At 46.2% G+C, this 72,089-nt stretch overlaps 2 pseudogenes; both read right to left on the reverse strand.

The window, feature by feature from the left end:
* Positions 1-33,572: 33,572 nt before the first annotated feature.
* LOC142496342 (5S ribosomal RNA) lies at positions 33,573-33,690 on the reverse strand (annotated as a pseudogene).
* Positions 33,691-33,862: 172 nt separating this feature from the next.
* Positions 33,863-33,981, reverse strand: LOC142496345 (5S ribosomal RNA; annotated as a pseudogene).
* Between the last annotated feature and the right edge of the window lie 38,108 nt (positions 33,982-72,089).

Below are 72,089 nucleotides of genomic sequence, written 5' to 3' on the forward strand. Positions count from 1 at the left end.
CACACACACACACACTGACTGGCGCGCACACACGCTAACACGCACACACACACCCTGACTGACGCACACTCACACACACTGACTGACGCACACACACACACTGACTGACGCACACACACACACACACACTGACTGACGCACACACACACACTGACTGACTGACACATACACTTACTGGCTGACACACACTGCCTGATGCACACACACACACTGCCACACACACACTGACTGACGCGCACACAGACACACTGACTGCCGCACACACACACACACACAGCCGGAAGTGTGTGCACACACAAACATCGACTGACGCACACACACACTGCCTGCCGCGTACACACACACCGACTGACGCGCACACACACACACCGACTGACGTGCAGGCACACACACAGGCTGACGCACACACACACACAGACTGACGCACACACACACACTGACTGATGCACACACACACACACTGACTAAAGCACACACACCCACACCCACTGACTGACGTACACACAGACTGACTGACGCACACACACACTGACTGACGCGCACACACACACACACCCACTGACTGAGGCACACACACACCCACTGACTGATGCACACACACACAAAGACTGACTGACTGACACACACACACACACTGACTGATGCACACACACTGACTGACCCACACACACACTGACTGACGCACACACAAACTGACTGACGCACACACACACTGCATGAAGCTGTAAAAGGGGGAAAACAGAGCTGTAAATGGGGGGGAGGGACCGGACCTGTAAAGGGGGGGGGAGGGGCTGGATTGATGTGAATGGGGGACAAACAGAGAGGGGGGAGACAGAAGAAGAGAGAGAGGGAGGGTGTAGACAGGGGAAGAGAGAGAGTGGGGAGGGGGGAAGAGAGAGATAGGGAGGGGGAGACAGGGGAAGAGAGAGAGGGGGAGACAGGGGAGGAGAGAGAGGGGGAGGAGAGAGGAGAGAGAGAGGAGCGGGAACATTACATCCCGTGCAACGCCGGGTCTCATATATATATATATATATATATATATATATATATATATATATATATATATATATATATATATATTTATAAGACACACACACACAAAACGGCAGTTGCTCACACTATATAAATAAGTGGTTAAGCCAGACTCAAAAATTAATACAGAGAATCCTGAGAAAAAACAATTTCTAAATAGGATAGCCTGTGACTAAATAACTAGGGAAACACTGGTGGTGCTGGGGGAAAGAGAAATAAATATAACACACAAAAAGACTGAGACAATCCCCAAAATAGCACTCTAAGGGGCCTATGCAGAGAGCAGCGCTATTTCGAAATTCGCCATTTTTTGGAGAAAATCGCGCAGAAAGCAGCAGAAAATGGCGAGTTCCGAAAAACGCGCCAATTTTTCTTTTCTAGTTATAAAACTCGCCTCGCGGCTGGCGAGAACCTCAATCTCGCCAGTTTTAAAAATATCCGTATGCAGAGAGGCGCGAACGGCATCTTGCGGCTGTTCGCGCCAATAAAATGGCGCGATTGTCTCAGTTTTAACTCGCCAGAAAAAACTGCCACTCGCGGCCATTGCAAAGGGAAAAAAAAAGCCGCGAATTTGTTTTAACACATTTCTGAAGCGCGCATCTCGCCAATTTAAACTCGCCACACGCATCCATGTTAAACATAGCAGAATTCGCACTTTTCTGCATATGGAGATTAAAACTCTCCAAAAAAGCTACTTTTTAATAAATTCGCCAATTTTAAAATTCGCTGCTCTCTGCATAGGCCCCTAAATATACCACAGAATAACTAATCTAATATAAAGAAAAAAGACTTGGATTCTAAGGGGCCTATGCAGAGAGCAGCGAATTTTAAAATTGGCGAATTTATTAAAAAGTAGCTTTTTTGGAGAGTTTTAATCTCCATATGCAGAAAAGTGCGAATTCTGCTATGTTTAACATGGATGCGTGTGGCGAGTTTAAATTGGCGAGATGCGCGCTTCAGAAATGTGTTAAAACAAATTCGCGGCTTTTTTTTTCCCTTTGCAATGGCCGCGAGCGGCAGTTTTTTCTGGCGAGTTAAAACTGAGACAATCGCGCCATTTTATTGGTGCGAACAGCCGCTAGATGCCGTTCGCGCCTCTCTGCATACGGATATTTTTAAAACTGGCGAGATTGAGGTTCTCGCCAGCCGCGAGGCGAGTTTTATAACTAGAAAAGAAAAATTGGCGCGTTTTTCGGAACTCGCCATTTTCTGCTGCTTTCTGCGCGATTTTCTCCAAAAAATGGCGAATTTCGAAATAGCGCTGCTCTCTGCATAGGCCCCTAAGTCAAAATAGAAAAAGGAAATGATTTTAATAACGAGCAATAAGACACACTAACATTAAAAACATAAACACACTGTAGGCAGCATAACAAAAATAAAAAAGCTGCGACTAGAAAAATGATGCATTTAATATCGCTGAAAGTAAAACCAAGAGCTTAAATATATCAAATAATATACCCTCTAAAAATATGAGGTGATACAAATGAGCTAAAGAATTACAACACCCCCTAAGGATCCTAGCTACAAATAATATAACTAAACCCAAAAGAAAAAATAATTAAGTATATACAATGAAGAAACTTATATACACAATAGTGAACATAAGAAAAAATAATATATCTTAAACCAAGGGGGAGACACAGGGGAAAATAAGATGAAAAGTACTCAAACCCTGTGCAGCAATAATCAAAAATAATAAAAATATCAAAAAACATGAGTGCAAAACAGAGTAATTCCAACATAGATTGCAGTCTCTCATATCATCCACAGGAGTTGCATCATGAAGCAAAGGTCATGCTGTAGATATCATGTATACTGCCATCAGTGAACACTCTACGCGTTTCAGCCAAGGAGGCCTTCTTCCCGGAATTACTCTCCCTTGGACTGACTCATACACTATTATGGAGAGCTGAGTATCACTTTCTCTGCTGCTCTGAGTACTTTCCCCTTTGTGGGATGTTGGCAAATGCTGGTTTGATTGAGCATCCAGTACTGGCTTTATTTTTCATCCTATATAGCCATGTGTTTTGCCTTTTTGTCAGAATCCATAGGAATGTTTTGCACTCATGTTTTTTGATATTTTTATTATTTTTGATTATTGCTGCACAGGAGTACTTTTCATCTTATTTTCCCCTGTGTCTCCCCTTGGTTTAAGATATATTATTTTTTCTTATGTTCACTATTGTGAATATAAGTTTATTCATTGTATATACTTAATTATTTTTTCTTTTGGGTGTAGTTATATTATTTGTAGCTAGGATCCTTAGGGGGTGTTGTAATCCTTTAGCTCATTTGTATAACCTCATATTTTTAGAGGGTATATTATTTGATACATTTAAGCTCTTGGTTTTACTTTCAGCGATATTAAATGCATTATTTTTCTAGTCACAGCTTTTTTATTTTTGTTATGCTGCCTACAGTGTGTATATGTTTTTAATGTTAGTGTGTCTTATTGCTCGTTATTAAAATCATTTCCTTTTTCTATTTTGACTTAGAATCCAAGTCTTTTTTCTTTATATTAGATTAGTTATTCTGTGGTATATTTAGAGTGCTATTTTGGGGATTGTCTCGGTCCTTTTGTGTGTTATATATATATATGTATATATATATCAACCCCGTTATAAGTTAATCCGCATTGTAGCGGATCGCACTATAACGCGGTCTGAGTGTGGCTCCTGATTTACAAACATCTCCAAGGGGTTTTTTTTTTTTTAAATAACCTTCAATGCTTTATTGACTTATCCGGCACCTGTAGCTCTCTCCTCTCCCTGCTTCATCAGGCTGAGTCCATGACTTCCGAGCGCAGAGGAGGGACACATGTCCCTTCTCTGACCAATAACAGCCCAACAGTGAATACATTTGATGTGATGTAGCAGTTAGAGAACTGCACTAGCATATGAAAAATCATGGGTTCAACTCTTGCACTTGATTATTTGAAATAATAATTTATAAATTCACTGTTGGGCTGTCATTAGTCAGAGAAGGGTCATGTGACCCTCCTCTGCACTCAAAAGTCAAATTGAACTGTCTCTACAAGCAGTAGAGAAATATGGAGAGTGCACTCCAAAAACCGATGCTCCAGATAGTGTAGACCAAATCTACAATGTTCATGCAAATATAAGCAAGATAAGTAGCGCCAAAGAATCACAGTCCTCACAGAACTCACATGCGGCTACAACCAGCTGATCTCCGCCACTGCCTTCACTAATCCTGGCGTCTCAATACCCAGCTGCAAACCCCAAGTAGGAAGCAGGTACTCACGAACTTGACACGACGAGACAATTCCTCCAATATCGTCTGACAGGGATGCTGATCCAATGCGCCAGAGAGCGTGCTCCAGCCTAGTATAAAAGTAAGTGAAAAAGGGGAGAGACATCCGTCAGTTCACTGCTCACCGTGGGGGTACAATAAAGGCGATCCAAACACAATCAGAAGAGTAGGCTGTTTATTCGGTGCATGACAAAAACCTTCTGCCACAAGGCAACTCTGACGCGTTTCGTCCACAAATAGGACTTTGTCAAAGAGTAACTGGTCTAGTCAATGAGTGGGAACTGAAACATTTTTTAACATAATTTGTATTTGGTATTTATCAATGTATATTCATTTTGGATTGATATTTTTTATCCGTGCTATCAACTTATATGTTATGGTTCATCTATATTGATTAAATTATTTATATAGTGTATTTATATTTATATATTTTTTTGGTTAATATACATATATTTTTTGTGTATATTAATATTATTTGATTATTAGTTTCTATTATTTAATTTTTATTTTTCATTTTTTCATTTTTTATTTTCTATTTTCCATTTCTATTAATGCAATGTTTCTTGGGATTTTATTATCTATTTATTTATTAATTATATTTTGTGATTTTTTATATATGCATTATTTTCCCTTTTTTATATATAATAATATTTTGTCATATATTCTCTTTTTCATTATGTTGCCCTTTTGCCACATTGATACTGGTTCTTTATATAGGTTGTTGACCATTTACAAGATAGGTTAACATACTTATATTTGTTTTTAATGTTTCTATGTTTTGTTGTTAAGTTTTTTAATTTTTGCTATTTTATTATATACTATCAGGACTGTGATTCATTGGCGCTACTTACCTTGCTTATATTTGCATGAACATTGTAGATTTGGTCTACACTATCTGGAGCATCGGTTTTTGGAGTGCACTCTCCATATTTCTCTACTGTTTATGATATTTGACTGGTAGCTCATCGGTGTGTAGCTCTACAATCAAGAACTTGGAATCATTTTATTGGACTTATATATACTTACCAAGTTCATCCGTTTGGGGCACAATACACAATCTGGCTGTTATATTTTTTCTTATTGTGATATAAGGTGCATTTCTAAGCAACACTATATATTGTTTTTTTTTTTTTTTTTTTTTTGAGGATTTTCTTTATTATTACTTTTTGGTACATTTTTTGATATATATTATCAATATGGAGGATGAAGATAATGTTTCCCAGGAGACAGTCCATAGGACATACACATATGGGTCAGTGAATAATAGCAAACGTGCTAAAAAAGCTTCACATGTCTTTGGTGAACCACTTGAAATCACCTGTGATGAACCATCTGATTTAACTAACCACTTTGTTAGGTTGGAGAAATTATTAGTTCAAGATATAAGACTCTGGTGGGACATTACCACTCTTGAAAATTATATTAATACCAATAGAATTCCCAGAGGTCTTCGGGTTAAGAAAGTACCAACATTTGGTTTTGCTAATAAACAATTTGAGCAGGATTGGATTGTAATATTAGATCAATGTTCCATCAAACTCATGGAGCTAATAATTCAACAAAAAAATCATGATAAAGTTGTCCTTAATACTGAAATTACGGCTTTTCAGAGTAAATGAAAACCTTTTGAACAAAGGGAACAATTTATTAAAAATTATGCTACCTTGTTGGAAAATATTGAAGCTATTGAGGAAGGTATTAGCAACAAAAAACAACAAAAATTTGAGAGGGATAAGGCGGATTACATCATAGGTCACATTTATTGTTGGCAGAGACCGTCTCAGAAGGATACATCACAAAATAGGACACCTAGAAATTATAATAGTATGGGGTGGGATCACCGTACACCTAATAAATCTATATTAAATACAAGGAGGACATAAACTTCAAGTTTTGACTCTGATCAATCAGATAATGAGGCCAGGGCCCATTCAGTCTCCTTTGAACGATCAGATGAATATGGGAGGGAAATGCGTCAGAGTTCCTTTTAACTGTTTCTGTCAGTTCATGGCATAATGGCCCAATAAAGTAGTTTATTTTTATTTCATTTTTTGTCTCCGGCCCTTGCTTTTGCAGTGCTCTACCCCCAACCTCTTATATTCCTTTGAACGATCAGATGAATATGGGAGCGATTATAGCAATACCTCTAGAACGGATCCCAGACCCTCTACATCAACAGCTCTCCTTTTTTCCAAACCGCTTAAATCTCCCTCAAATGCAGTCTCCAATACAAATTCAAAAAACATAAAAGAACACGTAGATCAAAGAGGAAACGGGGAAGCACGGGGAAGAACAAAAAGGAAGAAATACACGTGAATTAATCATTTGACAATGTAATTAACCTTTCAGGGTTTGAGTTATCTATTGACCAATTGTCCCTGTTAAATCAGGGTTTGGGGTTTGCACCAACACAGAACTTTCAATTGTTTCAAACTATCATTGATTTGCAGAAGTTTACACGCAAGTTATCACTCAAAAAATTATTTTCATCTAAATCGATATCATCTTCACACAATGTGCAAACTTAACTTTTATTGATGGACAATGTATCATCTGAAAATATTGTAAGATTTAACTTTCCGGAGCAGTGCTTATTGTCAGACATGGAGGACATTCTTGTACAACAGGGGGAACCTCTCAATGTGCTATCTCAACAGTTTTTTGGTAATCAAGATTCTGGTTTAAGAAAAAAATCTATTTTTTGCCCTAGTTCAAGTAGGGGCCCGTATATCACTACTTTTGAAAAATTGGTCGAGCGGGACATTCGTCTATTGGGGAATGGTTTTTCATTTTCAAGTGTTATGTCTAATAACCTTAAGGTTTCAGAAGTTCAACAACTTGAAATCCTTAAAAAGGATAACAAATTTATCTTTAAGAATGCTGATAAAGGAGGGGCCCTAGTGGTCTTGTCAGCTGATCAGTACAAAAGAGAGGCTAATAGACAATTGAATGATGTTATCATTGTCTTAAAAATGATCCTACTAAGGCTTTTATAGGCCATCTTATGGAACTTCTACATATGGGCAGAATACTTGAGGTAATTAATCACAAGGAGTTTGAGTTCTTGAGCTGTCCACATCCCGTGGTACCTATTTTTCACCATCTCCGTAAGATCCATAAATCATCGGTCGACCCTCCTGGTCGACCCATAGTGGCGAGTATTGGATCTTTGGGAGATGGTTTATCTCGGTATGTGGACAGCTTTTTACAGACATTGGTATGTCAATTGCCTTCTTTTATTAAAGACACATCAGATTTAATCAATTCTATTCAAAATTTGAAATGGAAACATGAATACAGGTGGGTCACGGTGGATGTGACCTCCCTGTATTCTATTATTTCACATAAACAGGGTATCAATGCAATACAACATTTTCTTAATTTATCAGATTTCTCTGTCACTTTATGCACTTTTTTATTAGAATCTATCACTTTTTTATTAACTCACAATTATTTTTTATTTGATTCACGTTATTACTTACAAAAATCAGGCACTGCTATGGGTTCTTCATTTGCTCCGTCGTATGCTAATTTATTTATGGGTCTTTGTGAGTCACAACACATTTATCACGATTCTAATTTATTTCGTAATCACATCATTTTTTATAGACGCTTTATACTGTAGATGATCTAATTTTGGTGTGGGATGGGGATGCACATTCACTTATCACTTTTATTGACACTCTTAATATCAATGATTTAAATTTACATTTTACATATACATAATATGCACCACATTGATTATTTAGATATCACATTGTTTGTTGATAATGATAAAAAGATTCAGACTGACATTTATAGAAAGGCTCATTCCAAGAACTCTCTCCTTTGTGCAAATAGTTGTTATCCTCGTTCCCTGATTAAAAGTATCCCCAAGGCACAATTTATTAGGTTAAAGCGATTATGTTCTGATAATGAAAAATTTATTGTACAATCTAATGCCATGGCTGAAAAGTTTCGTATGCGGGGATACAAAGAACAAGATATTTCTGTGGCCTTTGAATGTGCAAATTATTTAGATAGAGAGGATGTTATTAAATATAAACACCCCAATAAGAAGAAATCCCAATTTAAATTTGAGGATAATTTTGCATGTCCATCATTTATTTCTACTTTTAATAGACAATCACATTTAATCAGAAACATTCTCCTTAAACATTGGGGAATATTAAGTTTGGATAAAGACATTGCCACTGTTGTACAGGGTGGTCCTACGTTTGTTTATAAAAGAGCTAAAACTTTGGGATCTCATCTCTCACCCAGATTATTTACCTCAGTCCCTCGTGGATCCTCTATACGTAATATTCCTAAAGGTTTTTTCCCATGTGGGAGATGTTCTACTTGTAAATATGCTAAACCCATTAAGAATATTTCAAATGGTAGTACTACGTATCGTATTGGGAGCTTCATTAATTGCCACACTAGTCATGTGATTTATTATCTTCAATGTGTTTGTAATATGTCTTATATTGGTCGTACAACTAGACCATTAAGGATTAGAATACAGGAACATATAATACTAATTATTAAGAAAGACGTGTCACATCCAGTGTCACGTCATTTTTCGTCATGTCCTCGTGGTAATATTGCTAGTTTCACCTTCTCAAGATTGGAACATGTAGGATTACATCCTAGAGGAAGAGATAGATTGCAGAGACTTAACATGAGAGAAATGTTTTGGGTTTATACTATGAATACTTTGTGTCCCACCGGCATTAATGTTGAGTGGCAACTGAAACATTTTTTAACATCATGTATTTGGTATTTATCAATGTATATTAATTTTGGATTGATATTTTTAATCCGTGCTATCAACTTATATGTTATGGTTCATATATATTGATAAATTATTTATATAGTGTATTTATATTTATATTTTTTTTGGTTAATATACATATATTTTTTGTGTATATTAATATTATTTGATTATTAGTTTCTATTATTTAATTTTTATTTTTCATTTTTTCATTTTTTATTTTCTATTTTCCATTTCTATTACTGCAATGTTTCTTGGGATTTTATTATCTATTTATTTATTATATTTTGTGATTTTTTATATATGCATTATTTTTCCTTTTTTATATATTATAATATTTTGTCATATATTCTCTTTTTCATTATGTTGCTCTTTTGCCACATTGATACTGGTTCTTTATATAGGTTATTGACCATTTACAAGATAGGTTAACATACTTATATTTGTTTTTAATGTTTCTATGTTTTGTTGGTAAATTTTTTAATTTTTGCCTTGCCCATTGTTTTGTACAGTATATAGTCTCCAGTGGTTCCTATTGTGTGATTCCCTATATAGGGTTAATATGGTGATATACCTTTATGGAGGAGATGAGAAATTTATTTAGCAGGTGTGTTTGCATTTGCATATCCATCTAGTACCTCCAATCAGATCTCTGATATCACTATATAGGTTACACTGATTGACTAGACCAGTTACTCTTTGACAAAGTCCTATTGGTGGACGAAACGCGTCAGAGTTGCCTTGTGGGAGAAGGTTTTTGTCATGCACCGAATAAGCAGCCTACTCTTCTGATTGTGTTTGGATCGCCTTTATTGTACCCCCACGGTGAGCAGTGAACCGCCGGATGTCTCTCCCCTTTTTCACTTGTCTCTACAAGCACCAAGCTTTGGAGAGCATAAGTAAGCGCCTTGCAAGTGGACTTAGCCTGATGCAGCAGGGAGAGGAGAGAGTTGCAGATTCACGGTAAGTCCTCACGGAACCCCTGATCGCAGCGGACGTTTTGCGATCCTGGTTATAACATGGTCTCATTTTGTGGACCCCGAGCACCGCATTATTATAACAGAGTCTATATGATGGTGTAGTAGTTTGCACTCTGGTAATCCTGGATAAATGTTGGTGCTGGTCCCATATCAATAATGTAGAAATGCATAATCTGTAGGCAATGAAGATAAAGCACTCAAATATAATCCAAAGTTATGTATTATAAAAAGACACTTAGAAACCCAACGTTTTGGTCCTCAAAGAGGGAGCCCCTGAAGCGTGTGCCTTTTTTTAATACATACCTTTGGATTATTTGTAAGTGTTCTCTCTTCATTCCCTACGGGTTATGCCATTATACAGTATATCCATAGGACTCAGCCCCTCACTTCAGTGACAGATCCCATAGTCTGAAGGAAAGAGGGGTTACATTGGAGGTGCTGCTGAGATTCTGTGACAATTAGTGCAATATACCTGCCACGTCCCCCATCCAAATAAGGAACACTAGATGCCATTTTTGCAATTCCCATCATAGCGGTGGCTATTTTAAGTAAGTGGAATGTGTGGGAAGGCATTAAACCTAATAAGGCAATACTCTTAACTGTCGCCAACACGCGTGATGGTGCTAGTATCAAGGAAGTAATAGCACTGAAATACAAGGGAATATTATGTGTTACAAGAAAAAGATTACCTATGTGATGTGCACGTGTGATAATATTATTGATCCAGTAAAAGTGCCTCATAGTATTGTGGGGAGGGACAATGATGTGTGGAATAAGGCTATAATAAGTTAGTCTGCCTCTGGCCCGAGCAATGTTGTAAGGCCCACTATTGCGGACAAGATCAGAGATTTTTTAGCCAAGGAGGGGGCTGTTATAGAGGAAGTCCAGTGTGAAATTTTCTCTGAGGCCCCTACCTCCACCACAAGATCTACCCCTACTTCCCCTGAGGCACTTATCGTTGTCATGGCACAGCTAGTGGAAAATGTATGTAGTATAACTGAGGTGATCACTACTATCGAAGGTTATGGATATTCACTGGGGTAAGTCCAACCCCCACTAGTGTAGATAACTTTGAGAGTTAGACGGAGCAAGCAAGCAGATGGTACAGGAATGGGGGAATCAGATCAGGATAAGAAGGTCCGGATTGTGTAAAGCCTAAAGGAGCCCACATTAGTTTACACGTTTCACACCAAAGAGAGTGAGGAGGATTTGTTTCTTCATTTCAGAGGAATGTACCAGAGGAATGTAATGGGTAGAGGGGTAGAAACTGTCCAAATTTTTTCAAAGGCGTGAAGTGGTTCTGCTGAAAGTAGTGCGGAATAGGGGTGTCACCCCTGATCGTGTCGACTGCGCCCAAGTGGATCAACTGATTCGAGGAATACCATTTCATGACTCTCTACCTATGACTTGGAGAGCAGAAAATATCTGCAAAAAAATTCCTGGAACTAATGAGACAGAAAAGAGATGAGGAAATACGGATGGTGCCCATCCGGTCCCAGGATGATTAGTCAATAATATGGCTGCCAGTAATCGGTGGGGATCTGGCAAGACTATTGTGGCGACCTTGCCTGTAGAAGAGGGCCACCACGTGGTGGTAGGGGTAAGTAAAACATTTATTAATATAATTTGTATTTCATTGCACGGTACTGTATATTTGAATGGGCAATAGTGCCATTAGCCATATTTGGTTACTAGGGTTTTTGCCCATTCTTGTGTGGTTGTGGTAGGGGAGAGGTGGTTTGTTGGGGGTAGAGGTGGTGGGTGAAGGGGGTAGTTACCCTGGGGTGGGTTATTAGGCCTCCCAGATGGGGACACACAGGTACACATAAAGTGAACCAACTAGGTGCTCAAGAAGTATAGATAAGTTGCTGAAAATGGCCAAATTCAATGAATAAATTGTAGGTCTTAGGCAAAGCTCACCAGGTGATAGCAGTCTCTCTCAGCAATTGGCTCCCCCGGAGCACTATAATGATTGTATAGAGGGACTCACCCAGATGTAACCTTCGGTGCCGTGCCTGTAGAAAATCTTCCTGTTGCGTAGCACCGCCAACCCTCGAACGACTCATCTGTCGTGATGGGTGATCTAAGACCGGCGGTGAGGTGGTGTGCGGCCAGCACAGCAACCCGGCGTGCGACCGGAAATGATGAGAATAAACAGGAACACCTCGTAAAGGGAAAAGACATGATGCACCGCCGTGCAAACAGACCGAAGGCTGGTCACGTGACTCAAAATAACTTTATTGCAACTAGTGTAGAGCTAACAGATCCTTTGACACGTTTCAGCCGATTGGCCTTTGTCAAAAAGTGATGTGCTGCTCATAGAATAGACTGGATATAGTGAGTCTAATCTCTAACACCTGTAGCATGCTCATCACCAAGGTGAGAGACAGGTGTAGGGATTGACGCAAGAATATCCATGACATTTTAAAAATGTGTTGTGTTTATACACATTTTTAATCATGTCATGGATATTCTTGCGTCAATCCCTACACCTGTCTCTCACCTTGGTTATGAGCATGCTACAGGTGTTAGAGATTAGACTCACAATTTCCAGTCTATTCTATGAGCAGCACATCACTTTTTGACAAAGGCCAATCGGCTGAAACGCGTCAAAGGATCTGTTAGCTCTACACTCGTTGCAATAAAGTTTTTTTGAGTCACGTGACCAGCCTTCGTTCTGTTTGCACGGCGGTGCATCGCGTCTTTTCCCTTTACGAGGTGTTCCTTCTTATACTCCCAGATGGAGAGCAGGAGGGGGTAACCCCTTAATGACCTTAGCCTAACCACCAACCATGGGGAAACTATAGACTTCACCCACCCCCTTTACCCCTAAAAAAATGGGTACAACTGTTTAACCCCTTTATTACCTTAGTAGATAGCCAGTAAGGTAATGAATCTACACAAGCTACCTGATGCTACACAAGCAATGATACTAGTAACTTTGGATGTATCAAGTCTTTTTTACTAATATCCCTCCCGAACAGGGCAACCATTCAAGCACATCAGTCCTCAGATATAGCGCATATTGGTGCCCCCTCTGAATTTCTGCTATTACTAATTGAATTCATTTTAAGCACAAGCTATTTCAAATTGAAAAAATGTATCTATTTACAATTGATGGGGACCGCGACGTGGTCACATTTGGCCCCATCATGTGTCAATCTTTTTATTGATCAGTATGAACAGATGCCTATTCTGGCAGACTAAAAATATTCTCAATAAATTGAACCTATATGTGCTACATCAATAATGTTTTCCTCAATTGGAAATGGGCTGAAACTTTGCTATTATAGTTTCTGGATCATTTAAATCAAGTACCCTTGACTATACGATTTACAATGAGTTTCAGTTATACTGAGGATAGATTCCTAAACACTGGGGTGTATAAAAGAAATAGAGCCTTGGGTACCAGGATCTACCAAAGAAAACAGATTTAAAAAGGTGGTAGTTGCCCCAGGGAGAGTGTTAAGGCCTCCCGGGGGGTTGGCGGGAGGGGTTAACTGCTTCATTTCTTTAGCGGCTAGAAAAGCATTGCATGGCAATGCTTTACTGGACCCTGAGGTGGGCAATGGTATTAGGAAGAGCATTTTTTAATGTATTAACCCATTTGGTGCCTGTGATATACCTTGGTAACCACAGGCATCAAACAGGTTCTTGTTATTTTTTTCATAGGCTTCTGTAATAATAGTTATTATAGAAGACTATGATAGAAATTTTATCGCAAGGCAGTATTATTTATGCATTATTAATGGTTGTGTTAATTCCTGCATTTCGATTTTGCCTGAATACTACACCCAGTAAATTATTACCAAAATCTTGAGGAATTCCAACTTAAAATTGCAGTAGCGACGCCCATAAAAACTGGCAATATTAATTCCACTTTAACAGAGTTTGATGTATCTGAGTCACAGTTTTGAGAAATTACAGTAGATTAGCATTAAAACTAAAGGAAACAATTTTTTGGGGGTGCTAAAAGACAATTACATGTCCCAAATTATTGAAGAACAAAGCTGAAGAGTGGCATTACTGGATTTGGCACTATCAAATAATGTAGAAATAATATCAAATAAATTGAGGAATAATCTACAAAGATTAAATTGGGATGACATGTTTGCAGGAAAAAGGGTGTACGATAAATGGGCAGTCTTTAAAACATTGTAAGAAAAGCACACCTATTAGTGTATACCCCTGGCTAATAAATATAACAGAAATAAGTCAAAACCACTGTGGCTAAATAAACAGGTAGGAGAGGGATTGGATAGGAAGAGGCAGGCAGTTCTATTCTTAAAGACAGAAGAGAAAGATGCATCATATCAGAATTATAAGGAATGTAACAAAAGTTGCAAAATGGTAATAAAAGGATTGCAATAGAATGAAAGAGCAACTGTCGTTGTTTGTAAACTCACAAACACAGGTTCTTAGTTAATGAGTACTTTATTGCCTGTACAGCACAGAGTATGATCATACACACAAACGTCAATGAGACCCTATTGCAATGGAGGGCCCAAGCAGGCTTTATATACTGTACATTTTAGATTCCTTTGTTTAAAATAGGTTGCTAGGCAGAATACAATGACATCACAGAAGCATTCCCTGTGTATGCGGTGATGATCCTCTTTTAAGCCAATCAAATTACAGGTCATTTTATCTATCCCAGACTGGCTCCAAAGATCAATTCATCTAACCTAAACTGGTTCGTTTAGCTGACCACAACACTTGAGTGTTTGTGCAACAAGGCACAGTCTATATCCCCCCCTCTGGAGCAAAGTTAATTCTTAAAACAACACGCATACTGACATATAACACATACAAAGACAACATGGATTCCGAACACTGCTAACAATTTCCTCTCCATAGACCCACCCAGTCCATTTAAATAATATGTCCATTCCAACATTATTAACACAACACAACCCTAAAAAAGTTATTTAATTATCTTAATAACAAAAAGATTAGAAAATAAAATATAGGACCCTTTCAGTGTGATATAGCCTGGAAAATAATTGTACATAAGGAACAAGCAGAGGTACAATATTACATATATTACTTGCCTACAATATATTTACCAGGGAGGAATACATTGCAAAAATAGTGCCACAGGAGGAAGCCACAATATCTATCTTAACAAACAGTTTATTACCTGAGGAAGAATTGCATAGGTAGCTTGATAACATTAAAGTAAATAAAGCAACTCATGCACCAAACTTTTCTTAAGGAGCTAAGTTCAATAATAGCAAAACCTTTACATTTTATATTCAAGCACTGCATTTTCACAGGATCATTGCTGCGAGATTGGCATAAATTAATATTTAAAAAGGGAGCTCTATCACTACCAGGGAATTACAGACCGACATCATCAAAGGGGTTCAAGCAGAGAGAGTGAGTTCTGTCAACTGCTGCAGGAAGCAGGAGGACAAGATGGCAGCGTGCAAAGCAGAGGAGATCTGGTAAGTGCTGCAGAAATGAGAAGAACCCCCATACCTCTTCTCCATTCACTCATACAGGAGTGAACGGAGATCACACAGGGTGGTTAATGTATAATCGGAGAATTATTGCTGCAGAAAGTCCCATTCATAAGCATGGACCCACGCAGCGTTAATCCTTCCAGGACACAAATTATCCTGTCCCCAGCACCGCAGCGTCTTGCTACATCTGTATATACAAATATAGGTTGGACATCTTTTTAGAAAGGAATGGTATACAGGAATACAGCCAGTCATCGCTTATCTGACGGAATGCATCCCGCAAACCGCCATCGGATAACGGACCATCGGATTGTGGTCCATGTTAATCGGTGGTGAGCATTGGAGAAGCGGTTCCGACGTCGGCTCATGCAACCAGTGGACTGCTTTATGCAGCGTCAGATAAGGCATTTGATGGAAAGCAGACCGTTGGATATGGAGGACCCCCTGTATACTATACCAAATAAGTAAACATGGCAAAGAAGTTTATCTAGTGAGAAATCTGATTGCCATTATTTGAAGTCAGGAACTAATTTATTATTCCCTTATGAGACCTCATTGGATGATGTTTCACTGGATGTGGGGGTTGGTTGTTTGCCTTCCTCTGGATCAAAATATTGTAAATACAAATATAGGATAAGTATCTGTCATCTAAATCTAGCATAGGTTGAACTAGATGGATTCTATCTAATGACCCATTTTAGGTTCATATTTAAACTCGACTCTTAAGTTTATATATAGAAAAGCTAAACATATTAAAAGTATTTAGCCCCAAGCGACATACTGTAGTAATGAATGTAAGACATCATTGAACAAAACATGGCTGACAAAAACTGCAGTGGGCAACTTCAACTGTGGGAAATGTTTGGCTTGCAAATAACTCCACCCTGATAGGAAAACTTTTAAGTCCAAATCAACGAACGAAGTGTTCAATATTAAAGACTGTATACTGTATCCTGCAAGACACCCTTGTGGTATACCTATTAGTATGCCTGTGTGATTATCAGTATATCGGCCAGACGAAAAGGTACAGTATCTCAAAGTCTGTATTCTTGAACACGTTACAAATATAAGGATAGGCTTTGAAAAACATAGTTTATAACATCACTACAGTGGGTTTCATCAAAAAGAGCCTTCTTCTTTGAGATTTAATTTAAAGGTATTCAGGTAGTACCTCCTAATAGAAGGGGAGGAGATAGATTGAAAACCTCTAAGTGCAAGAGACTTTCTGGGTACATAAACTGTCTACCCTTGCACCAACTGGGCTAAATGAAGACATAGATGTTTGGTCCCTATATTGACACTTCTTTCTTCATGTCTTCACATTATTTTAGATTTTGAAATAGGATACATTTCTTGTGTTAGGAAGTATATTTTTATCTTTAACGCTATATTGATATAATGTTGCTGTCGCTAGCAATAAAAGACAATGGAGTCATTGTTTATTATGGATACTGTATGTGGCTGTCTTGATATATATTGTTTGACCTGTCATGTGTTCATTGTTCATCCATTAAGATATTAATCCCTTATTACCCAATATATATATGCAGTCCCTCTCTTCTTTTGAACATCATATACCTTTAATATTTTTACATTTTGGGCCAATTCTGGTCCTGATTTTTCATGGTCTCTGGCTCTCTTTTATGTTGGTCACAGATATCTCTGCGATTTTGATTATATTGAGATTTCTTTTATAATGGTACATACAGTTGTGTGAAAAAGAAAGTACACCCTCTTTGAATTATATGGTTTTACATATCAGGACATAATAACAATCATCTGTACCTTAGCAGGTTTTAAAATTAGGTAAATATAACCTCCGATGTAAAACAACACATGACATATGACACTGTGTCATGATTTATTAAACAAAAATAAAGCCAAAATGGAGAAGCTATGTGTGAAAAACTATGTATATCTTATGATTCAATAGCTTGTAGAACCACCTTTAGCATCAATAACTTGAAGTAATCGCTTTCTGTATGACTTTATCAGTCTCTCACATCGTTGTGGAGGAATTTTGGCCCACTCTTCTTTACAATGTTGCTTCAGTTAATTGAGGTTTGTGGGCATTTGTTTATGCACAGCTCTCTTAAGGTCCAGCCACAGCATTTCAATCGGGTTGAGGTCTGGACTTTAAGTGGGCCCTTGCAACACCTTGATTCTTTTCTTTTTCAGCCATTCTGTTGTAGATTTACTGGTGTGCTTGGGATCATTGTACTGTTGCATGACCCAATTTCGGCCAAGCTTTAGCTGTCAGACAGATGGCCTAACATTTGATACTAGAATACTTTGGTATACAGAGGAGTGCATGGTTGACTCAATGACTGCAAGGTTCCCAGGTCCTGTGGCTGCAAAACAAGCCCAAATCATCACCCCTCCACCACTGTGCTTGACAGTTGGTATGAGATGTTTGCGCTGATATGCTGTGTTTCTCCACCACTGTGCTTGACAGTTGTGTATGAGATGTTTACGCTGATATGCTGTGTTTCTCTGATATGCTGTGTTCCTCTGGGACAGAACTGCGCCAGCTCCTACGTCTGAGGTGTCAACCTCCAAAGTAAAGGGGAGGGATGTATCCGGATGATGCAGGATGGGGGCAGAGACAAACGCCTTCTTGAGAGTCTCAAAGGCTGTGATGGCCTCTGGTGACCAGGAAGAGACGTCGGCGCCCTTTTTGGTCAAGGCGGTGATGGGAAGGGCAATGGAAGAAATTTTTTTGATAAACTTCCTGTAATAATTAGCGAAGCCAAGAAAACGTTGCACAGCTTCGAGTGAATTAGGGAGTGGCCAATCGAGAACCGCCTTCAGCTTCTCTGGGTCCATGGAGAAACCTTGGCCGGAGATAATATAGCCTAGGAAGGCCGTGGAAGCCTGGTGAAACAAACACTTTTCCATCTTGGCGTAAAGACGGTTAGAACGCAGCCTGGAGAGCACAAGTTTGGTATGTTGAATGTGTTCCTCCAGATTTTTAGAAAAAATGAGGATGTCGTCTAGATAGACAATGACAAAGGTTCCCAAAACGTCACGGAAGATGTCGTTCATAAATTCCTGAAACACGGCCGGGGCGTTACACAGCCCAAAGGGCATAACAAGGTATTCATGGTGTCCAGAACGTGTGTTAAATGCTGTTTTCCACTCGTCTCCCTCCCTAATGCAAATGAGATTATAGGCACCCCTTAAGTCAAGTTTTGAAAACATAGAGGACCCTTGGAGACGATCGAACAGTTCAGAAATGAGTGGGAGTGGATACCTGTTTTTCACCGTGATCTTATTGAGTCCGTGGAAGTCTATACAAGGCCTTAGAGATCCTTCCTTCTTCTTCACAAAAAAAAACCCGCACCGGCAGGAGAGGTAGAGTTGCAGATGAAACCTTTCTCCAGGTTTTCTTGAATATAAGTATTCATGGCCTCGGTCTCCGGGATGGAGAGTGGGTAAGACTTAGACTTCGGCAGAACAGTCCCAGGAATGAGGTCGACCGGGCAATCGTACGGGCGATGGGGAGGGAGGACCTCTGCTTGCACCTTGTTGAATACGTCTAGGTACTCATGGTTCACGGCAGGCAGGGACAAACGGTCGGCAGGTACGGAGTCCAGACCAGCAAGTACCACCAAGGGAGGATCCTCTGGCATAGTATCTGTGGACGAGGGCCACTGGATGGGCAAGGTTCCGGACCAATCAATGCGCGGATTGTGGAGTTGAAGCCAAGGCAATCCTAATATAATTTGTACTGAAGGGGACTGGAAAATGTCAAAGACAATTACCTCCTTGTGACCATCAGCCAGGGTCAAGGTAAGAGGAATAGACTCCCAAATGATGAAAGCCGGCTTGAGTGGTCGTCCGTTGATAGCCTCAATGCCAACTGGGCTCTTCCTTCTGACCATGGGGATTTGATTCTCCTCTGCAAACTGCTGGTCCAGGAAATTACCACCCGATCCGGAATCTATGAATGCTTCGACCTTTACGACAAGGTTGGGACCCTCCATTGTGGCTGGTAGCATCAGCTTCTTTGGGAGAGCTTTGGAAGGAGAGGGGTTAGGAGAGACCGTACCCAGTAGAAGCCCCTCTACCTTTACTGGGTGTGCCCGTTTCCCGGCTTCAAGGGACAATTCTGGAGACGATGTTCTGAGGAAGCACAGTAGAAACACAGCCGGTTCTGGCGCTGCCGCACTCTCTCGGTTGCCTGGAGTTGTTGACTGGCAACCTGCATAGGTTCCGAGTACTCCAGGGCCAGGAGAGGAGTAGCGACTGACCTGTGAGACATAACAGAGGACGAAGAACGGGAACAGTGCCTCTAGTGTCATTGCTCTTGCATGTGCTGATCCATGCGTATGCTCAGGGTGATGAGTTCCTCCAGGGACGTAGGCCGGGCGTGAGTGGCCAGATCGTCTTTCAACGTATCTGAGAGTCCGAGCCAGTATGCCGCTGCGAGCACCTCATCATTCCATTGGACTTCGCCGGCCAGCGTACAGAACGCGATGGCGTATTTGGCAGCTGAATTTCGACCCTGAGAAACATGGAAGAGAGAGACGGCAGCTGTCTCGTGCCGTGCGGGGGTATCAAACACAAGTTGGAATTCACGTCTAAATAAAATATAATCTTGCGTTATTTCGCTACCACGTTCCCATAGAGGCCCAGGCAAAGGCGTCTCCAGTGAGTAGGGCGTAAATATACGCAATCTTAGCACGGCCAGTAGGAAACAGGGAGGGAGACATCTCAAACTGTACCTCACATTGGTTTAAGAAACCGCGGCAGTTGAGGGGGTTCCCATCATAGCGATTCGGAGAGGGAATCCGTGGGCCAGGGCCGGCGTAGGTATTGGCCATTGTTGGCGCAGAAGCCGTGGAACCCTCCTGACGGGTGAAGGTGGCTAATTGCTGAGAAACCGTGGACAGCTGATCGCTAACAAAGCATAAGGCCTCTATGGTAATACTTGTACCCACCTCAGGGGGGTCTGCATTTGTTGGGATCTGCATAATGTCATGCCTGTATGCCCGCAGACCAATCTAGACCCCAGTACTGAGGTGGGAACGGTATGATACCACACACCCACAGCAGTGGGAGCAAGCCCGGAATGTGGTATAGCGTTGCTGGGCCTGTTGGAAGAGTTGTTAGTATATTCTTGCAACACTTGGTGAGTGTCCGTGAGAATAGTTGTGTCCGTTTGCCAATGTTCAGGGGATCTAGAGAGTAGAGTCGTCAGAGAGCAAGCCAGGTCCTAGGAAGCCAGAGGTCAGCAAAGTCGTATGCGTAGCAGGGTTCTAGGGGTTACCAGAGAGCAGAGTAGTCCAGGGAGAGCAGGGGTCAAAGCCAGGGAAATCCAAAGTAACACAGGAGCAGGTATTCACAGGAGCACAGAGGGAGCAGAGCATAGGACAGGTACACACAGGGAAACAGGAATTATGCAGAGCGAGGAAGAGGTGGACATACAGGGCTTATAAAGGGAGGTGCACCAATGACAGAGAAGGGAGGAGTAGAGAGAGAAGTGGGTCTATTTTGATCTGGTTTAAAACTGATTGGCCGGCGAAGCCGGCCAATTCAGTTGAACAGCAATTCCACTTGTTGCCAAGTAGAACAAAGAAAAACCAGTCAAACAAATATTCAAAAGAAGACCAACAAGTGCACTGTTGAAGTGTACTTAAAGCAGAAGGGTTAACTCTAAAGAACCCTCGATGGGGGATACCGAGCAGAGCACCCCGCCTAACGCCCACTAGGAGGCAAACTCTGAAATTGTCCCAGTAGACTCGGCGTACGAGTACTCTGCCCGAATACGGGAGTGCACCAGCGCCCGGAACATGGCCACGATGTTTGTTGGGACCCCCCCTCCAAAACCTGCTTCCTGGGTTTACAAATGGCTACCTTAGCCAATGCCAGGAGCAGGTTGACCAGGAGATCCCTAGGCTTATCGTTCCGGGACACTGGGCACCCAAAAATAAAAAGATGAGGGGAGAAGTGTAGCCAGAACTGCAGGAGAAGGCTCTTCAAGAAGGAAAAGAGGGGCTGCAGTCTGGCGCAACTCAAATAAATGTGATATACGGACTCCCGCTCGCCACAAAAGGGACAGGCGGCGGGGGAGTCCGTGAAGTGTGCCAAATACTCTCCTGTGCTCAGTGCACCGTGGAGGACCCTCCAACTCAAATCCCCAGCGGGACGGGGATCCAAACCTGAATAGAGTTCCTTCCACCGGGGTCTCTCACCCTCGTTCGCAGGAAATACCCGCCTCCAGATAGTATCAGGGCGGGTGACAATGGCGAGGTAGTGCACTATATGGAGCACTAGAGAATACAGGACTTTCCTCGGCATGCCGCGGAAACATGCCGGGGACATATCCCCCAACCTGCTGAGGTTGGGGGAGAGAGGAGCCCGAGGGGGTTGCCGTGGCTTTGGTTTCACGCAAAGATCCAGAGAGCTGAAGTTGATAGGTTGACAAGGCTCTCCGGTCTGCAATACCCCCTCAATGAAGGTGCGTGAGTCGGGGTGGATGGCATCTTTAATCTCCCGGATCAAACGATGAGGGACGCGGGCAGTACGCAGACCCATACGGGGCGCGAGCACCTCTGCCCTATCCCAGTCTCGCCGCTCAAAGTCCAGGAGATCCCCGACTCTGGTCACCTGCGCCAGGATTAGCCGGCGGCAAATAGAGGGTGAATCTAACATCCGAGCCCCCACTGCCGGATTATACAGCAGGGGCTCGGCGAGGAAATCACCCCCCACCGCCTGTTCCTTCCTGGTCGCGGAGACCAGTTTCCAGGCCTTAAGTAAGTCCTGGTAGTGTGCCGGCAGCTCCGAGAGGTCTCTACCTAAACCCTCGGGCCTGATGATAAACAGTTGCCGGTCATACGTCATATTGCGCAGCTGGCGAAAGAAATTGGTTGCCAGCTGGCACCACTGCGGAGACGGATCTGTGAATAGGTATCTCTGCAGGTATTGGAGGCGGAAAGTTTGTAACTGGGAGCGGACACACACCACTCCCTGTCCACCCTCCTCCAAAGGAAGGCACGCAACTCCCGCAGAGACCCAATGCTTCCCCATCCAGAGATAATCCATCAATCTCCTCTGGATCTTGTTGATAAATTCGGGGGTCGGACCCATGGCTATCAGCCGGTGCCATAGCTGACTGGCCACCAGCTGGTTGATCACCAGGGTTCATCCCCTGAGGGAAAGCATTCTTGACAGATACACCCAAGACCCCAGACGAGCAATGACTCGTTCCTCAAGATCACTAAAGTTTTCTGGGGCTGGGTTCTCCGCAGCAGACAGGTAGACTCCCAGATATTTGAGAGTATCGCTCTCCCACGAGACATTACGAAACGTGGTGGGCAAAGAGTCCACCTGTAAGAGACCCACCAAAATGCCGGAGCACTTGGACCAGTTGATCCGAGCAGAAGAGGCCGCGGTGTAGACCTCTTGGCACGCTTGCGCCCACTCTAGATCATCTAGGTCCTGGGTCACGAGGAGCATGTCATCGGCATAAGCCGACAGGACTACCCGCATGTCGGGCTCCCGCAGCACCAGCCCGGTGAGCCTCCTCCTCAGTAGGCAGAGGAAGGGCTCAATGGCCAGCGCGTACAGTTGCCCAGACAGGGGGCACCCATGACGTACTCCCCGACCAAACACAAAAGTTGCCATCAGGGACCAATTGATCTTCACCAGACACTCTGCAGAGGCATACAGTATCTGGAGAAAGCCCACAAATTGTGGGCCGAAGCCAAACTCCCGCAGGGTCTGCAGAGGTAACGGTGATCCACCCTGTCAAACGCCTTCTGCTGATCTAGGGACAGGAGGGCGAGTGACAGACCAGTCCTCTGCGCGTGATGTAGCAGGTCCCGGACCAGAAAAATGTTGTCATGAATACTCCGGCCTGGGACAGTATAGGACTGGTCGGGGTGAATCACCTCTGCCAGCACTGACTTGAGCCTCAGCGAGAGCGCTTTGGCTACGATCTTATAGTCCGTGTTTAGCAGTGAGACCGGTCGCCAGTTAGAGATCTGGCGGAGATCACCTTTCTTCGGCAGCAAAGATAGTATTGCCCGCCGACACGAAAGGGGCATCTCACCGGTCTCCAGGGCTTCGGCCAGGACCTCGGTGAAATCAGGTCCCAGCATCTCCCAGAAAAACCGGAAGAACTCCACAGTCAGCCCGTCTAGCCCTGGCGTTTTTCCGCGGGACATGAGACTGAGGGCTTCAGAGAGCTCGGCCAGAGTCAAAGGTAACTCAAGCCGCTCCCTTCCACCCTCGCCGACCGTGGGAAGCCCCTGCAGCCAGACCATGCATGCGTCTGGCTGGATGGACTCCGGAGAGAAAAGGTCTACGTAGAATCTTCGGGTTCTGTCCCGGATGCTCTCCGGGTCAGTCAGAAGGGTACCGTCTTCTGCTAGCAAGCAGGTGATATGTTTACGGTTTCCCCTCTTTGTCTCCAGCGCATAGAAGAGGCGCGACCCGCGACCCATCTCCCGAAGGACGTGGATGCGGGATCGCACATACGCCCCCCGAGCTCTACGATCTTCCAAGTCCCGGAGAGCGCACTTCCTCTCCACGTACGCACACTGCAGGTATTGGTCTCCTGCCACAGACAGCCACTTCTCGAGATCAAGCACCTCTTCCCTAAGGGCCTCGATCTCAGCATCGCGCTGCCTGGTGGCACCTTTGGTGTACTCCTGACAAACGAGGCGCAGATGAACCTTGCCCATGTCCCACCACTGCTCTAACGTGGCAAAGTCTGATCTTCAACCTCTCCAGGCCATCCAAAAGTCTCGGACCGACGTTGCAAACCCCTTGTCTTCCAACAACGTATTGTTGAAGTGCCAATAGGTGGCCGAGGGCGCTGCTGGTAGTAGCGCCACCGTCATGGACGCACAATTGTGGTCCGAAAACGGCGCCAGCCTAATGGTACTGGACTGGGCTCGCGACAGGCTGTGGCTGGATATATACAGCCTGTCGATCCGGGACCAAGACATCCGTTCACCCCTAAACACCCTAACATGGGTGAACTCAGTGGATGCCTCGGGATGTTGTTCTCGCCAGACGTCTACCAAGGAGTAGCGGGTGATGACCTCCCGCAAGGCCGACGCAGAACACGGGTGTGGCTCCGGGCCATTCCGGTCTTTCAGAGCCTCGAGGGTGCAGTTGAAATCACCTCCGAGCACCACGTGTTCGTCCGCGTCCACTGTCTCCAGGTATTCAGACATTCTGACGAAGAACTGCCTTCTCAGAGGTCCGGTGGCAGGAGCATACACATTCAAGAAATTAAACGTGTAGTCCTCGTGCCGGACCCTGAGATGCAACAGGTGACCTGGAACAACAGTTTTTGCAAGCAGTAGCTCTGGTTGAAAGGACTCAGAGAACAGTGTCACCACCCCACTAGATGACGAAGTGAGGTGGCTGAAGAAGACCTTGCCTCGCCACTCCAGATGCCAGCTGGCTTCAGCCTCTGGAGTGGTATGGGTTTCCTGCAGGAAACTCACAGAATACTTTCCCTTCTGTAAAAAGGAGAGTACCTGGAACCTGCGAAACCCGTCCTTACAGCCATTCACGTTAAGTGTACCGATGCTCAAAGCCATTGGTAATCAGGAGTTTTGCTTTCCACAGGCACTCAGGGAGCTACACCCCGAGAAGCCTTTATGTGGTCTCGCATCAATTTATGAAATTTAAGGACACGAAGATGGATAGGCCCAGAGATTTTGGCCTTGTGGTTAGCCCTGATGTATACTAAGAGAGAGTGGAGAATGACCGAGGCATCCTTCCACATTCCAAGGGCCAACTGCACCTTCATGGCTCCGTGTTTGCAGAGGGTATCCTCCAGGAAACCATCTAGCTCCTGGGCAGGGATAATGGGGGTCAAAGAGTCCACCGCCTCCGCGGTGCCAGAGGACTCCTCACTGAGCCCCAACTCCCTGAGCTTCTCTTGACTGAAAAACTGAAGACCCCCGCCCCCTCTGCAGGGGCCTTTCTCAGCCTTAAAGTGGGTCCCCTCCTCGGTGTTTCCATGAGGGGGTCCACTATATCCTCCACATCCAACACCGGGGTGGGATGTTCAGGGGTAGCTGGTGGCGGTATGGCGGAGATAGCGGTCTCCCTAGTGTCCTCGGGGGCCAACGAGGCACACAGTGCCCTCCTGGTCTCCTCTACCACCATGCGAACAAACGGGATGCCACGGGCGTTCGCATTAATCGCGGGAGGGCTCTTTTCAGCAAGTACCTCATAGGGAGGGTCCAGCCCAGCAGTCGCCTTCAACAAAGTGCCCGACCAAAACTCCTCACCAGGAGAGCTCACATCTGGCATCTCCCAGATGCAAAATGAAGTGCTCGCTAAAGCACCCTCACCCACACCCGCCTCCCCCACTCCATCCTCCAAACCCCCAACCACGGGGGTCAGCCCTAGCCCATCCCCTTCTTCCGGTGACACAAACAAGGGCTCAGCCTCAGGTGTGCCACCCGAAGGCGGCACAGCCGGAGGGGGATCCTGGCCGACCTCAGAGTCCCCGAAGACAACTGTATCCGGCGCGGCAGATTCACCAAAACACAAGTCCCCGGGGGATGTTCTCCAACTGGGAGGGGTGTTGGAAGGCTCCCCAACGTCCATTTCCAGGAGCAAAGCCTCATGTTGTTGAGCACTTTGATCTTCCACCCCAGGGATGCCGGGTACCTCCTCCTGCACTCCCTCCAGATCTTCGAGGTGGGGCGACTGCATATTTATGGGGTCCGGCTTACACTGGCTAATCCTAACCTGTGGGCCAGACAGGGCCACCCTGTGCGGAATTGATGTTGCCCTGTACGGTGCTTACATTGGGGGTAGGGTGCTCCTGGGGGGAGACAGCGACAACAGAGTGTGACTTCTTCAGGGTTACTCTTTTCTTCTCCCTCTTTTTCCTGGGGAGAAGTGCAGACGTCACCGCCCGAGATGGGGTAGCGACATTTCCTGCGGTCCCAGTGGGGGCCTGGGCCCCCGAGGGCCCCGCCCCAGTGGACGCAGCAGCACAGGGTGTCTCCTCCCGGGGGGGGACAGCGACAACAGAGGGTGGCCGCTCTAGGGCGACCCCCTCCCTCTGCTCCCCAGGGAGAGGTGCAGATGTCACTGTTCGAGATGGGACAGCGACATCTCCTGCGGTCCCAGGGGGGGCCTGGGCCCCCGAGGGCCCCGCTGTGGTGGGCGCAGACGTCACTGTTCGAGATGGGACGGCGACATCTCCTGCGGTCCCAGAGGGGACCTGGGCCCTCAAGCGTTTTTCCTTCTACCTCTGTTCTTTGGGGAGAGGGACAGACGTCACTGTTCGGGATGGGACAGCGACATCTCTTGCGGTCCCTGGAGGGACCTGGGCCCTCGAGGGCCCCGCTGTGGTGGGCAAAGCGGCACTGGGTATCTTGGCAGAGGGAGGGGTGGGTGCAGGAGCTGAAGTGGGATTTCTATTCCCTTTGGGGCAACTCCTACGAGTGTGCCCCAGCTCCTTGCACAAATAGCACCTTACCCCCTCCGTGCCACAGTACACGGTGTATGTTATGCCCTCGTAGGGCACCCCAAAAGAACCCTCCACAGATTCTGTGCTCCCCGGCAGCAGCACTTGTACCTGCTGCCTAAATGAGAGCACGTGCCTCAGCGCTCTATCCCTGCAGCCCAGCGGAATTTTTGTTATGGGAGATTTAATATCTCCCAGGGCGTGCAGGCGTGGGCGCATGAGGCTGTCTGGGATGAAGGGGGGCACATTGGACAGGATGATTTTTGTGCCTAACCCCTCCATGGGTTCTATGGGGATGTAGGTCCCCCCTACACTGATGCCTTTCTGCACCAGGGTTTGGGTGGCAGCCAGCGTATGGAGGAAGAAAATGCCCCTCCCATACATCTGGCTGGCTGCCACCACAGCAGAGGGACACACAATGTTTCCCACAGCCCTCACATACATCTCCATGTTAAGGCCAGGTGACATTGGGCACCTCACCCCAAGCTTCCTGCTCACACTGGGCGTGGCCCCAGCGTTTTTGTTGCTGGGGTCAACGCCTGCAGCTGCCACCTGCGCCCATGTTGGAACTGGGACTGCAGGGGTTAAACTGACAGCAGGAGCCGGGGGAGGTGTGGCCAGGGCACTGGATGTACCAGGCCTAGGGCTGTGGGTATTGATCCTAGGGGCCCCAGTTTTTGGAGTCCGATGTCCAGGTGTGGCCCCTGTTGCTGCACTAGTCCTATTCCCCCCAGGCATGATGAAATAAGCCTCTAAGTAAGGGGAGGAAATAGTGCTTAGGGAGAGAGATGCAGAGAGGTAAACTGTCCCTTTAAGAACCAATTAACTATCTCTGCGCAGGGAGGGGAAGAAAAACAGCTTTTTAAAACCTGGTGTTATCTTCTCTTTTCTCCCCTTATTATTAAACTCTCTCTCTTACAAGAAACCACAAACACAATATTGAAGGTCTTAAAGTAAGACACAGAGCTCCCAAAAATGAAAATGACAAAAGGAAATCAGGTTTAAATTAAGGTGAAATTAGAAGTATAACAAAACTACCAGGGGTAGGGGAGGAGAGAAGGTTTGAGACTGCAGTTTCCAGCCAGCCACAGTGTAGCTTTGCTGGGTTGAATCACTGCAGCCTCTGGGCGAAAACCAAAAACGGTTTTTAAACCTAAAAAAGCACCCAAAACCCTCTAAAAAACCTCACAGTATACTCCCCCACAGATCCACAGCAAAATATAACAAATAAAGAAAGAATAAAGCTGATTCCTTACCAAATGCCTGGGAGCTCTTCACACACGCTTCTGAGTGAGAAGCTGGAGATAGGTCAGGGAGAGAAGAGGAGGAGACAGAAGGGGCAGTCAGGGGAATGGCCTGAACAGCTTGGGAGGCGGAGACAAGGAAATCCTGATAAGAAGAGTCTGTGCGCACGGCCCCTGTAAGCTGGGGATGTGCGCGCAGAGGCTGTAACACAGGCGCGACCCACACGGAGCAGGGGAAGACAGCAGGAGGGGGACGGAGCCAAGTAAAGGGGAACGCGGGCGAGGACTGTGCCCATGCGATGGCCAGCAAGGGTAGAGAGGAGCATGCACGCGCGTCCCCCGTGGGCTGAAGGGGCGCGCATACCGGACGCGTCACCAGGCGCGCGGAACGCCGCGCGCGTGGGCATCATGCGCGGAGGAGGCAACGGGATGGATGGCACCACAGGGGAAGGTAAAGGAGCTACCACGGGGGAGAGGGAGCGGGGAGGATTACAACAGGGGCTGCGGGAGCTCGTGGGTATGCGAGACCTGCGGGGAACGCGCTGCGGCAAGGGGAGAGAGGTAGACGGTGAAGGAGAGGAGTGGGAAGGGGCAGAAAGGATAACGGGAGATGGGAGAGAGGGAGAGGAAGAGGAAGGAATCTCCTGAGTCGTCAGACCGGGCCTGCACGACTATATTACACTCTAGATGTGCCCTCGCGGTTGTGGTTTGCGTTCTATACAATTCCCTACCCCAGCCCCGCGGTCGCGCAGCGTTTGTGGTGAGCTACGTGTTACAAACGTCCACTCCTGGGAAGATTGGCAACTGTCTTCAATGTTTTCCCCTTTTGAATAATCTTTCTCACTGTAGAATAACGCACTTTAAATTGTTTGGAAATGGCCTTATAACCCTTCCCAGATTGATGGGCAGCAACAATTGCTTCTCTAAGATCATTGCTGATGTCTTTCCGCCTTGGCATTGTGTTAACACACACCTGAATGCTCCAGACCAGCAAACTGCTAGAACTTCGGCTTTTATAGAGGTGGTCACACTTGCTGATGATCAATTAATCAAGGGCATTTGATTAGCAGCACCTGTCTGCTAATTAGCATCTTAATTCCTATGGAAGCAGTAAGGGTGTACTTAGTTTTTCACACATAGCTTCTCCATTTTGGCTTTATTTTTGTTATGTAAATCATGACACAGTATAATATGTCATGTGTTGTTGTTCATCTGAGGTTGTATTTACCTAATATTTAGACCTGCTAAGCAACAGATGATTGTTATTATGTCCTGATATGTAAAACCATAGAATTCAAAGAGGGTGTACTTTCTTTTTCACACAACTGTATGTATTAATGTTTGATTTTCTCTCATTTCATTCCATCTTTTATTATTTTTTGTCGCATGCATAACCCATATGGTTTTTATATTTTTGTATATTGTTATTATGTTATTAAACTTGTTTTTTAACAGATCAGCTGTGAAGTTATATAAGCTGTGTTTGAGCCCTGCACTTGGGCGGGATTCGACGCACACACACGTCTTGTTCGACCAATCGACACAGACTGAAGTGTTTTAAATAGCTTTTTATGATTCAATGACAATTACCCCCTGATGAAGTAGTCTGCGTACTATGAAACGCATAGGATTTATCTATACATGCTTTTCCTCTTCGTCCTATCCACAGCCCTGCGTGCAGCATCAAATTGACTCCCTAACAATCCGTTATGGTCACTTATTGTGGCGCTGTACAGTGAAGTCACCAGCCACTGCGCTATAGCGTCACTCCAGTGTTGTTGAGCTGGAGGTTTTCTTGTGAATACCATTTTTATTACCCCTCTATGCCGACTATGTAACATTGTGGACCTCTGACAGAGTCCGATTGATCATGCTTGCGTGATACTATGTGGTAGCCACAAAGTATGATCAAAGAAGATCAGGAAAAAGGTCCCCAAATACTGCACTCTACCAATTACTAAATTTATTACAAACCCAAGGTTGGTATCAAATTAAGGAGGTAAATTTATACCTAGGCTATGCCAGAATAAATTAAAAATAGACCGGTCATGATAACTAGGAACAAGAGTAGCCAAAAGCACTACTTCCCAAATAGGTGAACAAATGATTAAAAAAAGCAAAAGGATAGCGTTCGCATGTAGGAAAAAGAAACTCATTTATTGTCAACATGGATCCAAAAAGCATACACAGGCAATAATGCCCACACCTACGTGTTTCAAGCGTTAGCTCTTTATCAAGGTGTATGAGATATACAGAAACAATAAAGCATTTATACCTACTTAGAGCGTCGACGACACCAATCCCCTTCACTTCCTCGTTAATAGAAAATGACGCGAAACGTATGACGTCATCGCGTCATCAAAACAAGCCAAACTTTATTGCACCATGTACGAAAAGAGATCTATCCTTATGGTGAGGGGTGTGGTGACGTCGGCAACAAAGAAAGCTTTATTAACAAACAATATGAACACTACATAATAAAGATAAAAAATATCTCAAAAAATCAAAAAACAAAAACAAATTTATTACCAAAATCATTTAAAACCATAATTAAAATGAAAAAGAAGAGAAAACAGGACATGAAAACTAATCAAATTGCGTTATAACATACCTAATCTCTTACTAATTCATAAGTTAAAAAAATAAAAAAAATATTTATATTTGTAATATTTCACATGTGTGTATGTCTTGAGGAAAGGAGGATACAGTATCAAAAGATCATTCAAGGTCAAAGGTCAGGGGTTATGTCTGCACTCAAACAGATTACAAAATACATTCCCCGCCATAATCAATGGAAGGAACATCAGTTAGAGCAAATAGCAATGGAAAATGATAATCTGATATTCTAATAGCATAAAGAAAGTTTATCAAACAAAATTTATAAATCAAGATAGAATTGTTTTAAAGCAATGAAATAACTTCAAACATTGAAATTGCTTTAAATATTACTTTAAGTGTTAACGAAATGCTTCAGAGGGACAATATATCTATACAAGTGTAATCAATATGCTTACATATTAATAGTTGTCCAAACAGATAACCAATATATCTCCAAGAGTGTATTTCCATTGTTGATAATGCTTAATTTATTGCTAAAGAAACTGACTGAGTTCCCAGTCAGAGTTAAGACCTTCAGGAGTAAATATTCAAAAAACTCTTTTGGTTATTAACCTCTATAGTAATTAAGGGGTTAACCAACCCTCCCACACCACTCACCAGGAGGCCTAAACACCCTCCCCTCCTACCAACCAGGGAGGCCTAACCACCCTTGGGGACAATACCCCCTTCCCCCGCCCCCACTACCCACAAGACAATACACAGAACAGCCCCACAATAAACATTACTGTATTTAATAAACAATACATAACCCACCCACCCCCTGTGCCTCCCCATTTAACATGATTTATTATTGACATACAGGGTTAATACCCCAGACCTACGGATGTCTGAAGGCCCTACAGTGTACCAGTACTCCAGGGTCTGGAGGCTTCTGGGTTGTCCCCACCATGAGCTGTGGGCCTCCAAGTGGTCCCCACGGGTCACCCCGTGTATGTGGGTCCGCAGGTGGTACCTGTGTGCATCCGGGGTCCTCAGGTGGTCTCCAGAGGTCCCCGCAGATCTAAGTTACCAACCCTGTATGTCAAAAAAATAAACATTGTCCTACATTAAAATAAATCACCTCCCCGGACCACCAAACACACATACAGTACAGTAATGGTCAAAATAACTATTATCCAGATATGGATAATAGCTTATTTGTCCATTATTAAACACATTAACTAGCATAATAAAATTAATGTAGTTCTACTTACCACAGAAATATGAATCCCCTCTGCCAGCAAGGTCCCTCTGTCCTCCGTTCCCAGAAAAATACATTGCAAATACATTCTGATATCACTTAACCCCTTAATCACCCTATTGTTTAATAACAGCAAAGGTAATTAAGGGGTTAAACCACCCTGCCCCGATATCCACCCTTCACCCATTCATTTGTACAGTGGCTTCTTCATCATGCATATATATATATATATATATATATATATATATATATATATATATATATATCAATAACAAATTGGAGTAGCGCCTTAGGAAGCTTGATAAGGATAAATCAGCTGTGTAAATCAGATAGAGTTAACAAGGCTATTGACCAAAGAATCCCCAATTGGGCGAATTTGTGATAAAAACAATTGAAGTCTATAGCAAAAATAAAAAATATGAAACATAAAAAAAAAAAAAACAGATGTCAGTTGAAATTCCAAAAAATGTACTTAGTCCACTGGAGTTTTGCTGCCCGTATATAAGGATCACCAAATCCCAAGGATATCTGCAGAAAACAAGAAGGAAAAACAGGCGCACTCCTAGTGTGATAAAGTATAAAACAGTATTTATGGGATTGTAAAATATAAAAAGCGCACTCACAAACAGAGTAAAAATAATAGCATTTATGAGATATACTCAATCGCCTTGAAGCTGTAAAGGGAATGTATCAGCCTGTCCCGTTGGTGCCACCTCTGGTGTATCCGTTGGTTCAGCAAGGTGCACTGGAGCCACCGCAGCCAGATGATGTAATAATCAGCAACACGGTCAGAGACTCCCTCCAGATACACCTCCCACAGCTCTCACTGCTCACCAGCAGGCAACTGCAAAACCGGAAGCGACAGCAGTCCCAAGCAAAATAGCAACAGCTCCAAGGTACTCACTCCATTTGTGCAGTAATGTCAGCCACAAACTCGCCTCTTTGGGAAACGCCCTACGCGTTTCGTCACTAAGGACTTTGTCAGGGGAAGAATTCAATGGTCAAAAGGGGTGTCCTTTATATCACCTTTACTGTTGTGATTGGCCAGTACGGATGGTGGGCGGGTACTTTCAATTTCACAAATTTAACCCTGTTTCATTGCTGGACAACATTATACATGACAATCATAAAGCACTAGAGCCTATTTGTAAGCAGTTTAAACATATTCCTACTAACAAATGAAAACGAATAGCTAGATGAATGAACAACATACAAATAATAAATCTTAAAAGGACAGAGATGAAATATTGGATACATCAAAAAATAAACTATATATAGAAGTAAAAGAATAACACATTAAATAAGCACAGAAAAATCTCATTGGAGCAACCCACAAGCATAATAAAAATCATAAGAGAAATGCATGACCTGTGAATAAAAATAAAAAAAAGAGGGGGGGGGAGGGGAAAGTAAAATTAAAAAACGGGGGGAAAAGAGGGGGGAAGGGAGGTGGGAAATGGAACAGGGAATGGAAAAAGGGGAAGGGGTGAAGGAAAAAGGGGAGTGGAAAGAGAAATATGGAGAGGAAGGAATAACAATAAAATACATAATATAGGGGATATAATAACATTTTTAGCCTACAGCACCTGGTATTCCCAGGCAGTCTAACATCCAAGTACTAACCAGGCCAGACCCTGCTTAGCTTCTGAGATCAGACAAGATCGGCACATTCAGGGTGGTGTGGCCGTAGGCAAATTGCATACCAAATAATATACCAAATAATATAACATTAATAACCATTAGAAATGGAACAGGAAATGGAAAAAGGGGAAGGGGGTGAAGGAAAAAGGGGAGGGGAAAGAAAAATATGGAAAGGAAGGAATACCAATAAAATACATAATATAGGGGATAAAATAAAAATTTTAGCCTACAGCACCTGGTATTCCCAGGCGGTCTCCTATCCAAGTATGAACCAGACCCAACCCTGCTTAGCTTCTGAGATCAGACAAGACCGGGCCCATTCACGGTGGTGTGTCTGTAGGCAAATTATATACCAAATAATATATCATTAATAATCATAGACTGGAGAAAGCAGAATCAGAGACAGAAAAAATCTCAGGACCGATGGGGGCCACAACTCCCCAAAAACGTACAAAAAACCTTTGTGTCAAAGTATGTGTAATCATAGGCATAGACCTAATGTGTCTAGACTATTAATTAATAATAATGATATGGGGACAGGAAAACCCATCCAAACCAGACTTCAGAGACGTACCTCAAAACATGTTGGTACCATAACACTAACAACAGTGCTAACATCAATATGATCATTCAATCCACACGGATGTAAAGTACCTAGTACATGCATCCAATATGTCTCACGCGTACATAATTTCTTAAATCTATCACCTCCCAATATAGTAGAAGGAATGGATTCAATACCCATAACTGACAAACTACATGGATTTTTATTATGTTTACTAATGTAGTGTCATGATAAACTGTGCATGGTAAACCCATGTATGACATTTCACCTATGTTCTAGGAACCGTGTGCCTAAAGTTCTTGATGTTCTACCAATATATTGGAGACCACATTCACATGATATAAGATATATCACAAATGTACTTAGGCAATCGATGTAATCATTAACCTTATAAGTTATACCATTTGAAAATGATGTAAATGCATCTTTTTTATTTATTTGTCTACAGGTAATGCAACGATTCCTATCACATGAAAAATTGCCCTTATCTCTCATTTTGGTATTTTTATTTCTGTTTTCATTACAAAAGTTGGTAGTAGAATCCTTCAGCCTACTGGGGGCAATGAGGGTCTTTAGAGATCTTGCTTTTTTTTAAATTATGGGTACATGAACAGGCATCAGAGGCCCAATAATCGGATCACTTCAAATAATTCCCCAATGTTTCTTAAACACATTTTTTATATTGTAAGCTGAATGATTGTACTGAGTAATAATTGTGGGAGTGGACTGATAACTTGTTTTCTCATTTTTTCTCGACATAGTTTTTGTCTTGGAATTCATCAGTAGGTCAACCCGATCTGATGTTTCAGCATCCTTAAATGCTTGTTCAACTATTTGCATATTATAGCCTTTCTCCTGGAATTTATCCATCAAGAAATGACCTTGATGTTTAAAGTCCAGGTCCCTCGAGCAATTGCGCCATACTCTGTAGAACTGGCTCTTAGGCACATTATCGAGCCATTTTTTGTAGTGATTACTTCTATATTGGAGAAAGCTGTTTGCTGACACTGGTTTAAAGTGAGTTTTACTTTGAATTGTCATATCACTCATATCAATAAACAAATCAAGATCTAGGAATGTAATCGCATCCTGGCTGATGATGTGTGTAAATTTAAGTCCCATCAAATTATCATTGAAAGAAGTACAGGCATACCCCACATTAACGTACGCAATGGGACCGGAGCATGTATGTAAAGTGAAAATGTACTTAAAGTGAAGCACAACCTTTTTCCCACTTACTGATGCATATACTGTACTGCAATCGTCATATACGTGCATAACTGATGTAAATAACGCATTTGTAACAGGCTCTATAGTCTCCCCGCTTGCGCACACCTTCGGTACAGGTAGGGAGCCGGTATTGCTGTTCGGGACGTGCTGACTGGCGCATGCGTGAGCTGCCGTTTCCCTATTGAGCGAGATGTACTTACTCGCGAGTGTACTTAAAGTGAGTGTACTTAAACCGGGGTATGCCTGTAAGTATGTGATCTAATACGTGACTCTCCCCATCCCAAATAATAAGGATATCATCAATGAAGCGACCAAAGAATACCAAGCCCGCCCCCAGCCGCGCGTTCCCCCAAACATGGAGGTCCTCCCACAACCCCATGAAGAGCTTGGCAAAACTGGGAGCAAACTTTGGTACCCATGGCCATTCCACACACCTGTAGATAAAATGTGTTGTCAAAAAGAAAATAATTGTGACATAAAATAAATCTAATGCAGGATAGAATAAACTCACGTTGTGCCGGGTGTAGTGATGTGTCTTTAGTAAGAAAGTGTTCAATAGCCTTAACCCCCTTATCGTGATCTATAGAAGTATATAGTGAACTCACATCACACGTGGCCCAACAAAATGTGTCCTTCCAGGCAATGCTGGAGGTGGAATCAATGACATGCAAGGTGTCCCTAATGTATGATCTCAGTTGTTGTACATATGGTTGTAAATAATAATCCACATACTGAGACACACTCGAAGTCATTGAACCCACCCCCGATATTATAGGCCTACCTGGAGGATTGACGATATTCTTGTGCAATTTTGTTAGGTGATAGAAAATTGGTGTTCTAGGGTTTTTAATAAATAGAAAATTATTTTCTGCCTTAGTAATAATACCCTCACCCTGTGCTTTCTGAAGAAGAGAGAAGTATTCCAACTGATATATTTTAACTGGATCATTAGCCAGGCCTTGATACGATGAATTGTCCCGCAGGAGGCGGTCAGCCTCCAATAGGTAATCACCACGATCCTGCAGGACAATTGCACCGCCCTTGTCCGCCTGTCTCACAATAAGTTCAGAATTAGTCTTAATACTATTTAGTGCTTGTTCTTCCTCATTTGTGAGGTTCTTGTGAATACTATTTTATTCACAGGTCATGCATTTCTCTTATGATTTTTATTATGCTTGTGGGTTGCTCCAATGAGATTATTCTGTGCTTATTTAATGTGTTATTCTTTTACTTCTATATATAGTTTATTTTTAGATGTATCCAATATTTCATCTCTGTCCTTTTAAGATTTATTATTTGTATGTTGTTCATTCATCTAGCTATTCGTTTTCATTTGTTAGTAGGAATATGTTTAAACTGCTTACAAATAGGCTCTAGTGCTTTATGATTGTCATGTATAATGTTGTCCAGCAATGAAACAGGGTTAAATTTGTGAAATTGAAAGTACCCGCCCACCATCCGTACTGGCCAATCACAACAGTAAAGGTGATATAAAAGACACCCCTTTTGACCATTGAATTCTACCCCTGACGAAGTCCTTAGTGACGAAACGCGTAGGGCGTTTCCCAAAGAGGCGAGTTTGTGACTGACATTACTGCACGAACTGAGAGAGTACCTTGGAGCTGTTGCTATTTTGCTTGGGACTGCTGTCGCTTCCGGTTTTGCAGTTGCCTGCTGATGAGCAGTGAGAGCTGTGGGAGGTGTATCTGGAGGGAGTCTCTGACCGTGTTGCTGATTATTACATCATCTGGCTGCGGTGGCTCCAGTGCACCTTGCTGAACCAACAGATACACCAGAGGTGGCACCAACGGGACAGGCTGATACATTCCCTTTACAGCTTCAAGGCGATTGAGTATATCTCATAAATGCTATTATTTTTACTCTGTTTGTGAGTGCGCTTTTTATATTTTACAATCCCATAAATACTGTTTTATACTTTATCACACTAGGAGTGCGCCTGTTTTTTCTTCTTGTTTTCTGCATATATATATATATATATATATATATATATATAAAACATACGATACCGTTTGAAGCACGAGATCAGGAGACAGCACTCTGGTAAGTGGGGGGACTGAAATGTTGGTTTATGTGTCTTTTTCAATACAAAAACTTGTGATCAAACTTACCAGAGTGCTGTAGGATTCTTTATATGATTTATTTTTGTTTCTTAAAGTAACAGTGTGTGAAATATTATAACACTGATATGAGTAAACCGCTGAAGGTTAATAGCTGAGTGCCTCCTGCCAACACATGTTAAAGCTGCAGTCCCTTACTGGGATGAAAATAAAGCAGGCAGAAGCCTGAGTTAAGCAACATAATGCTTTGTATGATCCTGTTATTTGTATAATTAACCCTAGAAGACTGTTTCGGGAAGATCTCAGTCAGACGTCAGCGCTACAAAAGAGGGGCGTTTGTCACAATATATATATATATATATATATATATATATATATATATATATATATATATATATATATATATATATATATATATATATATATATATATATATGCAAATATAACTGTATGCTCATCAGCATGTCTTAGGCAGGTCTGCAACCCCGCCTTTCCCCATCATCACCCAGCATACAGCACTTCCACTGCAGCAAGGGATTCTGGGAAATGACATGCAAATGAGCACACAATGTCACTTTTTGCCTCAAAAACCATTTTTAACATGGTTCCCTATAGGCTTAAGCTTGCTGCATGGTCACAGCCAGGGTTAAGGGGCATACCCAGAAAACCACCCACAGACAGCTGTTTCGACCTTGATGGGTCTCATCAGTGTGGGGTTGATTTTAACTGAGTATGCATGCGAGGCTATGGGATAGGCTATACCATAATACTGAGTTAAGTTATGGTGAGTAAAAAAAGTGACAAAAACCCTCCACAGGAAAGCAAATATGCAAATATAACTGTATGCTCATCTGCATGTCTTAGGCAGGTCTGCAACGCCGCCATTCCCCATCATCACCCAGCATACAGCACTTCCATTGCAGCAAGGATTCTGGGAAATGACATGCAAATGAGCACACAGTGTCACTTTTTGCCTCAAAAACCATTTTTAACATGGTTCCCTATAGGCTTAAGCTTGCTGCATGGTCACAGCTTTGAGCACAGCCAGGGTTAAGGTGCATACCCAGAAAACCACCCACAGACAGCTGTTTCGACCTTGATGGGTCTCATCAGTGTGGGGTTGATTTTAAACTGGGTATGCATGAGAGGCTATGGGATAGGCTATACCATAATACTGAGTTAAGTTATGGTGAGTAAAAAAAGTGACAAAAACCCTCCACAGGAAAGCAAATATGCAAATATAACTGTATGCTCATCTGCATGTCTTAGGCAGGTCTGCAACCCCACCTTTCCCCATCACTTAACTCAGTATTATGGTATAGCCTATCCCATAGCCTCTCATGCATACTCAGTTAAAATTAACCCCACACTGATGAGACCCATCAAGGTTGAAACAGCTGTCTGTGGGTGGTTTTCTGGGTATGCACCTTAACCCTGGCTGTGCTCAAAGCTGTGACCATGCAGCAAGCTTAAGCCTATAGGGAACCATGTTAAAAATGTTTTTTTGAGGCAAAAAGTGACACTGTGTGCTCATTTGCATGTCATTTCCCAGAATCCCTTGCTGCAGTGGAAGTGCTGTATGCTGGGTGATGATGGGGAAAGGCGGGGTTGCAGACCTGCATAAGATGCAGATGAGCATACAGTTATATTTGCATATTTGCTTTCCTGTGGAGGGTTTTTGTCACTTTTTTTACTCACCATAACTTAACTCAGTATTATGGTATATATATATATATATATATTGGTTTTTTTTAACCAGATTGGAGTCCAGCACGTTTATTTTTCTACAATACAACACTACCATTTGAAAATCCTTCCTGGTGTGCTATCTCCTATTTTCTCGACTCCAATCTGGTAATACTACTATTATTTCTATCTATGGGATTAGCATCTGGATTTTTCATATAATTGTGTGCTGGTTGCTGCTTTTTATTATATATATACAGTGTTCGACAAATCACCCAAAAATCTACTCGCCCAACCAAAAAATCTACTCGCCACCTAGTCCCGCCCCCGACTCCACCCCTAGTCCCGCCCCCAACTCCGCCCCTAGTCCCGCCCCCAACCCTGCTTTAAAATAAAATATATAAATAAAATACATTTAATAAATTCCTAGTCAGAACAACATTCGTTTTTGACATAAATGTATTTATTGTATTATATTATACTACAATTAGTCGTGTGTGTGTGTGTGTGTGTGTGTGTGTGTGTGTGTGTGTGTGTGTGTGTGTGTGTGTGTGTGTGTGTGTGTGTGTGTGTGTGTGTGTGTGTGTGTGTGTCAATGTCGGATCTAGAAATAAAAGCCAGGTGTGAATGACTAGTTTCCTGAATCCCTTAACCAGTGTCTGGACGTCGGCGCTTCACAGAGAGAGACAGAGAGAGACATACAGACAGACACACACACACAGAGAGCGGCACACCCCCCCCCCCCACACACACACACACAGAGAAAGAGAGACACACAGAGAAAGAGAGAGAATGAGAGACACACACACTGAGAGAATGAGAGACAAAGAGAGAGTGCGACAGAGAGCGAAGAAGAGAGTGCGACAGAGAGGGAGAGGGTGACAGAGAGAGGGAGAGGAAGACAGAGAGAGGGAGAGGGTGACAGAGAGAGGGAGAGGGCGACACAGGGAGAGGGTGACACAGGGAGAGGGTGACACAGGGAGACAGAGAGGGTGGGTCACACAGGGAGAGAGTGACACGGAGAGGGAGGGTGACACAGGGAGAGGGTGAGAGGGAGAGGGTGACACAGGGAGAGGGTGACACAGGGAGAGGGTGACACAGGGAGAGGGAGGGTGACACAGGGAGAGGGAGGGTGACACAGGGAGAGGGAGGGTGACACGGAGAGGGAGAGGGTGGGTGACACAGGGAGAGGGAGGGTGAAAGGGAGAGAGGGAGGGTGACAGGGAGAGAGGGAGGGTGACACAGGGAGAGAGAGGGAGAGGGTGACACAGGGAGAGGGAGAGGGTGACACAGGGAGAGGGAGAGAGGGGGAGGGTGACACAGGGAGAGGGAGAGGGTGACACAGGGAGAGGGATAGGGTGACACAGGGAGAGGGTGACACAGGGAGAGGGAGAGGGTGACACAGGGAGAGGGTGACACAGGGAGAGGGTGAGAGGGAGAGGGTGACACAGGGAGACAGAGAGGGTGGGTCACACAGGGAGAGAGTGACACGGAGAGGGAGGGTGACACAGGGAGAGGGTGAGAGGGAGAGGGTGACACAGGGAGAGAGGGAGAGGGTGACACAGGGAGAGGGTGACACAGGGAGAGGGTGACACAGGGAGAGGGAGGGTGACACAGGGAGAGGGAGGGTGACACAGGGAGAGGGAGGGTGACACGGAGAGGGAGAGGGTGGGTGACACAGGGAGAGGGAGGGTGAAAGGGAGAGAGGGAGGGTGACAGGGAGAGAGGGAGGGTGACACAGGGAGAGAGAGGGAGAGGGTGACACAGGGAGAGGGAGAGGGTGACACAGGGAGAGGGAGAGAGGGGGAGGGTGACACAGGGAGAGGGAGAGGGTGACACAGGGAGAGGGAGAGGGTGACACAGGGAGAGGGTGACACAGGGAGAGGGAGAGGGTGACACAGGGAGAGGGTGACACAGGGAGAGGGTGAGAGGGAGAGGGTGACACAGGGAGGGTGACACAGGGAGAGAGGGAGGGTGACGCAGGGAGAGGGTGACAAAGGGAGAGGGTGGGTGACACAAGGAGAGGCAGGGTGACACAGGGAGAGGGAGGGTGACAGGGAGAGAGAGGGTTACAGGGAGAGGGGGAGGGTGACAGGGAGAGGGGGAGGGTGACAGGGAGAGGGGGTGGGTGACACAGGGAGAGGGAGAGGGTGACACAGGGAGAGGGTGACACAGGGAGAGGGAGAGGGTGACACAGGGAGAGGGTGACACAGGGAGAGGGTGAGAGGGAGAGGGTGACACAGGGAGAGAGGGAGGGTGACACAGGGAGAGGGAGGGTGACACAGGGAGAGGGAGGGTGAAACAGGGAGAGGGAGGGTGACACAGGGAGAGAGGGAGGGTGACACAGGGTGAGAGGGAGGGTGACACAGGGAGAGGGAGGGTGACAAAGGGAGAGGGAGGGTGACACAGGGAGAGGGAGGGTAACACAGGGAGAGGGATGGTGACACAGGGAGAGGGAGGGTGACACAGGGAGAGGGAGGGTGACACGGAGAGGGTGACGCAGGGAGAGGGTGACACAGGGAGAGGGTGGGTGACACAAGGAGAGGGAGGGTGACACAGGGAGAGGGAGGGTGACAGGGAGAGGGAGGGTAACAGGGAGAGGGAGGGTGACCGGGAGAGGGGAAGGGTGACAGGGAGAGGGGGAGGGTGACACAGGGAGAGGGAGAGGGTGACACAGGGAGAGGGTGAAACAGGGAGAGGGGGAGGGTGACACAGGGAGAGGGAGAGGGTGACACAGGGAGAGGGTGACACAGGGAGAGGGTGAGAGGGAGAGGGTGACACAGGGAGAGAGGGAGGGTGACACAGGGAGAGGGAGGGTGACACAGGGAGAGGGAGGGTGACAAAGGGAGAGGGAGGGTGACACGGAGAGGGAGGGTGACACAGGGAGAGAGGGAGGGTGACACAGGGAGAGAGGGAGGGTGACACAGGGAGAGAGGGAGAGTGACGCAGGGAGAGGGAGGGTGACACAGGGAGAGGGAGGGTGACACAGGGAGAGGGAGGGTGACACGGTGAGGGTGACGCAGTGAGAGGGTGACAGGGAGAGGGAGAGGGTGGGTGACACAAGGAGAGGGAGGGTGACACAGGGAGAGGGAGGGTGACAGGGAGAGGGGGAGGGTGACAGGGAGAGGGGGAGGGTGACACAGGGAGAGGGAGAGGGTGACACAGGGAGAGGGAGAGGGTGACAGAGGGAGAGGGTGACACAGGGAGAGGGAGAGGGTGGCACAGGGAGAGGGAGAGAGAGGGAGAGGGTGACACAGGGAGAGGGAGAGGGTGACACAGGGAGAGAGAGAGGGTGACACAGGGAGAGAGAGGGTGACACAGGGAGAGGGAGGGTGACACAGGGAGAGGGAAGGTGACACAGGGAGAGGGAGGGTGACACAGGGAGAGGGAGGGTGACAGAGAGAGGGTGACACAGGGAGAGGGTGACACAGGGAGATGGAGAGAGGGTGACACACTCACAGACACACAGACACCCACTCTCACTCAGACAAAAACACACACACACACACACACACACACACACACACACACACACACACACACACACACACACACACACACACACACACACACACACACACACACTCTGTCACTCACACACACAAACACTCACCCGCATGGCAGGGGGTAGCACATGGCAACGGGGGCCTCTGCATGGCAGGAGGGCCTCTGCAAGGGGCCGCGCCACGCCGACGCCGAATGGAGAAGGGCCGGTAGGGGATTTCCCCTGCTTAGACCGAGAAGGGAGAGGCTCCGGTTAGGGGATTTCCCCTGCCTAGAGCAGGGAGAGGCTCCGGTTAGGGGATTTCCCCTGCTTAGAGCAGGGAGAGGCACATGTGGGGTGAGGGGGAGGGTCACGGAGGCCGGGAGAGATTGGTGTGAGGGGGTGGTGGTGGTGGATGGCCCGATGGGAGGGGGGGGGCGGATGGCACGATGGGAGGGGGGGCGGCGGATGGCCCGATGGGAGGGGGGGGCGGATCGCCCGATGGGAGGGGGGGAGGATGGCCCGATGGGAGGGGGGGGGTGGATGGCCCAATGGGAGGTTGGGGGGTGGATGGCCCAATGGGAGGGGGGGTGGGGCGGATGGCCCGATGGGAGGGGGGGTGGATGGCCCAATGGGAGGCGGTGGTTGATCGCCCAATGCGAGGGGGGGCGGATGGCCCGATGGGAGGGACGGGTGACAGATTGCCCTGCAGGGGCCTGAGGCGTGGAAGGGGCTGGCTGCCGGAAGGGGGAGGAGTGGAAGAGCTGAGGAGGGAAAGTTGCTGAGAGGCAAGGGAGGAGCGAAGGCACTGCTCAGAGAGCCGGAGGCGGGGTATTCTCCCCCAACAACATGAACATGCCTCCGGCTTTTTTTTTTCTCCAGCGCGGGAAAAACAGCAGCGCGAGCGCGGGAAATTTTCAAAATACCCGTGTGCGGCTTGGGCCAATATTTACTCGCCCGGGGGTAAATCCACACGCCCCGGGCGTGTAAATTTATATAATTGTCGAACACTGTATATATATATATTTATATGATGGAAATATTACTCTATGCTCATTTGCATGTCTTAGACAGGTCTGCAACCCCGCCTTTCACCATTATCACCCAACACTTTCACTGCAGCAAGGGATTCTGGGAAATGGCATGCAAATGAGCACACAGCGCCATCTTTTGCATCAAAACCGTACATACACACAATATATATATATAGATATATATATATATATATATATAGATATATATATAGATATATATATATATATATATATATATATATATATATATATATATATATATATATATATATATATATATATATATATATATATATATATATATATATATATGTGTGTGGTAACCAGGGGATCCTGATGACCAAAGAAGACAGCACACTGCAAGGTTGATGTCAAAAAATTGTTCCACAATACACTTTTTTGACATCAACCTTGCAGTGTGCTGTCTTCTTTGGTCATCAGGATCCCCTGGTTACCACACGTCTATATGCTACATATGGGACAAGCATCTGCCTCCTATACCAAACCGTGAGTGCAAATCTCCATATCATGACTATATATATATATATATATATATATATATATATATATATATATATATATATATATCACACACACACACACATGATTAACCAATATACAAATAAATGGTTAAGGATTAACAAAACATGCACAAATAAAAAAAAACACATCTCCAAATCAATACATCACATTGCATCTCCAAATTAAAATATTATCTTGCCACATTAAAATACAACGAAATTGCAAACGAAAATCTCATCTCCCAATAAAACACATCACCTAGCCAAATAAATATCTAACAAATGGTAATCAAAACAAGAAATTTTACAGTGTGTACATGATGCAAATAATCTGTGCATCACATACACTATGCCAAGCAATGATCAAAATAAAAAAAACTATTCCAAACAAGATACAATTCCATCTAAACAAGCATACCATTTAAACAAAGCAAGTAAACAGAAATACATTTCCATCAATTAATCAAATCCCAAATCAAGTACAATCCATTCCAAATTAATTACACAATTAACTATTCAAATCGTAAAACCAAACCATTCTACAAAAAAATTACCATCAGCCAACATATACTGCACCGACACACTTTATTCGAGCAAATACCCGGTATGTACCTGGCAGATACCTGGAATACGCCGCTCCTCACCTCTGACAAGCCCCGTTGTGTTTGCCTTCCCAGCCTGGGTTCATGCCTGGCTGATGGGCGGCTGATCTGTTAAATGATAATGATTAGGATTTAATAGGCTGCAATGCTTCGCGTGTCTACCAGATGGCATAAATTCATGAATTGTAATGCAGTATTTATATATATACTGTGCAGTATTGCAGCCAGCGGGAATAAAATGCTTCAATCCCTGCTTGAAAAATACCTCAATGCACTCGGGCAGAAAACAGTCACAAACCTCAATACACCCGGGTATACCCGAATTCGTGGGACTAGCCGAGCTCGAATAAAGTGTGTCGCCAGTGTAACTACCAAAAATAATCCACTATTAAAAAGCAAGCCCCCCTGAAATAAAGTACAGCAAAGACCACCATAAATTACATCTATCGAAATTCAAATTACATTACACACACATTTGTAAACATAGCAGCAAAATAGATTTTAAATACAGTGGCAGTCGCCTTTATCCTAGTGCGGCCATAGTGGCGCAACTCTTATAACCGCGGGGGTATGTTTTTTTCCCCCGGAATATATTGCGGTATTTTAGCGCTCGTAAAATTAGCATTTTATTAGCGCTGTCTGTAATACTGCAATACCGTCTAAAAACTCAGGGGGGCGTTCGCGAGCTGTTGTCTTCAAAGTCTAATACTTTAGCAGTTCAACCTACAATACGTCAGTACACAGTCTGCATGTGCATGCGCAGTAATTGTAAATTTGCATATTTATACATGCATGTGCAGTGCTGTATGTCTCATTTGAAAATTGTTGAAACGCATAAGCGTGTACTGTAACAGTATCACATTTCGGCATATACAGCGCTCTCCCCTCGCTCGCCCACGCAAACACACAGGATAATTTACTGCACTACAGTATTTCAACTTCTTATCTTATCTACAGTACGGTGCACCTCTCCCACGCCATTCCTTTGAATGTGTGTCTTTCTGGTTTCAATCACATTCCTGCTTGATAGCTGATGATTACTGCGCATACGTCTGTAACTTCACCACTGCTTGCTTGCGAAGTTCAAGAGTGTGACCAAAAAAAAAAATAATAATAATTTTTCTCCTCATTTTTTATTTTTACAGTATTTTCTCCACAAGCCTGCCTAAACCATCTTAATATTCAATCTCTGCGTTTGACTGCACATAGTTGATTTGTGTGCTTTTTATGTATTTGGGGGTGTAGGGATCAAATTATTATGATGACCTGCCTTTTGAAAATATGTAATTTCTTTGAACTACAGTACAACTAATCCTTCATGCAGCTGTACACTGTACCCCCCTCCCCCACGCACACAAGGCTCGCCCAAGGATTTGAACCTCTTATCGACAGACACCTCTCCAGAACCATTCCGTTTCTAAAGCTTGTCATTGTGTTTTTAATCGTCCGTCCCTAGCTGAGCATCAGGAACAAAAATACAAATATACAAATAATCATGAATAATACAAAATACAGTCTTTATTCAGATGAAAATTGAGGGCCGGTGGATAATCATGAATAATGAACATTGATAATAATATTAATTAATAATATATAATATATAATAATATATATATAATAATATAAATTTTTCCGTCTTTATCTTCTTCCTCATTCTGTGTACAATACAGTAGTTCATTGAGAGAGGGGAGGTTTTGTGTACATTATGACTGCAGTTTAGATACACTTAACTGTACAAACAGTTCACAAACTTTACACGATACGCCCCCCCTCCCCCAGTCCATCCTTTTTTTCTGAAAAGACAAGGAAACAAAAAATTAGTGCAGTTATGCGCATACTGTATTATGGCATTGTGTGCTGTATAGTACTGTCAAACTAGTCTATACTGGAACTACTGTATACTGTAACTACTGTTAAATACTTCGCAACCAGATGGCTGGTGCTGCTCTCTCAGGAAAGAAAAAAATTGAGCAGTTAGCTGCATATTATGGCATTGTGTACTGTATAGCTACTCCATATTGGACTACAGTATGCAGTTACTGTAGTACTGTCAAACTAGTCTATACTGGAACTACTGTATACTGTGACTACTGTAAATACTTTGTAACCAGATGGCTAGTGCTGCTCTCTCAGGAAAAAAAAATCTGTGCCATACTTACCTGTATCATACTGTACTTACAATACTACAGTACAGTACTATACCATACTACCTTCCTGATGCTTGCCCCTTACACGCGATCACAATGGCCAACACAGTCGCAATATGGTCAATATATTTATTGCATCGTTCCACGGTGAGTACATCGTTCCAAAAACTCATTATACCTTGCGCCAACTCATCCTTTTTGGAGGGTTTCACAACTTTTCGAATATGGTCCTTAAGCTGATGCCAGACCATTTCGATCGGATTGAAGTCTGGCGATCTGTCATTGGAAAAAAAGGACAATTAGTTAAAGAGATACAGTACACAGTAAAAACAGTGGGAAAAAATGAGACACGGTTACCGCACTTACTTCGCTGGCGTCTTCACCCAGTTGATACCGCGCTCAAGAATATGCGCTGTTGACGCAGTGTGCTTCGGATCGTTGTCCTGGTAGAAACGGTGACTATCTGGGAACTCATGTGTGATGTATTTCACAATCTCAGGCACAATTTGCTCTTGGAAAAAAGGTTTATTCATGATTCCTATAACAAGAAAAGAAAAGTGCTCAAAAAATTGCACACTAGTACAGTACAGTGCATAAGGCAAAAGCGTGTGACATACATTTTACTGTACCTTCAAAGTTGACAATGCATCCTGGTCCACGCCTAGAGATGGCACCCCACATATGCATCTTCACTGGGTGTTTCGGACGCGGCTTCATAGATATGCAACTTTGTGGAATGAAAAGGTGGCAAATCTCTCCAGCGAAACAGTAGACTCGTCAGTGAAGATGCAATCCTGGAAAGTTTCTCCACTGTCGATCCATGCCTGGGCCTGGACCACTCTCCTGATCTTGTTAACATCCCTTATCATAGGATACGCTCTGTAATGACAAGGAATAATTTTATAGGTACAGTACAGTTTCTTAAACTACACTTTAACCTCATGTACTGTCCAGTACTAACCTCACACATCCATATTTCCATCCAATTCTGCGTCTCATCTTCTTTATGCTGGTCTCGGATACAGTGAGATTGTGATTTTGCTGCAGAGTTTATTTGACCCTTAAGGCACTCTTCTCTTCATTCTCTTCACTTATTTTGTTGACCAGAAGAGTTGTCTCCCTACAGTGTACAGAAAAACAGCAATCCGGTAAGTTACAGTGCAGTAGGCCACAATTACAGCACATCATTTACAGTAAAAAATAGTATAAAATTAGATAGATCTACACAATATATAGTTCTATTAATATGCAGCAATATAAACAATAATAGATATACTGTATTATATACTGTAGTTATATAAATATAAAGAAATAACTATAAAATTAGATAGATCTACACAATATATAGTTCTATTAATATGCAACAATATAAACAATAATAGATGTAGAATAAATGCATACTTTTTATTTTTCGGTTTTATTATACAGTATATATAAAAAAAAGTATTGTATACGGTCTGAAAACAACAGCATACTGTTTCAGGTTTTCTATGAAGCTCTCAGTTACAGAATTCTATCCTAATCAATAACAACGGCCACTAAACTGTAGACTCCGGTACGTGTTTTTTTTAAATCAGATTCAGCAATGTGCAGGCATTGTAACACAAAGCGATATTATCCATCGAAATCCCTCCATTTGCTGTTTTCCGCATGAGATGACAAAGTTTTCTTTTCTGAGGATTAAAAAAAAGTAATAGTTTTATTGTAATGGCCAGTCAGTCCCCCAAAGAAGTTCCCACAGTCAGTCCCACCAATAATTTTCTCGGGGGTCGTCTCCTGTTCACATGCGCATGCGCCTACTGTTGATGTGATGACACGCATATACGTTTCAAGAAGGTTCCAATGCGCATGCGCCTAGCGTTCCACCAATTGTTCAGTATCTACAGTAGAAGCTGCTCAGCCAATGATATTGCTTACAGGAGAATCGCTTGACTGTGCATTGAAATTGATATTTCAAAAACAGAATAAAATACGGCAAAATTACTCACCATAGACTTTTTTAATCAGCTGGCGCCGAGCCACTGCCAGTCCCGTATTCTTGATTATACACGTCGTTGACAGGTGACAGCGGGACTACTACACCTGTAGTCAGCTGATGAGGCTGCAAATCGCTAAGGTACATGCAAGCTTGCTGGAATCTGTACGCGAAATCGGCTCAGGCTGCAGGTATCCGGGCAGGGACAGACAGCAAGGGTTGTCGGTCACCAGGTTTTCACTGACGGATGGACCGTTATTGGAAGCCGGTGCTGGTGCTTGCGCATTGCTTTCCTGCGACTGACGTTTCTTAGTTGGTTTTAACATGACCTTTCACCTTTTGAAGTCTCCATGATCATAGATATGATCGGAAAACCCGGTGATACACACCAATACCCTCCAATAACATCGGGGTAATACGAAAAAAACATGGATCGATACATAAAGAAAAACAATACAGACCAGCGCCTTAAAGTCCCAATGTGAGATAAAAGTTCAATGGATGATTTGAAATGTCCAATGGGTGTTTATCTGATCCAGTGGACAGCAGGTGCCTCAACAGCAGGATGATTTATACATGCAGGGGAGACAAGAGAAAGATCATAGTGTAATACTGTGAGGTTAATACAAAAAACACATAGACATAGACAAACATACACAGATAACACTGAACAATAGGCTGACTAATAGAAGGAGGAATATTTAATGAACAATAAAAATGCAGGTTACTGGTGATGAGCAGGATTAGGATCCGGTGTTTTAAAACCGGAATCCTACTTACAGCAAGTCCCTAGAACACGAGCAGATAAGAGGGTATAGGTGTCCGGCGGGTAGTGTTGGTAGACACGCGCCGCGTGTAGGTGCCTGGGGGAGCTCTCTCAGCCGCGGCCGATGATGGCGATGCTTCCCCTCACTCCACGTGACTCTCCTTCACTGGCGTCCGGAAGTGCGTCACAGCAGGCGGGACTACACACCCGGTACTTCTGCCGATAATGCAGCTTGTATGCTGCGGCTCCAGGGGCTGCTGAAAAGGTCTGCTCCTCTGCCAAGTGATACTGCTAAATGATTCGGGCCCAACGCGTTTCGTGCGCATGCGCACTTCTTCAGGGGAACCTGATCCCCTGAAGAAGTGCGCATGCGCACGAAACGCGTTGGGCCAGAATCATTTAGCAGTATCACTTGGCAGAGGAGCAGACCTTTTCAGCAGCCCCTGGAGCCGCAGCATACAAGCTGCATTATCGGCAGAAGTACCGGGTGTGTAGTCCCGCCTGCTGTGACGCACTTCCGGACGCCAGTGAAGGAGAGTCACGTGGAGTGAGGGGAAGCATCGCCATCATCGGCCGCGGCTGAGAGAGCTCCCCCAGGCACCTACACGCGGCGCGTGTCTACCAACACTACCCGCCGGACACCTATACCCTCTTATCTGCTCGTGTTCTAGGGACTTGCTGTAAGTAGGATTCCGGTTTTAAAACACCGGATCCTAATCCTGCTCATCACCAGTAACCTGCATTTTTATTGTTCATTAAATATTCCTCCTTCTATTAGTCAGCCTATTGTTCAGTGTTATCTGTGTATGTTTGTCTATGTCTATGTGTTTTTTGTATTAACCTCACAGTATTACACTATGATCTTTCTCTTGTCTCCCCTGCATGTATAAATCATCCTGCTGTTGAAGCACCTGCTGTCCACTGGATCAGATAAACACCCATTGGACATTTCAAATCATCCATTGAACTTTTATCTCACATTGGGACTTTAAGGCGCTGGTCTGTATTGTTTTTCTTTTTGTTCATCACTAACTGTGTTCGGGTTAGTAGTTCCTGGCAGCCTTATTTATTGTAATCTTCACCACGATTTTGTCTTATTTATATTGTAATTCTACACATTGCATTTATTGTTTAGCGCTAATCACACCACTCTTTCTTCTAGTATGGATCGATACATAACTTTTTCCTTATTGCACGCTTCCACACATGAGCATCTGGTGAAATTTGTAAAAGTCATAGGGCCTCATTCAGAAAGCGTTCATAAGCCACTTATCAAGCACTTATCACCCAAAATGCCTACTGATATTCAGTAAGCAGTGATAAGTCGGTGATAAAAGACTGAATTGCTAAAAAAAAATTGGTCATAAAAAAAATCACAAGCCACTTATCACCACTTTTCGGCATGTTCATAAACTCGTGCAATTCTAGTAGCAGTGATTTGGCTATGAACGCCTATCACCGCTCTAGAATGGTGATTTTATCACAAAATTCTCTCAATACAAAAAGTTGGCTTAAAGGTGTTGGAAACCTGCAGAAAAGCGGTGAGATGGGACTTAGAAAAAAAATGCATTTTTCCTGCATAGGATTGATGCCGGGAATCTCTGGAGCTGATATCCATTAATATTAGCACCAGAGACCCCTGGCATGAATCCTGTGCAATAAATATGCATTTACAGTAAACTTCATTACAATAGCGGATAGCCTTAGGGATCCCCTACTGCCCGAGATACAGGCCCCGTTATGGGGGGCCAGTATCTCCTATGCATTTAAATGTCCGCGTCACGTGACCATGGGAATAAAATGCATAGGAGATACCGGCACTCCATAACGGGGCCTGTATCTCGGGAAGTAGGGGGTCCCTGAGGAATTAAAATTTTACACATACATTTTGGGCGATATTTACACAGGGAGAGATGGCTCTCTCAGAGCAGCTCTCTCTGCAGCAGATACAACTCGCCGGGTAAGGCCTTTTCAGAGGGTCGTTCATCAGATCACCGGCTTATCACCCATTTTGTGAATTTTGCTATGACAGGTAATGAAGGCTTTCTGAATACCGTGATAGCAACGCTCATAAAAAGGGTGATTTAAATGGTCAGGTGATTTTTTTTTATGAACCTTCTCTGAATGAGGCCCATAGTTTTCGATAAAATACTGATACATTTGAACAACTGTTGCCATCTTATCATCTGTTGCATTGATCGCGGCCCATATTAAATAAGCGTACGTTCTGTCGGGTTTTTGGAACATGGACTGCAGTTGTGCACTCATCTCGGAACTCTCAGGACAAAAGAACACCAGACACTGAGCGTTTAGTTTTAATATGAAAAGCCTAAATTGATACATTATTGTAACTTCTTCAGTCCCAAGGCCAATTTACAATGGACCACTGTAGTATTCTTTTAAACACCTGCAAGTCGACACATTACTGAAGCGCATGTGCATTACAAATCATGAATATCTGCCATGTGGCGGATACGCGAAGAATTGCAACCAATTAAATCCGTACCATTATCAATAAACACATCAACCGCGCATCAACCGCGGGTGTGAATGCAACATGAATGCGGTCAGAATGCGGTCAGAATGCGGCATGAACGTGGTGAAGTGCGTGGCATTCGGAAAAAATCCCCGAAAAAGTTCGGAGATGTTGGAGAATTAACGGGGCAGCGGCTGTACATCAAAACAAGCATTTCCAAAGCAATAATTTATTACCATGTATGTATATCGATCTAGTCATACATACATACAGGGGCAATAAATGAGCATTTAAAAAAAATACTATCACATAAAAAAAAATTCTGCAAAAGTAAAATAAAATATATTTCTTTTGTTTACTTTCCATTAGATGACCCACTCACCGACTCCCGGGGAACCGCATGCTCTCAAACCAATCCACGCACACACAGGAAACAGGTAACCATAAAATAAAAAAACATAAAATAAAAAAACAAGTCTTTGTCTTCTTTTTTCTATTTGTAATCCATACCGTTACGGGGGTCTTCATCTGTCTTCTTCTTTATTTTTACGGGGTCTTCTGGGTTCTTCTTACCTTCTTGCGCCATGCCCTGGTTCACTTCTTGGGAGGGGAGGTCTTTCCTCTTCGGCGTCTGGCTGAAAAATGAGACGACATAGGCTTTTATAGGCCTATGACGTCACATTTTCATCATATGGTTCCCAAGGTCCTGATTGGGCAGTAAAAAACATGTGATTTTTCAAAAACAAACAAACATCATTTAAAGGAAATGAAGCCAGCCAATCAGAATGGCTGAGCTTAATTTGCCTTTAAGATGACGTCATCAAAAGAAAGATGGCTGCCGTCACATGGTACGGGAGCCAATCAGATCATGGGAACTAAATCCCAACTCTGATTATCTCTAGTAGACCATGTGACAGAGGCTTTGGGGAGAATGGATGTGGCATCATCCAAAGGCCATCACATGGTGCGTCAGCCAATCAGAGCATGGGAACTATATCCCCAATGCTATCGGGGTGGTAGTGGGGTTATTCCTTACCCCCGGTCCCCGTCGCTCCCTTGGCTGCCCGTGTGGGGTGGGAGATTGGTGCGGGGAGGCAGGAGATTGGCGCGGGGGGGAGCGGGGCAGTAGTGGTGCGGGGGTGTTCCTTCCCCCCAGTCCCCGGTGCTCCCTTGGCTGCCCGCACGAGGCAGGAGATTGGCGGGGGGGATTAGGGCAGTGGTTGTGGTGCGGGGGTGTTCCTTCCCCCCGGTCCCCGGCACTCCCTTGGCTGCCCACATGGGGCGGGAGATTGGCATGTGGGGGAGGGGAGAGCAGGGCAGTGGTGGTGGTGCGTGGTCGCGGCTGGCTCCTGGTGGGAAGCCGCCTGCTTGGTCGCTGGCTTTTCCTCTCTTCCTCCTACCCCCCCCCCCCGTGTGTGTATGGGAGAGAAAGAGTGTGTGAATGGGAGAGAGTGAGAGTGTGCACGGGAGAGAGAGAGAGTGTTTGTATGGGAGAGAGAGTGTGTGTGTTGTGTATGGCAGAGAGAGTGTGTGTATATGGGAGAGAAAGTGTGTGTGTGTGTGTGTGTGTGTGTGTGTGTGTGTGTGTGTGTGTGTGTGTGTGTGTGTGTGTGTGTGTGTGTGTGTGTGTGTGTGTGTGTGTGTGTGTGTGTGTGTGTGTGTGTGTGTGTGTGTGTGTGTGTGTGTGTGTGTGTGTGCAGGACACCATAAGTACCCCCCAATCAGTCACCTCCCCACCCAATCACCCAGTCAGTCCCGTCAGTCTCAGTCTCTCAGTCTCTCAGTCTCTCTTCTATCCATCTATGGCCCATCTATACTAAGTGGTGCAATTTCCTAAGACATCTTCCAGTGTTGGTTGACACTAATGGACTGTATGGTGTCGTCTAGAGCTGGAAGTTGTCTTATGGAGTAGCATATTGTAATGCGTAGCTCACCACAAAAGATGCGCGACCGCGGTGCTGAGGTAGGGAATTTGTTAACACTGTAGAGTAGTCGTCCAAACCATGTCAGGGTTATAGATTGGAGAATGGTTAAGGTACATGCCAAGTTCAGGAGTGGAGAGTTTCAGATCGTCGTACAGTAGTTCGTAGCCAGTTCAGGCTTGGAGAGTATCGGATAGTCGAGGTACGTAGCCAGGTTCAGGATAGGAGAATGTTGGATCGTTGGAGTACTTAGCCAAGGTCAGGACTGGAGACTGGAGAATTGTCGTACAAGCCGGATCAGGAGAAGCGGAGTCCAAGGAGCTAGCAGTCAACATGAGGTTAAATAGCATACCAGGCAAGGCAAGGCAGGATTTGGAAACAAGAATGTGGCAAGGCACGGCGTCACAATGACTATGCTCAGCAATGACTGATTGCAGCACTATGGTATATATAGGAGGAGCCTCCAATAGCCAGCCAGGGCAGAACCAGGAAGTGCAAATCGATTGGCTGCTGGTGCACACAGATGTGCCCTATGAGGCAGCCTAATCAGAGTTGAGGGTGGTACTGCTCATACGCCGTCCTGTGCGTGTCACAGAGGCCAGGAGGCGGAGTTTAGAGCACGCCGATTCATGGGACCAGAGGGGGTGGAGCCAGTTGCGACCACCAGGATGGCGAATCCTCACACATACACTGGCGACACACTTTATTCGAGCTGGGCTAGTCCCACGAATTCGGGTATACCCGGGTGTATTGAGGTTTGTGACTGTTTTCTGCCCGAGTGCATTGAGGTATTTTCCAAGCAGGGATTGAAGCATTTTATTCCCGCTGGCTGCAATACTGCACAGTATATATATATATACTGCATTACAATTCATGAATTTATGCCATCTGGTAGACACGCGAAGCATTGCAGCCTATTAAATCCTAATCATTATCATTTAACAGATCAGCCGCCCGTCAGCCAGGCATGAACCCAGGCTGGGAAGGCAAACACAACGGGGCTTGTCAGAGGTGAGGAGCGGCGCATTCCAGGTATCTGCCAGGTACATACTGGGTATTTGCTTGAATAAAGTGTGTCGGTGCAGTACAGTATACACCCTTTAATTTGTATTTAGTGAAAAACAGACCCTGTTAATCCCTAGTAAATATGATGTGAATTCACTTCCAAGTGCTTGAAAAGAGATCAGCTCTGTTCAATTACAATAACTAGAATTAAAACCTTCTAAGGTGTCAGGCACTTGCTTGACAGAATCTGGTCATCTGTCCTCCTAACCTGCATTTCCCACGGTCATCCACTAGGACTGCTGCTTGCTGCCTGGAAACCATCTCTGCACCTTCCCTGCACCTTTACCTCTGTCTTCAGCCTTTTCTATTTAAGCCCTCTCTCCCTGTCTATCTTTGCATTTGTTTCATGCACCTTACCTGCCCCTTATGCTTGTCTGTCTAATGCTTGTTTTTATGCTTGTACTGGTTGTGTAATATTAAAGATCCTTGCCTGCAATCTGGCTTGTGTCAGGTCGAGCTCACCACAAACGAGGCGGGACCGCGGTTCTGAGGTGGGAAAGGATATAATGCCACCCACAGCCACGAGGGCACGTCTTGAGAGTAGAATGGTCTGGGTGTCCGAGTCGGGGTAGGAGAGGTACGGCTGGTAGTGGGTGCTGTTAGCCAAGTCTGGGGTTAGAGAGAGGGACGTAATCGTTTTACCGTTTGCCGAGTTCGGGTTGCCAGAGGTGCGGAGAGTAGTATTGCCGTATGCCAAGTTCGGGGTGCCAGATGTGCGGAGAGTCGTATTGCCGTATGCCAAGTTCGGGATGCCAGAGGTGCGGAGAGTCATATGGGAAGCCGGTTCGGTACACGAGGAAGACTGCAAAACAAGACAAGACAGGACTAGGGAGGCAGAGAGTAATGAGAACAACTGGTTCTAGGCTCAGCCGACGAGTAAGTGAAGCCGCAGGGTATATATAGGAGAAAGGATCCAATGGCAGGTTAGCAAGGTGGGGTGTGTGGACGGGCCAGGCTGCGGCAGGGATAGGTCCAGAAGGGATCCCTGGGGAGGAGCTAGAGGGCTGTGTAGAAAGGCTGCATTTGAGTGCAGCATTAAGTAGGAGGGGTGCCTTTAAGAGGCTGGAGCACCTCCGTGTGGCCACACCTCCGTGTGGCCGCACCTCCGTGCGGCCGCGCCTGCAAGCGCGTGCCCTGAACCGGCACTAGAAGAGTGATGCCGGGGTGCACGCGCGTGCCTAGGTGAGATGCGGTCGGCGCCCTGGAGAGAGTCCGTGGCACGGAAGAGTCTGGTGAAGGTGCAGGTAAGTGAGGAGCACGCCGAGGGTGGCGTGACTCCCTACTTGTTGCAGTACCCCCCCCCCCCTGCCGGGGCGACCTCCAGGCGTCCATGGCATGGCTTGGAGGGATTCCTACGGTGGAAAGCCTGGACGAGTCGGGCGCGTGGAGATCTCGGTGGGGAACCCATGAGCATTCCTCAAGTCCGAACCCCCTCCAGTGGACCAGGTCCTGTACTCCTCCTCTGGAGATCCTAGAATCCAGGATAAACTGGACCTCGTACTCCTGTTGACCTTGGATCAGAAGAGGGAGTGGAAGAGAAGTGGTCTTGGAAAAACGAGGACTCTGAAATGTTGGTTTTAGCAAGGATATATGAAAGACCGGATGAATCCTCATTGAGCGTGGAAGACGCAGGCGATAAGCCACTGGATTAATACTACTGATCACGGGAAAGGGACCGAGGAACTTGGGTGCCAGCTTCATAGTAGGAACCTTTAGTTATATATTCCTGGATGAAAGCCATACCCTGTCTCCTGGAGCGAATTCTGGGACCTGGAGTCGAAGGCGATCTGCTTGGAGTTTGTCTTCCAGTGGCCACCTTTAAGGTCTCCTGAATCTTCCTCCATAAGTTTTTCAGCCGGGTGATACGTTTGTCGACCACTGGTACCCCCGAGGATAGGGGGTAGGAGGGTAAATGGGAAGGATGAAAGCCGAAATTTATAAAGAAGGGAGATTCTTGAGTGGAGTCATTATGAAGGGAGTTAAGGGCAAACTCGGCCCAAGGAAGCAGATCCACCCAGTCATCCTGTGTATCGGTTATGAAATATCGAAGGTATTGTTCCAGGTTTTGATTGGCTCTCTCCGTCTGCCCATTGGTCTGTGAGAGGTATCCTGAAGAGAATTGTAATGAAATGCCCAATTTTAGTGAAAAGGCTCGCCAAAATTTTGAAACGATTTGAGACCCCCTGTCCGAAACAATAGTCGAAGGCACTCCATGGAGACAAAAGATTTCCTGGATGAAAACATCCGCGAACCTGGGGGAATTTGGAAGGCCCCTCAAGGGAACAAGGTGCGTCTGCTTGGAAAAGCGATCAATTACCACGAGAATAGTATTCATTCCTTTGGAAGTTGGGAGCTCCAAGATAAAATCCATAGAAATATGGTTCCAAGGCCTATCTGGGATGGGTAATGGAAGAAGAAGGCCTGCTGGTTTGACCCGGGGTACTTTGTTGCGAGCACATGTACCACACGCCTTCACAAACTCCCCCACATCTTTAGACATCCCTGGCCACCAGAAGGTTCGTTGGATAAAGTCGTTAGTTTTCCGTATCCCTGGGTGTCCTGCTGACTTAGAGGAATGACACCACTCGAGGACTCTCTTGCGATGTTGCGGTGCGGTGTAGAGCCTTCCCTCCGGGACCTTGAGCCCCATAGGAGCCTGTGATTGCTCGGATCGGATCTTGTCCATGATGTCGAAAGAGTTGGCGGATACGATAAATTTGGAGGGAATTATCGTCTCTAACCGTTCTTCAGACCTATCCTCTGCAAGGAACTGTCGAGACAGAGCATCTGCCTTCAGGTTTTTGGAGCCTGGGACGAAGGAGATGAAGTAATTGAACTGGGAGACGAATAATGCCCAGCGGGCTTGTCGGGTGCTCAGTCGACATGCCCCTTCAAAGTAGAGGAGGTTCTTATGGTCTGTGAGGATGGTTATGGGGATTTCCGTGCCTTCTAAGAGGTGTCTCCACTCCTAATGCCAACTTGATTGCCAAGAGTTCCCGGTTTCCGACATCATAATTCCGCTCTGCGGAAGAAAATTTCTTAGAAAAGAAGGCACATGGGTGTAATCTGGCTAAGGGGGAAGTCCTTTGGGACAAAATGGCACCAGCCCCGACGTCAGAGGCATCCACTTCCAGGGTAAATGGGAGATTAGGATCTGGGTGGGTGAGGATCGGGGCTGAGATGAAAGACTTCTTAAGAAGATTAAATGCTTGAATGGCGGTTCCGGACCACGATGAGTGATCTCCACCTTTTTTGGTTAGAGCAGTGATGGGAGATACCGTGGTGGAAAAATTGTGAATGAAGCGACGGTAGTAGTTTGCGAAACCTAGAAAGCGTTGCACGGCTTTAAGGGTGGTCGGACGGGGCCAGTCCATAATGGCCTTTAGTTTTGCTGGATCCATAGTGAACCCGGAGTCAGAGATAATGTATCCCAGGAACGCCACGGACGTCAGATGGAATTGGCATTTCTCCAATTTCGCAAAGAGATGGTTCTCCCGGAGGCGTAACAGCACCTGCTGAACGTGTTTAATGTGCTCTTGGACGGACTTCGAAAATTTTAGGATGTCGTCTAAGTAAAAGATGAGAAATTGTGTCAATAATCCCGGAAAATGTAATTGACGAAGTCCTGAAAGACTGCTGGCGCGTTGCACAGGCCAAACGGCATGACCAGGTATTCATAATGGCCGTCATGGGTGTTAAACGCAGTCTTCCACTCGTCCCCCTCGCGTATTCTTACCAAATTGTAAGCGCCCCTTAAGTCCAATTTAGAAAAAATGGTTGCTCCTTGAAGGCGGTCGAAAAGCTCCGAAATCAAAGGCAGCGGATAGCGTTTTTAGCGCGTGATCTTATTCAAGCCCCGGTAATCGATGCAAGGGCGAAGAGACCCGTCCTTCTTCTTTACAAAAAAGAAGCCCGCTCCTATTGGGATGGACACCCTTGATGATGGGGGAGAGAGGCAGTGTTCCCAATGAGACTCCCCAGGATCTCATTGGGATTTGGCGTTTCCCGGCTTGTGGGGACACTGCAGCACCAAGTGACCGGAATTGCCACAGTACACACAGAGACCTGTACTGCGCCGGCGTTGTTTTTCGGCAGAGGACAGCTTATTCCCTCCCAATTGCATTGGTTCCGGGACGTCCAAAGACGGAGGTGCTGGGGAAACGAACGGTGGGGCGGAAGAACTTGAAAGCCGTTGACGGTGACGAGAACGCTCAGTCCTCCGCTCCTGCAGACGCTGGTCCACCCGTATGCATAGGGCAATCAAATCCTCTAGGTCAGTGGGACGTTCCCGTGCCGCAAGCTCCTCCTTTATGGTCTCCGACAGGCCCTGCCAAAACGCAGAAGATAATGCTTCATTGTTCCACCCCGTCTCGGCTGCAATGGTGCGGAATTCCACAGTGTACCGGGCGACGGGATGATCTGCCTGGGTTATGTGGAAGAGAGAGGAAGCTGCCGTTAACTGCCGTCCAGGTGTGTCAAAGACCCTTCAGAACTCACAGGCGAAGAGGTCGATGTCCTGTGTGATGGGAGACTGTTGTTCCCAAAGGGGGAGGCCCAGGCCAGATCCTCGTCGGAGAGAAGAGCCACGATATAGGCAACCTTAGAGGTTGAGGAGACAAATTGAGAGGGTGAGAGTTGAAATTGAATAAAACATTGATTCAGGAAGCCCCTACATCCTTGGGGGTCCCCGGCGTAGCGGTTGGGGGTCAGAATTCGGGGTTCCATGGTAGACGGAGGAGATGTAAAGACCATTGCGGAGGACATAGAGGCCATTGCGAAGGTCCCAGACTGGAATCTCGGGCTTGAACAGTAAAAGAATGAAGGCTGTGCTAAAGTAAATCCATCCACCTATCATTTTGTTCCAAATAAGTCTCTAGCCTGGCGAAGAGATTAGTGTGGGAAGTCAAAGTACGCTCCACCTCAGCGGGGTCCATGTTTGTTGGGCTGAGCATAATGTCAGGTTGAGCTCACCACAAACGAGGCGGGACCGCGGTGCTGAGGTGGGAAAGGATATAACGCCACCCACAGCCACGAGGGCACGTCTTGAGATTAGAATGGTGTGGGTGTCCGAGTTGGGGTAGGAGAGGTACGGATGGTAGTGGGTGCTGTTAGCCAAGTCCGGGGTTAGAGAGAGGGACGTAATCATTTTACCGTTTGCCGAGTTCAGGGTGCCAGAGGTGCGGAGAGAAGTATTGCCGTATGCCAAGTTCGGGGTGCCAGAGGTGCGGAGAGTCGTATTTCCGTATCAAAGGCAGCGGATAGCGTTTTTAGCGCGTGATCTTATTCAAGCCCCGGTAATCGATGCAAGGGCGAAGAGACCCGTCCTTCTTCTTTACAAAAAAGAAGCCCGCTCCTACTGAGGAAGAAGATTTTCTGATGAAACCCGTCTCCAAATTCTCCGTAATGTAGCTGTTCATGGTTTTAGTCTCTGGAAGAGAAAGTGGATAAGATCGCCCTCTGGGAAGGGCTGCCCTGGGTAGTAGGTCGATAGGACAGTCAAAAGGTCTGTGTGGGGGTAGGACCTCGGATCGTTCCTTGTCAAAAACATCACGGAATTCCAAGTATACTACGGGCAAGGAGTTGACCTCCTCTGGCATGGTGCGCAAACCTCCTACCATCTGGGGCAGTCTGGTACAGGTTTTGGCACATTGAACACCCCACTGGATAGGTTCCCGGTTGGTCCAGTCGAGGTGAGGATTATGGAGTTGGAGCCAAGGAAGGCCCAGGATAAGCTCGACGGAAGGAGTGTGAATGACATCGAGGGTAATGGTCTCCGTATGAACCCCGACGAACTGTAGTTGAAGAGGCACCGTCTGCAGCGTGATGAAGGCCGGTTGTAGTGGTCAACCATCAATGGCCTCCAGGCCCACTGGAATCCTCTTGCAGGTAAGTGGAACATTGTTCCGTTCTGCAAAGGCTTGATCAATGAAATTACCTGCGGAGCCGGAGTCCACCAATGCCAGTGCTTGAGTATGAAACCCCTCTCCAGACAGTGTCACTGGCAGCAGGATCCAATTGGGAAGGACATCTTTGATGATGGGGGAGAGAGGCAGTGTTCCCAATGAGACTCCCCAGGATTTCATTGGGATTTGGCGTTTCCCGGCTTGTGGGGACACTGGAGCACCAAGTGACCGGAATTGCCACAGTACATACAGAGACCTGTACTGCGCTGGCGTTGTTTTTCGGCAGAGGACAGCTTATTCCCTCCCAATTGCATTGGTTCCGGGACGTCCAAAGATGGAGGTGCTGGGGAAACGAACGGTGGGGCGGAAGACCTTGAAAGCCGTTGACGGTGACGAGAACGCTCAGTCCTCCGCTCCTGCAGACGCTGGTCCACCCGTATGCATAGGGCAATCAAATCCTCTAGGTCAGTTGGACATTCCCGTGCCGCAAGCTCCTCCTTTATGGTCTCCGACAGGCCCTGCCAAAACGCAGAAGATAATGCTTCATTGTTCCACCCCGTCTCGGCTGCAATGGTGCGGAATTCCACAGTGTACCGGGTGACGGGACGATCTGCCTGGGTTATGTGGAAGAGAGAGGAAGCTGCCGTTAACTGCCGTCCAGGTGTGTCAAAGACCCTTCAGAACTCACGGGCGAAGAGGTCGATGTCCTGTGTGATGGGAGACTGTTGTTCCCAAAGGGGGAGGCCCAGGCCAGCGCCTCGTCGGAGAGAAGAGCCACGATATAGGCAACCTTAGAGGTTGAGGAGACAAATTGAGAGGGTGAGAGTTGAAATTGAATAAAACATTGATTCAGGAAGCCCCTACATCCTTGGGGGTCCCCGGCGTAGCGGTTGGGGGTCAGAATTCGGGGTTCCATGGTAGACGGAGGAGATGTAAAGACCATTGCGGAGGACATAGAGGCCGTTGTGAAGGTCCCAGACTGGAAGCTCGGGCTTGAACAGTAAAAGAATGAAGGCTGTGCTAAAGTAAATCCATCCACCTATCATTTTGTTCCAAATAAGTCTCTAGCCTGGCGAAGAGATTAGTGTGGGAAGTCAAAATACGCTCCACCTCAGCGGGGTCCATGTTTGTTGGGCTGAGCATAATGTCAGGTTGAGCTCACCACAAACGAGGCGGGACCGCGGTGCTGAGGTGGGAAAGGATAGAACGCCACCCACAGCCACGAGGGCACGTCTTGAGATTAGAATGGTGTGGGTGTCCGAGTTGGGGTAGGAGAGGTACGGATGGTAGTGGGTGCTGTTAGCCAAGTCCGGGGTTAGAGAGAGGGACGTAATCATTTTACCGTTTGCCGAGTTCAGGGTGCCAGAGGTGCGGAGTGAAGTATTGCCGTATGCCAAGTTCGGGGTGCCAGAGGTGCGGAGAGTCGTATTTCCGTATCAAAGGCAGCGGATAGTGTTTTTAGCGCGTGATCTTATTCAAGCCCCGGTAATTGATGCAAGGGCGAAGAGACCCGTCCTTCTTCTTTACAAAAAAGAAGCCCGCTCCTACTGAGGAAGAAGATTTTCTGATGAAACCCGTCTCCAAATTCTCCGTAATGTAGCTGTTCATGGTTTTAGTCTCTGGAAGAGAAAGTGGATAAGATCGCCCTCTGGGAAGGGCTGCCCTGGGTAGTAGGTCGATAGGACAGTCAAAAGATCTGTGTGGGGGTAGGACCTCGGATCGTTCCTTGTCAAAAACATCACGGAATTCCAAGTATACTACGGGCAAGGAGTTGACCTCCTCTGGCATGGTGCGCAAACCTCCTACCTTCTGGGCCAGTCTGGTACAGGTTTTGGCACATTGAACACCCCACTGGATAGGTTCCCGGTTGGTCCAGTCGAGGTGAGGATTATGGAGTTGGAGCCAAGGAAGGCCCAGGATAAGCTCGACGGAAGGAGTGTGAATGACATCGAGGGTAATGGTCTCCGTATGAACCCCGACGAACTGTAGTTGAAGAGGCACCGTCTGCAGCGTGATGAAGGGCGGTTGTAGTGGTCAACCATCAATGGCCTCCAGGCCCACTGGAATCCTCTTGCAGGTAAGTGGAACATTGTTCCGTTCTGCAAAGGCTTGATCAATGAAATTACCTGCGGAGCCGGAGTCCACCAATGCCAGTGCTTGAGTATGAAACCCCTCTCCAGACAGTGTCACTGGCAGGAGGATCCTATTGGGAAGGACATCTTTGATGATGGGGGAGAGAGGCAGTGTTCCCAATGAGACTCCCCAGGATTTCATTGGGATTTGGCGTTTCCCGGCTTGTGGGGACACTGGAGCACCAAATGACCGGAATTGCCACAGTACATACAGAGACCTGTACTGCGCTGGCGTTGTTTTTCGGCAGAGGACAGCTTATTCCCTCCCAATTGCATTGGTTCCGGGACGTCCAAAGACGGAGGTGCTGGGGAAACGAACGGTGGGGCGGAAGACCTTGAAAGCCGTTGACGGTGACGAGAACGCTCAGTCCTCCGCTCCTGCAGACGCTGGTCCACCCGTATGCATAGAGCAATCAAATCCTCTAGGTCAGTTGGACATTCCCGTGCCGCAAGCTCCTCCTTTATGGTCTCCGACAGGCCCTGCCAAAACGCAGAAGATAATGCTTCATTGTTCCACCCCGTCTCGGCTGCAATGGTGCGGAATTCCACAGTGTACCGGGCGACGGGACGATCTGCCTGGGTTATGTGGAAGAGAGAGGAAGCTGCCGTTAACTGCCGTCCAGGTGTGTCAAAGACCCTTCAGAACTCACGGGCGAAGAGGTCGATGTCCTGTGTGATGGGAGACTGTTGTTCCCAAAGGGGGAGGCCCAGGCCAGCGCCTCGTCGGAGAGAAGAGCCACGATATAGGCAACCTTAGAGGTTGAGGAGACAAATTGAGAGGGTGAGAGTTGAAATTGAATAAAACATTGATTCAGGAAGCCCCTACATCCTTGGGGGTCCCCGGCGTAGCGGTTGGAGGTCAGAATTTGGGGTTCCATGGTAGACGGAGGAGATGTAAAGACCATTGCGGAGGACATAGAGGCCATTGTGAAGGTCCCAGACTGGAAGCTCGGGCTTGAACAGTAAGGGAATGAAGGCTGTGCTAAAGTAAATCCATCCACCTATCATTTTGTTCCAAATAAGTCTCTAGCCTGGCGAAGAGATTAGTGTGGGAAGTCAAAGTACGCTCCACCTCAGCGGGGTCCATGTTTGTTGGGCTGAGCATAATGTCAGGTTGAGCTCACCACAAACGAGGCGGGACCGCGGTGCTGAGGTGGGAAAGGATAGAACGCCACCCACAGCCACGAGGGCACGTCTTGAGATTAGAATGGTGTGGGTGTCCGAGTTGGGGTAGGAGAGGTACGGATGGTAGTGGGTGCTGTTAGCCACGTCCGGGGTTAGAGAGAGGGACGTAATCATTTTACCATTTGCCGAGTTCAGGGTGCCAGAGGTGCGGAGAGAAGTATTGCCGTATGCCAAGTTCGGGGTGCCAGAGGTGCGGAGAGTCGTATTTCCGTATCAAAGGCAGCGGATAGTGTTTTTAGCGCGTGATCTTATTCAAGCCCCGGTAATTGATGCAAGGGCGAAGAGACCCGTCCTTCTTCTTTACAAAAAAGAAGCCTGCTCCTACTGAGGAAGAAGATTTTCTGATGAAACCCGTCTCCAAATTCTCCGTAATGTAGCTGTTCATGGTTTTAGTCTCTGGAAGAGAAAGTGGATAAGATCGCCCTCTGGGAAGGGCTGCCCTGGGTAGTAGGTCGATAGGACAGTCAAAAGGTCTGTGTGGGGGTAGGACCTCGGATCGTTCCTTGTCAAAAACATCACGGAATTCCAAGTATGCTACGGGCAAGGAGTTGACCTCCTCTGGCATGGTGCGCAAACCTCCTACCTTCTGGGCCAGTCTGGTACAGGTTTTGGCACATTGAACACCCCACTGGATAGGTTCCCGGTTGGTCCAGTCGAGGTGAGGATTATGGAGTTGGAGCCAAGGAAGGCCCAGGATAAGCTCGACGGAAGGAGTGTGAATGACATCGAGGGTAATGGTCTCCGTATGAACCCCGACGAACTGTAGTTGAAGAGGCACCGTCTGCAGCGTGATGAAGGGCGGTTGTAGTGGTCAACCATCAATGGCCTCCAGGCCCACTGGAATCCTCTTGCAGGTAAGTGGAACATTGTTCCGTTCTGCAAAGGCTTGATCAATGAAATTACCTGCGGAGCCGGAGTCCACCAATGCCAGTGCTTGAGTATGAAACCCCTCTCCAGACAGCGTCACTGGCAGCAGGATCCTATTGGGAAGGACATCTTTGATGATGGGGGAGAGAGGCAGTGTTCCCAATGAGACTCCCCAGGATTTCATTGGAATTTGGCGTTTCCCGGCTTGTGGGGACACTGGAGCACCAAGTGACCGGAATTGCCACAGTACATACAGAGACCTGTACTGCGCCGGCGTTGTTTTTCGGCAGAGGACAGCTTATTCCCTCCCAATTGCATTGGTTCCGGGACGTCCAAAGACGGAGGTGCTGGGGAAACGAACGGTGGGGCGGAAGACCTTGAAAGCCGTTGACGGTGACGAGAACGCTCAGTCCTCCGCTCCTGCAGACACTGGTCCACCCGTATGCATAGGGCAATCAAATCCTCTAGGTCAGTTGGACATTCCCGTGCCACAAGCTCCTCCTTTATGGTCTCCGACAGGCCCTGCCAAAACGCAGAAGATAATGCTTCATTGTTCCACCCCGTCTCGGCTGCAATGGTGCGGAATACCGGGCGACGGGACGATCTGCCTGGGTTATGTGGAAGAGAGAGGAAGCTGCCGTTAACTGCCGTCCAGGTGTGTCAAAGACCCTTCAGAACTCACGGGCGAAGAGGTCGATGTCCTGTGTGATGGGAGACTGTTGTTCCCAAAGGGGGAGGCCCAGGCCAGCGCCTCGTCGGAGAGAAGAGCCACGATATAGGCAACCTTAGAGGTTGAGGAGACAAATTGAGAGGGTGAGAGTTGAAATTGAATAAAACATTGATTCAGGAAGCCCCTACATCCTTGGGGGTCCCCGGCGTAGCGGTTGGGGGTCAGAATTCGGGGTTCCATGGTAGACGGAGGAGATGTAAAGACCATTGCGGAGGTCATAGAGGCCGTTGTGAAGGTCCCAGACTGGAAGCTCAGGCTTGAGCAGTAAGGGAATGAAGGCTGTGCTAAAGTAAATCCATCCACCTATCATTTTGTTCCAAATAAGTCTCTAGCCTGGCGAAGAGATTAGTGTGGGAAGTCAAAGTACGCTCCACCTCAGCGGGGTCCATGTTTGTTGGGCTGAGCATAATGTCAGGTTGAGCTCACCACAAACGAGGCGGGACCGCAGTGCTGAGGTGGGAAAGGATATAACGCCACCCACAGCCACGAGGGCACGTCTTGAGAGTAGAATGGTGTGGGTGTCCGAGTTGGGGTAGGAGAGGTACGGATGGTAGTGGGTGCTGTTAGCCAAGTCCGGGGTTAGAGAGAGGGACGTAATCATTTTACCGTTTGCCGAGTTCAGGGTGCCAGAGGTGCGGAGAGCAGTATTGCCGTATGCCAAGTTCGGGGTGCCAGAGGTGCGGAGAGTCGTATTTCCGTATATGCCAACTTCGGGATGCCAGAGGTGCGGAGAGTTGTATGGGAAGCCGGTTCGGTACACGAGGAAGACTGCAAAACAAGACAGGACTAGGGAGGCTGAGAGTAATGCGAACAACTGGTTCTAGGCTCAGCCGACGAGTAAGTGAAGCCGCAAGGTATATATAGGAGAGAGGATCCAATGGCAGGTTAGAAAGGTGGGGGGGTGGATGGGCCAGGCTGCGGCAGGGATAGGTCCAGAACGGATCCCTGGGGAGGAGCTAGAGAGCTGTGTAGAAAGGCTGCATTTGATTGCAGCATTAAGTAGGAGGGGTGCCTTTAAGAGGCTGGAGTGCCTCCGTGTAGCCGCACCTCTGTGCGGCCGCACCTGCGAGCACGTGACCGCGTGCCCTGAACCGGCACAAGAAGAGAGATGCCGGGGTGCGCGCGCGTGCCTAGGTGAGGCGCGGTTGGCGCCCTGGAGAGAGGCCGTGGCACGGAAGATTCTGGTGATGGTGCGGGTAAGTGAGGAGCACGCCGAGGGCGGAGTGACTCCCTAGTTGTTGCAGTACCCCCCTCCTTCAGGGGCGACCTCCAGGCATCCATGGCATGGCTTGGAGGGATTCCTACGGTGGAAAGCCTGGACGAGTCGGGGTGTGTGGAGATCTCAGTGGGGAACCCATGAGCGTTCCTCAGGTCCGAAACCCCTCCAGTGGACCAGGTACTATACTCCTCCTCTGGAGATCCTAGAATCCAGGATAAACTGGACCTCGTACTCCTGTTGACCTTGGATCAGAAGAGGGAGTGGAGGAGAAGTGGTCTTGGAAAAACGAGGACTCTGAAATGCTGGTTTTAGCAAAGATATATGAAAGACCGGAGGAATCCTCATTGAGGGTGGAAGACGCAGGCGATAAGCCACTGGATTAATCCTCCTGATCACGGGAAAGGGACCGAGGAACTTGGGTGCCATCTTCATAGTAGGAACCTTTAGTTGTATATTCCTGGATGAAAGCCATACCCTGTCTCCTGGAGCGAATTCTGGGACCTGGCGTCGAAGGCGATCTGTTGGAGTTTCTGTCTTCCAGTGGCCACCTTTAAGTTCTCCTGAATCTTCCTCCATATGTCTTTCAGCCGGGTGATACGTTTGTCGACCGCTGGTACCCCCGAGTATAGGGGGGAGGAGGGTAAATGTGTACACTGGCGACACACTTTATTCGAGCTCGGCTAGTCCCACGAATTCGGGTATACCCGGGTGTATTGAGGTTTGTGACTGTTTTCTGCCCGAGTGCATTGAGGTATTTTCCAGGCAGGGATTGAAGCATTTTATTCCCGCTGGCTGCAATACTGCACAGTATATATATATATACTGCATTACAATTCATGAATTTATGCCATCTGGTAGACACGCGAAGCATTGCAGCCTATTAAATCCTAATCATTATCATTTAACAGATCAGCCGCCCGTCAGCCAGGCATGAACCCAGGCTGGGAAGGCAAACACAACGGGGCTTGTCAGAGGTGAGGAGCGGCGCATTCCAGGTATCTGCCAGGTACATACTGGGTATTTGCTCGAATAAAGTGTGTCGGTGCAGTAGGATGAAAGCTGAAATTTATAAAGAAGGGAGATTCTTGAGTGGAGTCATTACGGAGGGATTTAAGGGCAAACTCGGCCCAGGGAAGCAGATCCACCAAGTCATCCTGTGTATCGGTTATGAAACATCGAAGGTATTGTTCCAGGTTTTGATTGGCTCTCTCCGTCTGCCCATTGGTCTGTGGGTGGTATCCTGAAGAGAATTGTAATGAAATGCCCAATTTTAGTGAAAAGGCTCGCCAAAATTTTGAAACGAATTGAGACCCCCTGTCCGAAACGATAGTCGAAGGCACTCCATGGAGACGAAAGATTTCCTGGATGAAAACATCTGCGAGCCTGGGGGAATTCGGAAGACCCCTCAAGGGAACAAGGTGCGTCTGCTTGGAAAAGCGATCAATTACCACGAGAATAGTATTCATCCGTTTGGAAGTTTCCATAGAAATATGGTTCCAAGGCCTATCTGGGATGGGTAATGGAAGAAGAAGGCCTGCTGGTTTGACCCGGGGTACTTTGTTACGAGCACATGTACCACATGCCTTCACAAACTCCTCCACATCTTTAGACATCCCTGGCCACCAGAAGGTTCGTTGGATAAGGTTGTTAGTTTTCCGTATCCCTGGGTGTCCTGCTGACTTAGAGGAATGACACCACTTGAGGACTCTCTTGTGATGTTGCGGTGCGGTGTAGAGCCTTCCCTCCGGGACCTTGAGCCCCATAGGAGCCTGTGATTGCTCGGATCGGATCTTGTCCATGATGTCGAAAGAGTTGGCGGATACGATAAATTTGGAGGGAATTATCGTCTCTAACCGTTCTTCAGACCTATCCTCTGCAAGGAACTGTCGAGACAGAGCATCTGCCTTCAGGTTTTTGGAGCCTGGGACGAAGGAGATGAAGTAATTAAACCGGGAGACGAATAACGTTCAGCGGGCTTGTCGGGCGCTCAATCGACATGCCCCTTCTAAGTAGAGGAGGTTCTTATGGTCTGTGAGAATGGTTATGGGGGTTTCCGTGCCTTCTAAGAGGTGTCTCCACTCCTAATGCCAACTTGATTGCCAAGAGTTCCCGGTTTCCGACATCGTAATTCCGCTCTGCGGAAGAAAATTTATTAGAAAAGAAGGCACATGGGTGTTATCTGTCTAAGGGGGAAGTACTTTGGGACAAAATGGCGCCAGCCCCGACGTCAGAGGCATCCACTTCCAGGGTAAATGGGAGACTAGGATCTGGGTGGGTGAGGATCAGGGCAGAGACGAAAGACTTCTTAAGGAGATTAAATGCTTGAATGGCGGTTCCGAACCACGATGAGTTATCTGCACCTTTTTTGGTTAGAGCAGTGATGGGAGATACCGTGGTGGAAAAATTGCGAATGAAGCAACGGTAGTAGTTTGCGAAACCTAGAAAGCGTTGCACGGCTTTAAGGGTGGTCGGACGGGGCCAGTCCAGAATGGCCTTTAGTTTTGCTGGATCCATAGTGAACCCAGAGTCAGAGATAATGTATCCTAGGAACGCCACGGACATCAGATGGAATTGGCATTTCTCCAATTTCGCAAAGAGATGGTTCTCCCGGAGGCGTAACAGCACCTGCTGAACGTGTTTAATGTGCTCTTGGACGGACTTCGAAAAGATTAGGATGTCGTCTAAGTAAACGATGAGAAATTTGTTAATAATCCCGGAAAATTTCATTGACAAAGTCCTGAAAGACTGCTGGCGCGTTGCACAGGCCAAACGGCATGACCAGGTATTCATAATGGCCGTCATGGGTGTTAAACGCAGTCTTCCACTCGTCCCCCTCACGTATCCTTACCAAATTGTTAGCGCCCCTTAAGTCCAATTTAGAAAAAATGGTTGCTCCTTGAAGGCGGTCGAAAAGCTCCGAAATCAAAAGCAGCGGATAGCGTTTTTTGCGCGTGATCTTATTCAAGCCCCGGTTATCGATGCAAGGGCGAAGAGACCCGTCCTTCTTCTTTACAAAAAAGAAGCCTGCTCCTACTGGGGAAGAAGATTTTCTGATGAAACCCCTCTTCAAATTCTCCGTAATGTAGCTGTTCATGGCTTTAGTCTCTGGAAGAGAAAGTGGATAACATCGCCCTCTGGGAAGGGCTGCCCTGGGCAGTAGGTCGATAGGACAGTCAAAAGGTCTGTGTGGGGGTAGGACCTCGGATCGTTCCTTGTCAAAAACATCACGGATTTCCAAGTATACTACGGGCAAGGAGTTGACCTCCTCTGGCATGGTGCGCAAACCTCCTACCTTCTGGGGCAGCCTGGTACAGGTTTTGGCACATTGAACACCCCACTGGATAGGTTCCCGGTTGGTCCAGTCGAGGTGAACATTATGGAGTTGGAGCCAAGGAAGGCCCAGGATAAGCTCGACGGAAGGAGTGTGAATGACATCGAGGGTAATGGTCTCCATATGAACCCCGACCGTTTGCAGCGTGATGAAGGCCGGTTTTAGTGGTCAACCATCAATGGCCTCCAGGCCCACTGGAATCCTTTTGCACGTAAGTGGAATATTATTCCGTTCTGCAAAGGCTTGATCAATGAAATTACCTGCGGAGCCGGAGTCCATGAATGCCAGTGCTTAAGTATGAAACCCCTCTCCAGACAGTGTCACTGGCAGCAGGATCCTATTGGGAAGGACATCTTTGATGATGGGGGAGAGAGGCAGTGTTCCCAATGAGACTCCCCAGGATTTCATTGGGATTTGGCGTTTCCCGGCTTGTGGGGACACTGGAGCACCAAGTGACTGGAATTGCCGCAGTACATACAGAGACCTGTACTGCGCCGGCGTTGTTTTTTGGCAGAGGACAGCTTATTCCCTCCCAATTGCATTGGTTCCGGGATGTCCAAAGACGGAGGTGCTGGGGAAACGAACGGTGGGGCGGGAGACCTTGAAAGCCGTTGACGGTGACGAGAAAGTTCAGTCCGCCGCTCCTGCAGACGCTGGTCCACCCGTATGCATAGGGCAATCAAATCCTCTAGGTCAGCGGGACGTTCCCGCACCGCAAGCTCCTCCTTTAGGGGCTCCGACAGGCCCTGCCAAAACGCAGAAGATAATGCTTCATTGTTCCACCCCGTCTCGGCTGCAATGGTGCGGAATTCCACAGCGTACCGGGCGACGGGACGATCTGCCTGGGTTATGTGGAAGAGAGAGGAAGCTGCCGTTAACTGCCGTCCAGGTGTGTCAAAGACCCTTCAGAACTCACGGGCGAAGAGGTCGATGTCCTGTGTGATGGGAGACTTTTGTTCCCAAATGGGGGAGGCCGAGGCCAGCACCTCGTCGGAGAGAAGAGCCACGATATAGGCGACCTTAGAGGTTGAGGAGACAAAACGGGTAGCAGGGTAGCAAGGTGCGGTGTGTGGACGGGCCAGGCTGTGGCAGGGATAGGTCCAGAAGGGATCCCTGGGGAGGAGCTAGAGAGCTGTGTAGAAAGGCTGCATTTGATTGCAGCATTAAGTAGGAGGGGTGCCTTTCAGAGGCTGGAGCGCCTCCGTGTGGCCGCACAGAGCGCGTGACCGCGTGCCCTGAACCGGCACTAGAAGAGAGATGCCTGAGTGCGCGCGTGTGCCTAGGTGAGGCGGCGGTCGGCGCCCTGGAGAGGCCGTGGCACGGAAGAGTCCGGTGATGGTGCGGGTAAGTGAGGAGCACGCAGAGGGTGGCGTGACTCCCTTGTTGTTACAGCTTGCCCCATTTTGTCCCTCTCCCTGTTTGCTGTTTCAGTCTTTGTCTTCACTTCTGCCTTGGACCTCTGCTTGTGACCCTGACACCGCCTCTTCTCTGCCTGCCCTTAACCCTGCTTGTAACCCCATTTATGCCTTTGC

The sequence above is a fragment of the Ascaphus truei genome, chromosome 5 (assembly GCF_040206685.1).
Source record: "Ascaphus truei isolate aAscTru1 chromosome 5, aAscTru1.hap1, whole genome shotgun sequence".
Classification (NCBI taxonomy): domain Eukaryota; kingdom Metazoa; phylum Chordata; class Amphibia; order Anura; family Ascaphidae; genus Ascaphus; species Ascaphus truei.